General features: G+C 44.8%; 3 protein-coding genes across 4 annotated transcripts; all 3 read left to right on the top strand.

Moving 5' to 3' along the window:
• The first annotated feature begins 9,322 nt into the window (after positions 1 to 9,322).
• On the top strand, positions 9,323 to 20,593 carry shisa7b (shisa family member 7). Its single transcript, XM_029514790.1, has 9 exons — positions 9,323 to 9,711; positions 10,835 to 11,077; positions 11,336 to 11,452; positions 11,586 to 11,731; positions 13,343 to 13,411; positions 15,967 to 16,026; positions 16,075 to 16,203; positions 19,250 to 19,631; positions 20,137 to 20,593. The coding sequence occupies exons 1-9, from the start codon at positions 9,323 to 9,325 to the stop codon at positions 20,591 to 20,593; spliced, it is 1,992 nt and encodes a 663-aa protein (XP_029370650.1).
• A 4,694-nt stretch (positions 20,594 to 25,287) lies between these two features.
• On the top strand, positions 25,288 to 35,087 carry LOC115050844 (uncharacterized). Of its 2 annotated transcripts, XM_029513948.1 has the most exons (3): positions 25,288 to 25,784; positions 26,131 to 26,248; positions 30,404 to 35,087. In XM_029513948.1, the coding sequence occupies exon 3, from the start codon at positions 30,884 to 30,886 to the stop codon at positions 35,009 to 35,011; it is 4,128 nt and encodes a 1,375-aa protein (XP_029369808.1). In that variant the 5' UTR covers positions 25,288 to 25,784; positions 26,131 to 26,248; positions 30,404 to 30,883; the 3' UTR covers positions 35,012 to 35,087. The 2 variants fall into 2 exon arrangements, with proteins under 2 accessions (XP_029369808.1, XP_029369809.1); XM_029513949.1 differs by lacking the exon at positions 26,131 to 26,248.
• A 4,255-nt stretch (positions 35,088 to 39,342) lies between these two features.
• Positions 39,343 to 60,173, top strand: dbpa (D site albumin promoter binding protein a). Its single transcript, XM_029514867.1, has 5 exons — positions 39,343 to 40,300; positions 43,915 to 44,183; positions 45,185 to 45,383; positions 56,560 to 56,813; positions 58,186 to 60,173. The coding sequence occupies exons 1-5, from the start codon at positions 39,931 to 39,933 to the stop codon at positions 58,399 to 58,401; spliced, it is 1,308 nt and encodes a 435-aa protein (XP_029370727.1). The 5' UTR covers positions 39,343 to 39,930; the 3' UTR covers positions 58,402 to 60,173.
• The last annotated feature ends 775 nt before the right edge of the window (positions 60,174 to 60,948 follow it).

The raw sequence follows: 60,948 nt of genomic DNA, 5'->3' as shown, positions 1-60,948 counted from the left end.
GACTTATCCCAGAGAAAGATATAAAAGCAGCTATAAGCGTTTATTAATGTTCTGTACACAACAGCAGTTGTAACTGTCTTTTTCTATCTACATCTGTTTCTACAACTGGCTCCTCATAGCGACTTAAAGTGTTAAATATCTAATTTTGGAATGACCCATTTGTCATCCAGCAGACGTCTTTTATTAAAAGTTCCACTTTAAATGGTGACATGTGACTGACCTGGTTGGGCTCATTACTGGCTGTTCCCAGGTCAGTTGGGAATATAGTCCCTGATACTGGAGTAGAGACTCGGATGCACTCGGAGACTGCAACGACAGGACTGGAAGCTATTTAGATTCAATCACATCCCTAATGGAAAGACAAAGTGGATCACAGCCTATTATTCACACTTCTCCGGCCTCACTTCTTTGAATATAAATTGTATTTTTGGACGACCTCAGTAATGAATTAAGAAGAGGCTTTTTCTCTGTGAGCTTCCCAGCTATGTAGGCCTAGTTTTTATTTGGCTCACCGCATTCTGCCGACGTCTCCTATAGTTTTCTATGAATGAGAGAAACGGCCTCTGATATAATAAACCACTGTCAGATGGCGGGTGGCTGATTTCTCTGGTTACTGATGATACACTTAAAGTGTTGTATTGCACAGATTTCCAGCTTTTGTTGAAAGTGAAAGATAAATTTGTGGTTCGTAGAACCAGAAACCATGTCAGTGTAATTTTACATTCTGCCTGGAGCTTTTTTAAAAGCATATTACTGATCCAATCAGAGGTGAGGATCTGATTGTATGTGTTGTGGTTGGGGTGTGTCTGACATCATAAATCATAGCTGTGACATCACGAAGTTACAGAAGTCCTGACAGCTCAGGATTTTTGTTGACACTGACATTATTTAAATTTTGATGCTGATGACTTGCACGTAAAAGCATCTAATGGCAAACAGAGTGATGTTTTATTTCCACTTGACTGGTATCCGGTTTACTCCCATGTTACAGATGCAGCTTGTCGTAATTGCTTATTTATGATCACGCTGCTACACTTATGTTTGTGTAATGATCTTGCAGCACTGACGGTTGGCTTGTTTTGTCGACTCTCCTCCTCGGCGTTGTTGTCTGAGTGAAGCCGAGCAGCCGCCATGTGTTGAAGTTAGCTGCGGCACGCAGACCTGGCGTGGTTGTGCAGCCGTTGCCGTTGCGGCGGTGCAGCTCCAGTATCGTATCGGCCACCTTCAACAGATGGGGCAGTGTGGCAGCGTCCCATGACAGCAAAACATTATGTTTAATGTACGCCTTCTGAAGCTGTCACCAAGAAATATTACACCCCTGTTTCTGTGCAGAGGGAATAATTATCGCCTAGATCAGATTGACTAATTATACTGTTGATAGTCTTTTGAAAGAAATATTCAATGTGGCTTCACAGGGCCGGCAGCATTGGTACCGACGCAGCAAATAAATGTGTGTGGTATCCGTGAGATGTCTCACAATGGTTCTCCATTCACAGAGGCTGTCACTATCTGCCTCACACGTATGATGAGTGCATATGGTGTTTAAAAAAAAAAAGAGAGTGATAGAGCTGATGATGTAATCAATAATAATATTTGTATATCATATCATTACTCTTGACCCAAACAGTGATTCATCCTCAGTTTGTGTTAAATTTCTGCTGATTGACTGAATACTTATTTCTCAGATTTGCCTTAATAGTTGTTTTCATTTCCTTGTAGTCATATCTGGTTCTTCACATTGTTGTTGTTGTTGTTGTTATTATTATTATTATTATTATTATTATTATTATTATTATTATTATTATTATTATTATTATTATTATTATTATTATTATTTATTATTATCATTATTATCATTATTATTATTATGGGCTGGTTGTAATTAGACATATCAGAGAATTTCACGACGTGTACAGGTGGTATGTTTGGTTTCCTTTGACATGAGAAGCTGCTAATTTTAAACCAAATATTTTTGCTTAATTTTTAGAAAAATATTGATCGTTGGAATGGTAATATTTTAGATGAGTTAGAGGATGAACAGTTCATCAGTTTGAGCTTTAACTAGGCTTTGAGTCTCTTTGTATTTGATTTCATATTGTTCATTCTGGATGTTATTTTATTCTGTTATTCTCATTGGTAGGAAGATTGTGGTCATTTTAAGGCGTTATCTTTGAAGTTAAATATTCCCCATAAGACTTTTCACCAAAGCTTATTAAACACATTAATGGTCTACAAGATAAATACACAAAACCTTCGCAGTGACTTACATAAGTCTGCTTTGTGTGTTGGTTGGTTAAATTTAAGTTATGGCTCAGCTCACCAAGCACCAGATTACTCAGCTCTGGCTGAAATAAATCGTTAGGACATCATGTGGTGTCATTCTGATGAGTTAATGGAGGCACCGTCCTTCTATAATACTCCACACTATCATCTGAAAACTAGGCTGCATTAATGGATTTTTATTTTTAAACCGGTTTTAATCCACCACCACCAGCTCCGCATCACTGTGTCAGGACGAAGGGCAGTGCATTGACCTTTATGGACAGAGTTCACAGCAGTGACACCTCTGCCAGCTTCGCCCCAGTCCATATTAGAATACACAGCCATACTGTTGCTGCCGCCACTGCTGCTGCATGCCCTTATGCACTGGCACATTTCCCAGCATGCTTCAGAGTCGGAGGGAGGGAGGGAGGGCGTATGGATGAGAGGAAGGAGAGAAGGGCTGAAGATGGGCGGTGAAGAAGAAGACGAGGTTTATGTTCACACGTAGAAACACACCACCATGAGATGACAGCCTCCTGACAGTCGCCAGCAGGATTCTTAGATATTTGTTTATGTTACAGAAAAACACACATGGCACATAAAATATAGTAACAACAGGGACAAATATATATAGACGTCCTTTCTCTCTTTTCAACGCTATCCTGAGAAAGATGTTTCGGCCCACGCACTGCCAGAGAGGGAGGGAGTGAGTGAATGGATGAATGGATGGAGGGACGAGAGAGAGTGAGTGTGTGTGTGTGTGTGTGTGTGTTAAGGGGGGGGCTGCTGCACTAACTCTCTGCCTGTCGGGGGTCTTTAACGCTCATGTGTCTCTGGAAGGGAAAGCCAGGCAGGCATACAGCAGAGACAGACTCAGGCACATATACAGTGGAGTGTTAGCATGGAGACCGATATACGGGCACATATAAGGAGCCCGCTATAATGAGCACTATAGTGTAGTTGGGTCAGGATGAAATCAGTGGAAAAGATATTATTATTTCAGTACTGATGTAAAGCACAAAGGAAACACGTTCCTAATAACTCTGAATCTATAAATAATCAATCTCATGCTGAATGCAGTGAAGTGCATTACATCAGACACCTTAGCAGGGCTGCAAACGGGTCGCTTAGCTCATCTTTAGAAGTGATGAAATGGTTGTTGTTTTGTGTACAGATTATCACTGTCGTGATTAGATTCCCTGACCAAGTAAATTCACCTTAACATGATTTAAAACAGAAGAGTAAATAAAAAAATTAGCTTAGGATCAACAATCTGTGCCACTGTAGTGAAACAATAACAGCTGATCTCACTGCCATGTTCTGTGAGGATGGATAAATAATAGTATTCCAACCATCCAGCCTGAATAACGACGGTTTAGTTTACAGGGTCTCCCCTGAATGGACTGGAGCAGATTCATAAATAATTCTGTCTGAGCCTGTTCGGCTTGTTCCTCGACTCCGGTCCCTTATCAGGCAGAGGTTCTCACTGCCATATGTGCCTCCTGAACTATCAGTTGTCAGGTTCCTTGTAAATGAAACACAACATGGCAGCAAGTCAGCAGACTGGCACTGCATCTCCCAACTGTTTGAATCATTCAGGGAGGGATTACTCATACATTTTAGGTTTTGTAACATACTGGTGCTTAAAATAACCGAATTACTGCAGTTTGAATAAATGACTGTGGATCAAAAGACTGTATTTAAAAATGTTTATACGATATGCAGAACGGAAAATTTTCAACCCCCAGCTGATTCTGCAAAACGTGACAGATACAGATGCAAAGCAGGGAGTACAGTCATATACAGTGTGTGTCCCAATTATTACGTAAGGGCTCCCAGTGGGTTTGGAGTTTGCGGTGTGTACACACTGATGAAGTGACAAAAGTATACACAACACCAGTGTGCTGGTGTCTTATGAATTAATGACACGAAGAAGCTTCTCTCCCTGTTCACAGTGAAACAGCATCGGGTTGATCTTTAAAAGCCAAACGATTAATATAAAATCAAAGGTTATGATTTACTTGTTAGACATATCGATAAATTCAAGGTACACGAATTAGATGGTTTGAAACTGCTTGGTAATGTAGGTGTGTTGCAAAGAAATGTTCCCTGAATGCCTCACATGCAGGTCCAAAACACAAAATGAGTCTGAAAAGAGTGAAATGAGGCGTTCAGGAACATGGCATTAAAATCTATCTGTGGAAAAAGCAAACACATCCATCACGTCCCGACCTGTCTGCCATCACACTAAACAGGAAACTGTATACAGTGTAATGTCGGCGGGCTGTAGCTGGAGTATTCAGTCACATGCTGCAGGCAGGGAGGCAGAGCAGCAGGTGTATAGGCAGCAAGAGAAACGGTCACACTGAGCCATCAGGCTTTTACAGACAGCATGCACATGGCACAGACTCGGATGAATTAACCAGCTGAATGAGCTGCTGGGTGTCCTTTAATAAACACAGTCACAGTGAAATGAAATGAAATCCCACCACACGCTCCTCCTGGACAACAGCGTTCCCTCGTTGTGTTCTAGCAGAAAGAATAGCGGCCTATAAAACTGTCAGATGTTTGAAAGGTCCTCCCTCTGCCCCTTGCCAGATAATGTCAGGGAACAAAATGGACAAAGTAACATTAAGTCTTCAGCTTTCATCCTCTGAATCCTGCACACACTCACTCCATGTTTAATTAGGCCACGCATTCAGAATTGAAGTGTTTTTATTTATCTGCCCTGAATTCATGCCCATACTGCCTTGAAAGCAGCAGAAGTTCAGCTGCTTGTCGGCGGGGCGTCTTCTCCATTACGACATGGGAGGAAGCGGCTGAGAAAAGCCCCCCGAGGGTGAAGACAGGCTGTCAGGGCAGCAGAGCATCTTCTGGGCTCTGGGTTTTTAGGTTACTGGGATCCAGGAAATAGTTCCCTTCAGCTCCTCTTCCCTGGAATCAGAACATCCTGTCCTCACAGATTTTTCTCCTCCTCTTACTCTTGACAGGATGAGCTTTTTCTTTTTAATCATTTCCTGCTTATAATTAGTCTCTTAGAGGACAGTCACTTTCCCAAAAAATATTGATTCATGTGACGAACTAGCAAGTCCACACACTGTGCAGCACAGGCTGAAAAAAAAACAAACAAACAAAACATCCATAAATGAAAAGGAAGGATCAGTAAACGACAAAAAACAACAACACATCGAAGGCACACAAACATGAAACCACCACAAAAAAAGAACAACATAATGAAACGAAGAGTGTGGACTCTGAAACAAACACTATGAACAACCAACAACGCACAAGTCCTCTCCTTTTTCTTATGTGGTATCATAGAGGGCAGAGGTCAAAGGTCATTAAAGGTCTTGGTGCATGTAGTTTATGGCGACGTCTATTTTAAGGTCGGTTTGATTTTTGTTTTTCATTTTGTCCCCTGTCAGCGGTGTTATGTTGCTGCAGGCCTCATTCTGTGAACACACTCTGTCCCTGTGTCAGATGAGTCCATATGGCAGCTGCCATGTCGCCTGCTGCTGCCATCGCCTCCGTCAGCTGATGTTTTACATTCAGAGACTGTGGATGAGTTTATGAGCTGTAGGTCCCTCAGTTCAGCAGAACTTCAGGTTTAATCAAGCGTCCAATAAGCTCTTCTCACTGTTGCTCAGGGCAACAGCATTATATAAAATCACCTCCACCCTCTCAGCCTAAATCACTTCCTGCACAAATTTCCTTTCTGCCCACGGTAAATTCTGCTGTTGTGTTTGTGCATGTCTTCACTCAGGAAGCGAATCTGAAGAGGCTCCTCATAAATGATGCAGAGAGTCAGACTTTGCTGAAATCACATCCACAGATATCAGCATGTTGAAGTAAAACATTTCCAATTAGTTGCCTCCAGCTGACTTTTGGAGCCGTAACAGTGGAAATGGATCCATGATGGTTTCAGTTGTTTCTTCTGTCACATTAAACTCTCCTGTCAACGTTTTTCAGCTGCTCAGATATTAAGATTTTCTGCTTTCTTCTGTCTTCATGTCTTTACAAACTGAATATTTTCTGGGTTTGAGGCTGTTTGGATAAAACGGGGCAGCTGAACACATCGCCCTGGACTCTGGGAATATGTTTTCCAGTATTTACCAATGATTCATCTGTAATGGACAGTGGTTGGATGAATGGAGAAAAGCAGTAGATAATTTCATGATGAAGGTGGTTGTACTGTGTGATGAGATGTACCATTATTAATCGTACATAGAGGACTCAGCAATAAACAGTAAGAGAAAATCTAATAATATTTAATGTGTTATTTAAATGCAGATGAAAAGCAAATCTGAAAAGTTAAACAATACCTTCAACATCATTCAATAACTGGAAAAAAACATTTCTAAACCTGCTCACACTCCAACTTCTTCTTGTGTTCTCTTGCAGCCTGAAAGCTGGATGTGAGCCTGTGAGAGAAAGAAAGAGACGACGGGAGCGACCCGGATCTGGTCTGGACCATCCCGTGACGTCGGGAAGGTTTCTACAAGCATTCTGTCAGAGCTGCTCCTCTACAACCATTCCAGCCATTTTTTTTTTTTTTTGCATGTTTTGATGTCGTCGGGATCTTCCCCTTCTTGGCTGACGTTCTTTTAGATGAAAACCAGGTGCCAAACTGCCAAACTGACTGTGTCGAGAGAAGAAGCAAAAAAAACGAATCTATGAAACGATCACCAAATCATCATTAGAAGTTCCTTCAGTCGTTTCACTTTGAAGGCCTGATATTAGTAAGAAGAGATCAGCTTTATGCCTTGGCGCCTCAGCCCGTCCGTTTAAAATCATATTTAATCTCAGCGCATTCATGGCAACATATTTCAGAAACGACTTTATATTGTCTTTGGTCTTCAGTGTTTGCTGTGAGATTCTTCACACTGGGATGATGATCAGTGCATTATTGGCTCAAAGTGCTTTATGAACAGATCCTCCAGCTGATGGCCTGTTTGTAGTTGGTAGCGTGCTACAGAGTGATAAGTCCTCACCACCGCGCTTCAGCTGGACAGGCTTTGACTGACAGGAAACACAAATATAGGCACAACCGCCGCCGCTGCTATTATCTCAAAGGCTCTGAGATATACCGTCGTCTCAGTCTGGGCTGCGAAACACTGGTGACACTGTTCCTATCTCCTTCTTCCAGTCGTTTGTATTTGAGAAGGTTCTCGGTCCTCGTCGTTTCCTGTCTCTTCCATTTGTGGCGCTTGATGACGCCACGCCGAACAGCCTGAAAGCCCCCGTATCTGATCCCAGTGACCTCTTTTTTAGAATTATTTCATTTTGCATTCTTCCGTTTGCTAAAACATGCAATTTAAAACCTCTCACTGTATTTACATTTTTTGTGAATGGAGATACCGTTTGTAAAAAAGGAGAAAAACAAAGAACATAACCTGAAGCCATACTGAACACCAGCCATGCCGATACTTTTCTCATGATGTTAACGATTTCTCCGCCAAAGTGATCTTCGTCACGCTCACATTCAGGGAGTCAATGAGGAAACTGCCGGTGAGGAGAAACTCCGCTCATTCGGATGAGACGGCAGATTTTCAAGCTGTGACTTTCTTTTTCCCTTTTCTGCCCACGTCGCTTTGAACTCGATCCGTTCGGTGTCGGTGAACGTGGCTGCGCCGAGTCCCCACCGTCGTCATCCCCGTGTTCCTCTGCGTTGGCGGATGAATCCGGACATTTTCATGTCTTTTCTGTGGGCAGAACCTCGCTGCCCTGCTAGAACCGGGCCCAAGCCCTCCTTCGTTCTCTTCTGTTGGGCCAAACTGAATTCAGAGCAAAGACACTCACACAAGGGTATCGAACGCACATAGATAGTCGCCTTTTTGGTTTTCTTTTCTTTTTCTGTACTTTTGTCTCCGACCTGATCACTCTTATGTGAATGCCTTGATCGTCTCTGTCTTCTAGTAGCTGCTGGAAGGATTTGATGCTGCTTTGCAAGTCCACAACTTCTAAATTCACCACAATTTAAACCAAAACTTGGAGCGTATTGACCTTTACTGGTTCTCTTCCTCCGAATCTTTGGAAGGGAATAGCCGGTTTATTGGGCAGATTGTGATTTTGACGGAGAAGAAATACATAACAAAGTCACAGCTCGTGCCAAATTCTGACTGAGTCTGTTCACCAAACAAAAGCCGAGATCTCTAAAGCTGCCAGCAGTGTTGTTTACACACACACACACATGCAGCTCTAGTGTTTGATCTGATTTAAGAAACATTATTTTTCCACGCATGGTTTTTACACAAGTGGCTCACACGGGACAACAGAAGTGCCAAGCTCCAACGAGATTTCTTCCAACATCTGTTAAAGCTCATCAGTGAAAAAGTTTACATTCAGCGCTAAATGTTTACGGATACTTTTCCATCGCAGTTTCTTATGTGAATCGTAACTGTCGTGCCATGAATAACTCCCAGAAGACTCTCCAATAGGAGGTATAAGACTTCTTTTTCTTTTTCTTTTTTTTTTTTTATTACAAGAGGTCATTATATTACAAAATCATTTTGTTTACAGAAAAAAATACTGCCTATTCAGAAGATTTTGAATTTGAACTGAGACTGTAAAACACCACAGACCAAAATTCAATATTTGATACCGGCTGCCGTAACACAAACACATATTGTTCTGTGTTGATGATTGGTTGAAGTTTGAATTTGAAGTGATTATTTCCGATGTGAAGCCGTTGGGCAGGCAGTTCGTCCTGGGCCTAAAAACTCTCAATGTTTACAAAAAGCTGCTCAAACGAAGGGGTCAGTGTTCAGGACGAAATGTTTACATTGCAGTGAGATGGTGAAATGCCAAACACGTTCACAACGTGAGAGAAAACCTTCACACCTGTGCGGCGTGTACAAACCCAGATGGAGTTAGTCCATCAGATGTTTCCAGCTGAGAGGCCAAGAGGTCAAGAAGTCGCCATCTTGGAAAAGGACTCATAATTGAAACTCTGAGCTCTTGCCTGTGATATTTTTTATTTTTTATTTGTTTTTGTTTTTTTTTTTTCACATCGACTCAAGAACTTTTGGCTAAAGCAATGAGACCTACAATCTCATCAAGGATGTTTTTCTGCTCCCTCGTTGTCCTGCTCTTCTCCTGCCTTGCTGTCTCCACGTTAACCATCAAATCGGAGCGGCGTGCCGTCGACGGTGATGTCAGGACTCTGACCAGCGGCGGCTCCACTACAGCCGATAAAACAAGCTCCACCTTGTTCCTCCTGACCGGCAACAGGCTGCCACTGCCTCCCCTGCCCGCCGGGCCCAAGGTCGCGCCAAAAGCGGCCGAGGTGGAGGATGGGGAGAATCCTCCAGTCGTGGCCGAACTCCCCCCAAAGCCCCTCCCTCAGACCATGTTGCCAAGGAACATGACGGCAGACGCCCTGAAGCCTCCGCTTGGAGCGGCTCAGGTGGCTCCGCCTCCCAGGCAGCTGGTGGATGTGGACGTGTGCAGGTACAGAATAGATCTACTTCCTGTTTTTTTTATTTTGAAATGTTAAAGACATACAAAAAGCACTTTTTATTATATGGCCATGTTCTTCCTTTTTTTTAAGGAGATAAACAATCACAAAAGAGTCACGCAATCACAATTTTATTACTTTTTTTTTTAAAAGCTCTGACAGATATGAGACTGATAGAATTAATATTGCAAAAAATGCCAGAAGCAAAGTTAAAAACAACAAACACAGTAGGGAGAGCATCGTATGAAGTCATTTGATGAAATCTGTAGGGGATCAGTTTCACAACCATTTCTCGCATGCCAGGGGACCTAAAAGCTCAGAAAGTGAAAAATGCTGAGGCTTAGGTGTGTTTGTATGGAGTCAGCAAAATGAACCTTCAGAGGTAAGAGCCAAGCTAAGTTTGTGGATGGCTCTGATTTATTGGTGTAACGTTTTGATGCCATAAGTGTGAGGCGGATCATGAATCCTGCCGCTTTTGGTCCTGATCTTGCTGTGGATTATATTTTGCACTGAGAGGCGTCTTGCTGTTGCCAGGCAACATGAAATCAGCTCTAAATCAGTTGTGTGTTGGCGAACACACCACAACTATCAACAGCAGGCTCATCCAGGCAGTCGAAAACTGCACTATAACAGCCCAATAATAACAGACAAACAGATCTATAACTTACATAAAGCCCAAAAAGCCTCATGAGGCCCCTCTGAACCCTCTGAACAAGATCTCTCTGCTCTGGTGTTGCCTCTCATTGTTCAGTTGTTGAGGATAACCCTGGGCTTTCAGACGGCAGAGAAAACAAAGGGATTATCTTCTTGGAGTTTACTACTTTTATCTAGAGCAGTACTGAGAGCTCCTCCAACAACCAATTCCAGTGATTAGAGGAGGTGGGCAGCACAAAATGCTCCAACAACAACCAACAAAAACACAACAGATCAGAAACAGAAGCCATGAAAAGTGTGCAGGAACTAGAACGTTTTGGAAACACTGTTGGAAACGAACCAACTGCATTTAATAGATGACGGCTGAAGGACTTGAACTGTGTTTCCATATTCCTCTTCTTTTGTTACGTACAATATAAATACAATCCACATCCCGTCTGTCTGTAAACCTTTATTCCTCAGGGGGTACTTCGATGTAATGGGCCACTTCGACAGCACGTTCAACTGCTCCAAGGGCAGCTACATCTACTGCTGTGGTACCTGCCACTACCGGTTCTGCTGTGAGCACCAGAGGAACCGGCTGGACCAGGACTCGTGCACCAATTACAAGTCCCCCGTCTGGGCCGACCCGCAGGTCCCCGTCACTGTGCCCGCCGGCAACAAGCCTGACCCGGACTTCGAGACGCTGCAGCAGCATAACAGCAGGCGAGTGCACACCACTTCGTCACGGCGAGTTGTATTTAAAGGTCCCATCTGGTTTAAAGGCAAATCTCAGATCCAAGTTCTGTATGAATACTGAGACAGCATATCCGATGTATCAGCTTGTCAAATATGGGACCTTTAAAGCAAAATTAGCAGCATAACAGTATAAACGCATAAATATAATCCTTATTAAACCAAAGGGAGAGAGCTTTAAACCAGAGAATCACAGACAAACTGAGAAATGATTTCTTCTGAAAACAGCACGGCCTATGTGATCGGAGGGGTGATCTCCTTCACGCTGGTGGTGGCTGTGGGTGTCAGGATCGCCTTCAGCAAGGTGGCACGTCGCCCCCGAAACAGAGACATCAACATGCCCAGGTGAGGCGGCCTGCACTTTATTTATTTTACTTCAGAACGTGTTGGACCTGAAAAATGAAGAGTTCAGTATATCTTCTCGTTCTTGTCGTTTCCCCTCTCCTCTCCTCCCTCCGTCCGCCCTCTGCTGTGTCAGATCACTGGTGGATATTTTGCGTCACCAGTCGAGCCCTGTGCAGCAGGGAGAGAGGAACAACACCACAGTGTTGACCACCACCACCTCAGACGGACGCATGTCCAAGAACCTCTACACGCCCATCCTGCAGAGCAAAGACAACCGCAGTAAGTGATGACAGACATTTGTCAGAGTGGAGACAGAAAACAGACATGAACACTTGTTGTCGTCTCTCTGGGGACACGGATGGTTATTCTCACCGCTTTTATTCAAATCTCAGTTCAATATCAGTATCAGTAACACACATCGCACTTCAACAGGAATACTCTTGCCAGACTGCTATTTAGAGATGATCTCAGTGGGCCTTTGTTTTGAAATCAAAAAACCTCACATTAGTCATTAATAAAAATTGGTTTTGAGCTCTTGTGGTGTGGAATCCCTTTTAATTGTTCTGTGTCTAGAGAACATCTCTAAATCTATTATTTGTGCAGCAGAGACTCTGACAGGTTTAAAAAAAAAAAAAAGAGTAAAAATATAATAATGATGATAACTTCTTTCTTCTCTCTCTGTGAAGTCTTTCCTGTTATGATTCAGAGGCAGAGAACTCTTTGTTTCAGTTAGTTTTTGGGGCAGATATTCAGCTAATTATAATTTAAACCGAAACAAATAGCTAATTAACTGAATGCTCACCGTGACCTGGTGACTGAGGCCCTCAGGGATGACAGCTTTTTATGTGATGACCAAAAAAACGAAAGAATCAAACCAGCAGCTTAGAATTCGCTGACTGCTGAATTTCAGATTTGTTTTTACATTTGCTGCTGCTGTCTGAGATAAACAGGGCTTATTTCATTTTTGATTCTCGTGCATCATTTCACAGTCGCACGTGTTGTTGCCAACGACACAAAAATGTTACTCGCATTAACAGATTATAGTTGGAGTGATTACACTTCTGTTTTCAGGGATGAGAAAACTAAAATTTGCCGTTTCCCTTGGAGCGGTGGTGAATGTGTTGATGTTGTTGTACACTTAAGAAAGCTGCAGTCCAAACACAGAACAACAACACACACTTTTCTCTCTTTATCTCCTCTCTGTCTCTCTGTCGCTCTCTCTCATCTCAAACACAAACAAACCTTCTTTCAATCGCTCCAGGAAATTTTGGGTCAAATAAAAATATGTGAAAAATCTAAAGATCACATGAATCACGTTTATTCAGCTCAACACAAATAAGAAGGAAACACATTTCATTCTGCTGTGCAATTGCTTGTTGTACGGTTTGAATGACAGTTAAGTTTGACTTTGACTTGATATATTTACAACCAACAGGAATAATTTCTTTACCTGTGGTGCAGCCTCAGCATTGACTCAGTCTGATCTTCTGACACGTGACCATAAACTGTATTTACAAACGTACTTTTGTTGTTGATTCACTTGCTGACTCTTGATTATCTCGCTATTAAATGTAACTAATAAATTCAAAAACTCTTGAACCAGAGAGTGTTTAGAGTCAATTATCAGAATAGTTGCAGATTAATTTGTTGACTTCATGATAAGTTGACTAATTGTTGCACAAACAGAAGTAAATAAAACTTGGTCCTTCCATCACGTCCTGATTAACTGACGGCCGGCATGAGCTCGTTCCTGGAGGGACTGACTTTTTCTCTCTGAACTGTCCTGTTTCTCGCTCCATCTCTGTACTGACACAAATGCTTACTCGACACACGCCTCTTGTGTCTCTCGAGTGGTTGTCCATCAGTTTGTCAGCTCTGCTCTCTTTGCAGCTGGGAACTTGCACCACCATTTTAACCAGCAGGGGTCTGCTTCCAGCCCCAAACACTCTGCTACCATCGGTAAGCCTCGTGGTCAGCAGCACAGTCCAGCACAGGCGGCGGCGAGCTGCCGGCCGGATGTCCGGCCTTCCCACCACACTGTCTGTCTGTTTTCATGTTGGTTTGATGGCTCTTACAACAGCTGTTCCCGTCAACACAACCACGTGGTGTTAAACAAGTTTCTGATGACGGATTTTCTTTGACTTGGTTGTGTTGAACGTGACACCGCGTTGATAAGAGTGTCAGCTCTAAGTTGTCTGGCCTGCTCTGCTTAATGCAAACCTGTGTGCCCCACTACTCCCACAAGCCTGCTTCCGACTGTGCTTCTTCTTCTTCTTCTTCCTCTTCTGTGTGTAGCAGTGATGTGCAAATGTGCTTACAGCTGACACTGCGCGTTAACGGACGCCTTAGCTTAAGCAAAGTCACTGCACTTCCTGAGTCTTTTCCCAGGCTTTTCACCAAGAAAGCAAAAAAGCAATGCAAGTTCTGTCCTCGGGGGGTCAAAAAGCTGAGAAGGCAAATTCTGAGCATCTAGCATGGCTGCCAGTGAATTCTGGGTGATGAAACAATCTTCACTGATATTTAGTTTAATGTTCGTTGTGACATCAGGTGACCGCAGTTTGACAGATTCTTTTGTACGATATTTGACACCATATGTGATATTTTTCTGTTCTGAGGATGATGGTCTTCTTGTTTTGCAGCCTTCCTCTGGGGATGAATAAAACAAGAATACAATAATAATAATTACAATAAACATATAATACAGCTTTATATAATATAAATAATAAAACCTTAAGGATTATTTGAGGTGCCTTTGTTTCAACTGGAAGTTGTTCAGACACTAATGCTGACCACCAAATCTTTATTTCAGCTCCTGTTATCAATTAATAAATAATAAAACAAACTATTGATTTAAGGAAATCTGGAACTGTGAGAAACATCAGGAGGAAATGAGATGGAAGTTGTTCTTTCATTGATTCCTGAGTGCTTGTGCAGACTCGGTGAACCTTGAAGACGTTAGTTCATTCTTGATATCTTTTTTTTTTTTTTGAGAAAGTGACATTTTGGACCTTTTATTCAGGTCTTTGTCCTCCGTTTACTGTTAGATAATGTGAGCAGCCTCTCCGGAGGAAACAAGAACAGAACACTTCAACTCTCTGAGTCAGATACTCTGCACACGCTGAAGTTCATTTTTCCATGGCACCATTATCAACCCTCTCTGTCAGCCATCGTAGGTGTTCCCAAAAAAAAAAAAAAAAAAAAAAATCGATCATTTTGCGCTGCTGGGAACAACCAGGCTTATTCTTCTCTTCACAAAAGAAGAGAGAGAAGAGTATCTGAGGCTTTTTAGTTTCATTCTCTCCGACCGGAGGGTCATGCTGTAAAACCCGTCTCACAGCTGGCATTGCTTTTTTGCCACCGTGTGTGTAACGCGCACGGCCCAGAAGTCGATGTGGTGTGTGTGTTCCCCGGGTGACGCTTAACCGAGACATTATTGGCCATTATTGCCCATTACTGTCAATGGTCAATGGCCGGTATATGTCCAGCAGTAATCTTAACAAGATCGCAGCCCATAACCATTACCACCCTGAGTGGACTCCACATCGATTGCGTCTGTCTCAAACACAGGAAACAACAGCAAATGGCCAATTATTCCACAGTTACACAATCTTTTATTGCTGCTTGATAATTTTGTATTCCTTTTTTTTAAGAACATGATAAACTTTGTCCATCCTCTCTCAGAAAAAAACAAAAAACAAATTCAGCTTCTCAAATTGTGGAGTGACGTTCCAGCGATTGGGCGGCGTGGCATTTGGTGTTTAGTCGACTTCACCTCACCCCCGTTTCGGTGTGCTGAACCTACATGTGTCGGGTCACCACCGAGTGCACCTTCAGCGCATGTTGGGTCAAAGTCCTGTCTGTTTGCTGTTTGGAAAATATGAATGTACTCGTTTACTGTATGATGTAACCGATATGAGTATACATGTTGCAAAACAGCCCCCCCCCCTTCACACGCCTAATCTTACATAAGACGAGTCATTTTTATGTGTATTGATCGATGTGCTGCTTTTGCACTTTGCATAAATGTGAATGTGTGTATATAGATTCCCCCTGATGCCATTAGTGTATATCTGTGTGTTTACATGTGGCCGATACGTTTGTGTTGGAGCCTCGGGTGAACAGCACAGAGTCGTATTTATAGATGGTCGCCATGGAGCTTGGAGGCACTTCCTGTATTTACTGATCATTAACCAGCTTGAATCTTCTTCTCTGGTTCTCCCTTCCCTATTTCTTCCCTTTCTTCCTTTGCCGTTTTTCTTCATTTCTCCATTTCTCTCTCTCTCTATTTCTCACACACTGCTTTGTCCTTCCGTCCTCTTTTGATTCGTCTCCTGCCTGTCTTTCATCCACCTTTTGCTTACTTATTCTTTTCCCATTTCCTATTTTTTTTTAATTTATCCCACATTGTTTTTCTCTTCCTCACGGCCAATCCTCTCCCTTTGCTTTCATTTTCTTTGTCTATCTATCTATCTCTCTATCATCTCCTCCATCCATCTCTCGCTGCCTCTCTGCAGAGCGTGGATCCCGTATGAACAACACGCCTCAGCTCTCCTCCGGTCCCACCCTGCTTTCAGGTAGCGGTAAAGGTCCCGGCGGCGTCGGTGGTGGCAGCATCCTTGGAGGCGGCATGAGACACAACAGCAGCCACCCGAACTTCTCCCACTCCTTCCACAACCTGGCCCAGCTGCCGCCGTCCTACGAGGCCTCCATGAAACCTGAGCTCAGCCGCTACAGCTCCCTGAAGAGGCTCGGTGAGCTGGGGGGGGTTAAAGAGGAGACGCTGATGAAGAGGAAGGGTGGAAATAATTGATTATTTAGGACTAGGAATGGATTTTTCTCAGACTCTGTTCTGAATAAGTTAGAAGTGGAAACATTTGTACAAACAGTATTAATGTAGCAGTCCATTAACCTTGGCTTGTCCAAACAGCCTCAGATTCTGCCAATGAAACTGTTAGCCAGTTATTACCAAGTCACCCAGCCGACCCCCCACCACCACCAACTTTCTTTGACCGCACTTTCTCTTTTTGCAGTCCAGGTTGGTTAAACTTTCACACAGCGAATCCATATCCAAAGAGTCCATTATGACAAGAGCCAGGCATGGCCGCCAGGAGATCTGTGACTCAGCTGCAAACCCAAATGATCATCTCAATATGGCCTGAATGTGTAAACTGTTTCTGCTAAACAGGCGTAACACTGAAGAAACTGAAACAGAAAAGAGAGGAGGGGAGTGAAGTGACAGACAGATGGAGGAGGGCCAAAAAATAGGTACATCTGAAAACAGAAGAAGAAGAAGAAGGAGAAGGGAGATGGGAACAAAGGAGGTTGACGGATGAAAGAAACAGTCAAAAAACACCACAGAGAAGGCGGCACAGAAACATGGGAGAGCACAAGGGAAAGAGCTGAGCGGGCAAATCAGCAAAAAATAGATATTCAGGAAAGTAGAGATGCAGAGAGGTCGGCCGAGCAGAAGGAGAAGAATGAAGGGAGAGGCAGGCGAGAGATGTGGCGATAGGGGGAGGGGCGTTGGCTGGCTGGTCTGCAGGGGCCTGGCTGCCTTCGACGGGGAAGAAAAGATGTCTGGCAACCTCGCTCTCCCTCTCTCTCTGTCTGTCTTTACCTCTCTCGCCCTGCGATTGCTGAAGACTGCAGGGGGAGGGGAGTTGCCTCTGCAGGCTGAGTGATGGATGGTTACCACATTGGTAATCGTCTGTGTGTGTGTGTGTTTGCTTGCCATACCTGCAAGTGGAAGCAATAATTAGGTGAAAGCAGCGACCAGATGGGGCTCTTTATTATTTCAGCTCCGTCAAAAAGAGAAAACGCTTCCATTGGCGACGTTTCCACGTCAGACTTTTAAAGGTCATCCCACTCCCCTCCGTCTTCTGCTGCTTTTAATGCTTCAGGCCATAAACCTGGGAGATAGATGACAGATAGATCCCTCAGATGGCTGAAAGAAAACATGGATGGCTACGTTTCAGAAACAGAGATTTTCCCCCTGCTCAGACATCGTGGTTTTCCGTTGTGGTCTCGTTCTGAATCAGTTCATCCAGACTTGTAACTTTGCAGGCGTTCAGAGTTGTAGCGAACGGAGGCTGTGTTGGTGGATGTTTGTTGTTTGACCTGCTGGTGTGACAATTACATTAGAAGCTGTACTTTGATCTGTTGAGTTTGAAGGTTTCAATATGACGGGAAACAGGATTCTCCATCAGGGCCCAAGTTTTTGAAGTCCCTAAAGATCCTCAAGCTGACTTTTTACTGACATTACAAATCTCGATTAGATGATAATGGTTAATAATAAGAATGTAAAAATTATAGTCATCCAACATCATGTGTACAACATCTCAGTGTGAAGTGTCCGTCTGGTGCCACATGCCATCCCCTCGGGGCCTTTCCCTCCCTGTGTGAGTGTTCAGTATCAAAGTGTGTGAGAGCTCAGTCTTTTTTTTTTTTAACAGAAACAGGAGAACAAACCATCTTTTTTTGCAGCAGCAGATGGTTATTTCTCAGAGCAGAGCTACGAGATGCTTCAACAGAAAGAACAGAAACTGAGCTGAGTCACTGTTGCAGTGAATCGATGACACTCAGCAGTATTTTTTCTTGTTTGACTATTATTATTATTAAATGACAGATTTTTCAGGTCAGCTTTGGTGGAACGCCCCTTCAGATGGAGACCAAAATGTTGTCGTTATGAGTCCAGGAGGGGCAGCACGGCCTCTCACCAGGCTTTGTACAAAACCTGCTCTTTTTGATGTAGTTCCCCGCACGGCTCTGCAGAAAGGACACTGATAAAGGCCTCTTTGTCTGCAGTGGGCAGCCAGGAGGAAACCTCCAGATAATTTGGCCTTCCAGGACCAGAGTAAACAGAGAGAGATGAAGAGGTGGGCGATCGTGGCAGAAAGAGACGGAGAAAGAACCCGGTGACCAGGAAGAGAGGCGGAAAACAATAGAAAGAGAATAGACAAGCAAAGGAGCGGAAGAGACAAAGGAGCAAACAGAAGGAGGGAGGTGGCTGCTAAAGGTCAGGTTTAAATTGGCTCTTGGGGAGCTCCTTCAGCGGAAAAGCTTTGAAGATTAAAGTTGTCTCAGGCGGCGGAGCAGAAAGAGGAGGAACACTATTTCACTATTAATGAGCCTCGCTGTTACTTCTTCATCTCTTTACTTTGTGTCTCTGTTTCTTTATTCCCGGAGCAAAAGTTTAAACCTCCTTACCTCTTTCTCCTCTCATCCCGTCTTCCTCTCTTCATATCTGTCATGTTTCCCTTTTCTCTTTTCTCCTCTTGTCTTAGCTTTGTTTGTATTTTCTGCTCTTTTTAATTTCTCAGGACTCGGGGTAAACTTTATTATCCCCGAGGTGGCGATTCGCTGCACAGCCAGCAGTAAATAAACACAACAAACGCTGTAATCGCACAGTGACCTAATACTACATCAGGGACAAATGAATTTTTTGTAGCCGTTGCTTGTGAATGGGAGTAATTTATACTCACTCCACAGAAGGTGGACTTTTTATGGCTCTGGTTTTTTAAGGAATGCTGCTTCACCACCGAGTCTGACAGCGTTCTCCAACCTGTTCCTGTTTGTTAGCATAAGTGACCCAAACAATAAAATAAAACAGGAGTTGACATTAAATGGCCTCCAGTCTCACCACAAAGTCCATTTAGTAGCTGCTCGGACTGTCAGTCACATCACATGACATCCATCAGTAAATAGACGCAGCAAAGATGAGGAGTCTGATTTCGATGATCGAGGCTTTACCAGACGTCATATTCACACAAATCTTCTGTCTTTCTTCTGCCGATACAGAGAAAGAGCTGGACGAATACTCCAGCTACTACAACTCCAAGCGTCGCTCCAACAACGCTCCACCATCCTTCCACTCGTCGCAGCACCACCTGCCCTGGGGAGGCGACTACACGCTAGGCTCGAGGGGAACGCTTCCCCTCAACGGCTCCCGGCCCCGGCTCCACATTCCCGCCTCCACCCCAAACCCATACCCGCTGCCCGGCCAGACGCAGTACACCAGCTCCACCTTCGACAGGCCGCCTCGCCGCGTCCGCTCCCAGGACCAGCTGCTGGCACTCGGGGAGGGCAACACGCTGTCCCGCCTGTCCAAGAACCAGCAACACCAGTACTACAAAGCCATGATGAGCACCAGCAGGAGCTCCAACTCGCAGACGCTCCGCAGGTGAGATGGGACGAGACAAAAGAGGAAGGAAGCAGAAGAGATGAGAATGATATCAGGTGACATCAGAAAATGGAAATGAATGTCAACGGCAGCTTCATTGATATTTAAAGAGTTTGACAAAGTGACGATAGACTCGATTAAACTTTTATGACACAAATTATGTTCAGTCACATTTCAGTAATTTTACAATGAATCTGGCTGAACCTTAGTGTAAAGGGAGTTTTGATTATATATCAGGTCATAGTTCCACATCACTGTGAAAATATCTGAGAAAACCTCATCGTGTCACGATGAACACTGTCTCTTCCTTAAAAGATTTGTGTTTCTCAGAGTGTCATTAGATGACCTCTCATCTGATTGGAAAGAGGCGTAAAGGAGATCATTTAAATGTGAGACACAGGCCCTTTAAGGTTTATAAAGATACTGATAAATTCCTGGATGGTTGATGATTTGGATTACATGTTCTCGAAGTGACATTCAACAGGATAAACGACTCTGGTTTCAGGTCCCATGAGAGGCTGCTGGTCTCCCCTGACCGTCTGGAGGACCGGCTGATGGCGATGGGGCTGCTGATGGGAGGAGGCGACAGAGGAGGAGGGGGCGGGATGGTGCCTACCATGGGTCGGCTCAGCCACCACCAAAAGGCTCAGTCACAGCAGAACATCTGCGTCACGCCGTCCATGGACCGCCACCACATGATCAAGATGAACTCCCACCCGACGTCAGGCCACGAGCACGACCGGAGCTCCGCCCCCATGCCCGGCATGGGCATGCACGGCGGCTGGGACCCCCACGGGGGCCACGGTGGGGGCGGAGGGGGGACGGGCGGCGGCCACCCCAACACCCGACGGATGGCGTTCGCCAGCAAGAGGCAGAACACCATCGAACAGCTGCACTTCATCCCCGGAGGAGGCGGGGGTCAGGGACTGCGGACTGGGAGTAAGAACGAGGTGACGGTGTGAGAGAAGGAGGGAGAGTAAAGGAAGAGAGGCGAAGGCTGAAGACGGGATGAGGAAAAGAAGGTGTTTAGCAGGAAGATGAGGCGGAGATGAGCAGAGGGAGGCGAGGTAACTGAGGAAGAGACGCCTCGCACGCACCCCCCCATTCAGAAAACAAAAAGTGACGGATGACAACTTTTAATCTCGCAGTGAATACAACCACTCGGTTCTCTCCTCGTCACTTTTTGTGTTGAGAAGGAGAAAAATTCAGCCATTCTTTGTTAAGGGACGACAAAAGCGTCCACTTAAAAGAGCAAAAAATTCTGTGAGTGAAGTTTGAAGGCTGCTGGGTATTTGCTTTGACTTTTACTGAAGGATACCCGCTGAGTCAAACGTATTGACTCGTCCTTGAGTTTTTATTGCATTGTCCTCCGAGTCCTCCAGCTGCTCTGACACAGATTCACTGTAGATGAGCGCCGGGGCCGAGGCAGATGGGTTTGCTTGTATTTGTATTTATAAAAGTATTTCAAACTAAACGCGTTGCTTTTTTAAAATGAAATTAACCTGATGATGATAATAATATTGGTAGTACTAACATTACTGAGCCCTGTAGGACTTTGTGTATACTTGGTTGAGAACGTATTTATCTTTAAGCCAGACAGTTTGTAACTTAAAGGCTGGACATGATTGGACTATCATTCAAGGAAAAGTGCTAAAATAATCCAGCCAAGTGCAGTTAGCTGTCACTTGATTGCTTTATGGCTTGTTTCACTCTAGATAAAAAAAAAAAAAAAGCAAGCAGCATCATTTTTGGAGGAAAGACTGTACCTACGTCAATCCAAACTGCCGCCATGAAGCGTTTCAACGGTTTAGTGGCAACATTCATTCTATCAGGGGTGAAACATACGTTCTTGTAATATGACGAGCTGTGACAAAACAAATGTTCACTGGAGGAAGCTGACTAGCTGTGTGTTGCGCTGTTCTCTTTTATTTTACCTCGGTTGTTGGACACAGTTAAGGGACAGACGTTTACGGTACGAAGATGTCTTTTGTACTTTGCTAAGTTAGCTCATGAGCTAACTGCTTTCCTTTCCTCTGTCAGCCTCGTGTGGAATATCCACAAACTAGGGCTAGCGCTTAGCTCAGCTGCTACAGTCATTCAATAGCTAACCCCGAGCTTTTTAAATCTAAATGTTTAACATGGGTCGGTCTTACGGTGCCACTTCCTGGTGTGACTGAGCCTGAACATCCGCGCTGCAGTCTGATTTCAGCTAACTTTAAGCCTTTGTACAGTGAACTCTAGTGGCTGTTTATCATCGATCAAACATCGTGCTGTGACCCTTTTGCGTAATAATTAGTCCAATTTTTTAAAAATCTGTTTGGGTCAGACCTTTTTTAAAAACGCTAACACCTCCTCCCCCGATGAACAATTGTCATTGTGAGTCCATAGAGAGCCGTGGGTTACTGCTGTTTGCTAATTGCTAAATAACAAAACGCCCCCGTACGTCGACGAGGCCACACGTTACCTGCGAGTTAGGCTGCTCATGTCATACGAAGGGGCGGTGGGGAGGCTGGACGGGTTCGAGGCCAGGGACAATGGACACTTCACACCAAGGGCTATACCGAATTTTCTTTGTGTGTTTGTGCTCTACACAGCGTCTGCTTCTTATTTCCATTTCCTCTGAGTGTCAGCGTCAGGAGGCATGCTTGTGCGCACATTCGTCCATTTTTATTTCTCTATTTATTACACTTTTTTGGTCTAAATTCAAGATATAAAAATGCATGGCATTGTCACAGGTGAAGTGGCGGCCATGATGATGTCATATTTGTACTTTATTTTCTGGCTGTATGATGGACCTCCTAGCTGTTCAGGATGGCTTTCCCCTGATTGGGGTTTTAAGGGGCTCACGCGGCCTCGTTGGAGGTTTTCAGCTTCGACAGACTTTGGTGATCGGTGCCAGCCATTTTTAGTCCTTTAATACGATACATGTGCTCACATGTTGCTGATGATGAAATGTAAAGATCCCCCCCGATCAGACACTGAACGCTCTTTATCATGATCGTTATTTTTATGTATTTATTTATTTATTTATTTATTCATTTGTTGTCTAACCATGTATTTCTTTTTTAAATCTCTGTGGATTTCAATGTATAATCCTGGATTTTCAATATTCCAATTTTGTAGTGGAATGAAAAAAGAAAAACGTTTGTATTCTTGATGACAAAAAGAGAGGAAGCAATGAAACAGAAAAGACAAAACGCATGATGCTGTCAGAAGCCAGTGTTGATGATGATGTCACAGTGCTGACTGATGACATCACGGCGTGTATGTGTGTAAATGTACATGTCTGTTTTATTTTGTGTGCCCTGTGTGTGTAACTCAGTGTCTTCTTTTTCTTAGGAATGCTGAATTTCATTTTTCGACCAAACTCACGTCGAGTCGAAGACGATTTTAACGACCCAGAGTCTCGTTACGTGTTTATCAACTTGTAACGAGACTTTAAAGGCCTGTCGTCATTAAATCTTTTTAAAAATTTAGAAAAAAGGGACCATTGATCAATCACAGGTTTTCCTGTCGAGCTACGTTCACCAAAGTGAGGACTTTTTTTCAAACGTTTGGAAATGTAAATTATTGAAGGCTCGTATTGTGTCAAGTTTTGATATTTGAGTAGAAGCGAAGAAGCTGAGTGTGTTCATGAGTTTGTGTCGCTGCATTTGACCTAAATATGTATCTGCAAAAAGAAACTTTCATTTTTGCTGATTTGAACGGAACTTTAAAGGCACCAGTTGCCTTCCAGTGTTTTGTTTCGATGCAAGCCGAACCCGGCTGAAGGTGTTTCTTTGGCAGATTGTGGAGGAGAATGTATTGTGACTTCCCTTTGGCTGACAGGACTAGAAAGGTCTCTGTGATTTTTACAATGAAAATGTTAAAAATAGAGAAAGAAAGAAAAAAAAACAGGAGGAGAGGGAAGTGTAAACAACATGTGAACGTTCAGTTGTATTTTTGAAGTCCCTCATTTCTCCTCATTCCTTCAAAGGTCTGATACAGATGTTGTAATTCATGTTCAGTTTAATTGCTCCCCCCGATAAAATTGTGTGTCTGTCTGTGTGTGTGTGTGTGTGTGTGTGTGTGTGTGTGTGTGTGAGTGTGTTCACCATCGGAGGGGAGGCATGGGCATATTTGTATTCTCAAAGCTACTCTGCATACCTCAAATTGTATGATACATTTATTTATTACATCCCCTTCTATGTCTCTTTCCAAGAATATTCGAACAAAGGTCTCACAGATGTGCAACCCTTTTGTTATTGGTGATCAATTCTTGCGTTTGTAGAAATCATAATGTTTAATTGAGAACAATAAAAAAAAAAAAATCCCACTAAACTTCATTTTTATGTCTCATATAATTAAATTTGACTGTTTATTAAATTTCACTGTTAGTCGGGTGTTCAGTCAGCGCTGTTCAATATTTAGTTCGAGGAAAATATTTTTGACTGTTACATTATATTACCTGTTTTTTTCACCCCTCCATCTTCTCAGTCTCACTGCTTTCTAAAATTCTAAGAGCAAAAACATCTTTTGCCTTTCAGAATCAGCAGGAGGTGGAATGAAAACACTAACGTTTGAATAAGATATCAGACCAAATCTGACGGAAAGATCAAATTTTAGAAACCAGACTGTGATTTTAAGGGGAATCTACACGACAACATGTCTGATGTCTGTTGTGTTTCTGTAATCAGTCCCACCTCCCTGAGCTTCTGCACCCGAGGGGGCAATTTGAGGCTCCACACAGGGGAACACCACCTCACCCCCACCCAACACTTTAACACAAATTATGAAATTCATTACAGACATTAAGAAAATTATGAAATCACAGAGGGGGGTCAGAGCAGCTGTCTTCTGATAGGTAAGTTTTAAACAAGTTTTCTGTTTCTAAGGACAGATTTTACTTAAAGTTGGAGGTGAAGCTTTCTGCTTCTTCATCTCTGCACTGCTGCCATTAAACTCTGACCACATTTGTTTTTGTTTTTTTTTGGGGGGGTGGTGACAGCAAATATTTCCAAAACCTCACAACTCACAGCAAAGCTCAGACTTAATCAACAGCTGTTCAGCTGTTTTGTCTGAACTGACTTTATCAAACGGTGTGTGTGTGTGTGTGTGTGTGTGTGTGAAATAGATGCATGCACAAACACACACATGCAGAAGCGCAGCCAATTTTGCTCTATTTCTGTCTGCACACAAAAACAGACATACAACAGAGAGACTGTACAATGATAGTAACTTTAATGGAATGCAAATTGGGCACCATCACACACACACACTTTGTAATGCCATGCAGCACTGTACTATCACACACACACACACACACACACACACACACACACTTTGTAATGCCATGCAGCACTGTACTATCACACACACACACACACACACACACACACACACTTTGTAATGCCATGCAGCACAGTACCATCTCACACACACACACACACACACACTTTGACATGTTTAACTGACTAATTAATTTCACACACACTCCCTCACTGAGGGGCTCAGCAGTGTCACAGTGCAGACTGATCTCTCTTTTAATGGAGTGCAAACACGCGTGCACATGCGCACGCACGCACACACACACACAGGCAGAGTGTATTTATTCATGAGCATCATGCTGGACAGGTTCCATATTTTTTAACGGGCTGTCGGAGGCGGATGTGAGCGGAGCGGCGGCGGCCGGACGGACCGAGCTGTGCCGGCTCTACCCGGAACCATTATGCAGACAGGAAACTACCATTTTAACGCTCGCAGCATCGGTGGAGCCGTCGTCTGCAGGGGAGGACGCCTGAACCCGACACGGGCCGGAGAGCAGCCAGCAGGGCCGACAAGAGCCGCAAAACACGACGGAAACCGAACAAAGGCGCCGTCCGGGTGAAGCGGAGCCGAGGCCGGAGCTGCGGGGACCGACCGGGGCGGCGGGGGATGGACGGGTCGGGCCGGGGACCGACGGAAGCGGCTTTTGTTAGCGAGAGAAAAAGCAGCGCTGCCCGGGCCGATGGAGAGCCAGGCCCCGCTCTGTGTTTTTCCATGGACGAAGAAAAAGGCCCCGCTGACAGCCAGTAGGGACCCCGCTCTCACGGCGCTCTCCCCCCGCGGTCTTTTCACGCTTTTATCGCCGCCTTCCTGAGCCTCTCCCGCCCGGCCGCAGGACGCGTTTTCCAGGTAAATAAAAACAAAAACAAGCCGCCCCCCTCCGGAGCCCAGTTAGCTAAAGAGCTAGCCGCCGAGCTAACGCATGCTAACGGCTGGGCTAGCGCGATGCTACACAGCCGGGATATCTGTTTTCATTCTTATTTTTTTGTCAGTTTGGTAAATCAGTTTGTTTTTTCAACAACAAAATGACACCATCAGATTAGTTTTTGTCCTGATTTGAAACACCTTCCGTGTGTGTGTGTTCGGTTTTAACGGAGATAGTCTGTTTTATAGCAGTTAGCGGACCGCCTCGGCAGCTCATTGATGGATGCTAGCGGCTATCTGTTCACGTCTGAGCCCGGTTCATCTGTTTCAGACCGCCGGCCTGAAGTCAGAAACCCCCCGGTCACCTGTCCCCGGCACGGACACACACCCGGACCTGAGGTCCAGGCCGGGAGCTCCAGGCCGGGAGCTCCAGACCTGCCGATCAGCCGGTAAGACCCGAACCCTCAGCCCCATCAGTCCGGCTAGCTGCGGGGTTAATCGGACTCCGCCAGTCGCATCGGAAGTGTGCAGACTTTTAGAAATGTGAGAAAGTCTTCCACTCTCTGCAGAAAGTCTGCAACAACAGGTCCGTCTGCAGAAGCTGCAGAAGGTGGAGCCTGGAGAAGTGAACACAAAGTTCATCCAACCAACTCTATTTTATTCTGAAACAGCACAGATGCTTCCAGTCAGATGTTGCTGTTACAGAAGTGTCTGTGCAGTTTTGCAAAAATCAGCTTGTGCAGAGGGAAATGTTGATGTCAGTGAAGTGAGCACTGGATGTGTTTTTGTGATATTGTCAGTTGTGTGACTGTTAAAGCTTTGTTTCACGTCCTTCAGAGCTTTTGTAGACCTCGATGGTCCGGTCTGTGCTGGATTTTCACTTTGTGTCATCAGCTGTTTGTGTTGAAACCTGGACAACATGTAACCTTTTTCATCGAGGTCAAGCTGTTAGAAAAACAGACTTATATTTGAAAGTGTACTTTTGATGAATCTTGGCATTATTTGGATAGAATTGTTGAATACTTAGTTTTTCTGGAGAATTTGTCGGCCACATCTGAAGCAATCGGGGGACATGATGCAGCAGCTTGTATCTTTTCAGCAGTTCACAAAAAGTCATTTTGCTGGACAACTTTAAAGGCCTTTAATTGTTTTTGTTGTGTTATTTGGGGGTAAGAAATGGTGGAAATACAGACAGCTGGCGAAATCAAAAGTGTGACATTTGAAAGCCGCAGCAAATTAAGTTTTATTAATCAAATCTTTTTTCTCATATTAGTTGCAGAGTTTGTGGCGCAGACACGACAGTTAACTGGATGTCAGAAAAAATAAGACATTTTCAAATGTCAGAACGAACATTTTCATCATTTTTATCTTCAATCAATCAGCAGATTGATGACAAGTGACATTTAGGTTCTGCGTTTCTATTCACTATCTACTGTTCATTTATTGGATTTTCTTTAATCCACTGAACATCCTGGTTGTAGTTTACCTGAGTTGATGTGTGCATGGTGTCCGAGTCATTCTCAGACCAATTATCACGGACGTTTACACTAAATTTCTGTGTTTCAAGGCCTGGGGTCGGAGTTAGGTTGGATGGTTTTTATCCCGTCAGTCAGCAGCAGGTGACCCACAGAGTGGATTCTCTCCTCCGGTGAAGATGTCACTGATCGATACGTTGATCTGAGGGTCTAATTACACCTGGACTCTCTTAGACAACTGAATTCACCTGGTGTAAACAGGAAATTGGTGTTGAGCTGGAATAAAAACCAGCAGCTTTAGAAGCAAATCTGTTGTGCTGACTTTTGCTCATCAGGTTAAAGTTACAGATACTGTTAATTTTTCTGCTTCAGCTCTTGAAAGTGCACATGCTTCTCAACATCATGTCTGCAGAGCGTTTATTTTTCTGGTCTCAGCCAGGAGAAGTCTGTCTGAGTTTATCGTGTTGACAGAATAAAGACAATCAGATATTTGGAGCGGATTTTTCATCATTAATGAGCAGAACTGCTGATCAGATAAAGATAGAAATGACCCAAACGCATGAGGAACTTTTCTTTGGTTATTCTGCTTTACACTGTTCTCAGTCAGGAAAATAAGCAAACATTCAGTGGTTTGTTTTTTTTTTTGTTTTTTTTTTTTAGTTTTTGCCTTTCTACGTTATTATTCCGTTACAGTGAACAGTCTTTGTTGAGTCACATATCTAACTAGCTGAGGTTGAGTTCACTCTGAAGAAGTGGTGAGTTGGTGACATTTTTAAAAGGGACCACTTTAAGTGAAAGGCCTTAATGTGGCTCTAAAATGGTTAATATGTTTGTAAATTGCCAGAAAATAGTTTGAAGTGTAATCTATCTCAGTGACAAAACAACATAAAAGAAAAGAAGCAACATTTTCTCATCTTACTGCTGCAGCTCCAGTTTCAACAGGCCTCTAAGTCCGGTCATGTTAACAGCAATAATTGATAAATGTTAATGAGGGGAGCACTTTTTGTCCTTTTGAATATCTGAGACCCAGAATTCAGTTTCTTTAAGTGGTGAATATTCTTTATAGCACCCCGGGGGGCCGGGGGGGGATAGAGGCATCATTCTTCTCTGTGTCACCATCTGCTCTCTGCTTCATCAGATTTCTAACAGTTGTCCACTTTGTAGTATTCCAGACCTTTCTGCTTTGTGTGCTGTTGAGAGGAAAGTCAGTGTTGAGTTCTGGGTTTGTCTTTCATGCTTATCTCAGATTGGCGAGCGGCTCAGGTTACGACTGTACGCAGATATGATGGACATCAGAGGATGTTTGTCTGGTTTATGTATTTGGGAGGGCCGTTCACGCTGACGTTTAGCAGACTTGACCTCAGCTTTTGTTGAGATATCTCCCCGGTAGGTTTTCAGACTCAGGAGTATCCGCTCGCCATGACATCACACGTTGGTTCATGAACTGATGTTTTAAAACCTCCACACTTTTTGTTAATTGGTTGCCATCTTGTTTTTTTTGTTGTTGTTTCTTTTTAAACAAGAAATCATATTTGGAGGCGGTGGAGCTGATGTGCTCTGGACTCTGTCCTTATTGGGTGGTACACTCTGTCCATCACACAGTAGCCACGCCTGCTGTAGCATCCCCTGCTTTATGGTATATTTTCCTCTAAATGGGGCCTTCATCAAAACTGAGGCCATAAACTCATTAGAGAGACGTAAGGACATTTTCCCATATATGTCAATACAGTCCGACTCTTTTTGCTAATGATCATTAGATAGAATGAATGTTGTAGTTTCTTCACCATTGGCTTCACTTGACATACACGTTTATATGAAGTCCATGAAAGCCAAGAATAAATTGACTTAACAGCAATAAACGAGCGCTGATGAATGTGATTTGAAACCGTCTGGGCCTCGACGTGTTACTGGGTCATTATTGTCCTGAATGAAAACGCTTTAGGAAAGTCTGAGGTGAATGACCAGAGGCTTCATTATCGCTGATTTATAATTGAGCTAAAACAGCTAATCTGATCAATAAAGCCGGTCCATGGACAGAAAAGTGGTCATCAGGTGAATCAGCTGCTTTTCTTAGTGTTGTTTGATAGTAAATAAAATAGTTGTGGGCGTTTTTGTTTGTGCGACCGTAAACACACACACAAACACAATGTCAGAATATCACATGTTGTGTTTTTGTGAATAAGGTGTCGGAGGCTGAGTGATGTCAGACGCTAGAAATAAACAGCAGAAACATCAGCGTCTATCTTGGTGTATTCGCTGCTTCATGGGGGAGCAGCATCGAGTTTCTGCTCCGGTCTGACCCACATTCGCACAAATATATTTACTTTCTATTTGGGTTTTTTAAAAAAAGAAAGGAAACACGTCTTGGAAGTCGATGAAACAAAACAGGAACACGATTGCTGAAGTTAATTAAAGTCTGTCGGCCTCTGAATATCAGGTTACAGATTCTTCCTCGAGTCCACCAGACCATTTCCAGAGTGTGTCTGTGTGTGTCGGAGGCAACGGGCAGCAGTGTCATCGTGCAGGAGCCACCTCTCTTCTACCCCGTTGTCTCTGTTTGCCTACAGATTGAAAGTCTGATTGAAATGTGAAGGTTTTGATTAGACCCACAGAAGAATATGTCCCAAATATCCTGCAGTCCTCAGACAGATAATGCTACTGATGGTTGTCGCCGTCACGTGACATCAGGAAACAGTTTCACCTGGTTGAACAAATAATCCAACATGGAGCACTTTCCAAGCTTTCCAGTGTCGTATAAAAATAATTGTGCAACAGCTGCTGGAGTGTCTGACTGAGTATTCAGGGTGAGGAGGAAAGGCAGTGACCTCATTTCTGTCTTATCTTGAGTCAGACGTCAACATGATTGTATTTTTAGTCAAAAAATGTAAATGAGACGACCACGGCCACACTTTTATTCTCTTAAAAAAAATGGAGCCTTGAAAAATAAATACATGAAATGTTCTACCTTTAGAATAAATCACTGAAATGATAAACAGCACTAACGGAAACTGAGTGCTTAAAAAAATCTGGATGACTGATCAATAATGAGTCGAGCTAGTTGAGTCACTGTCGAGTTACTGAATGACCTCACTGACATGAATATTTCTTCCTGTCCTTGTCTGTCTTCAGGCTCTCAGAAGAAGTCCATGAAGGGACAGAAGGACGCTGAAGAAATGGTTCATCCTCCGCTGAAATAGTGGACACACTCCTCCTCCATGGGATGGCCGACCTGATAACAGGAATCAGCACACTGTTATGGAACACTTTGAAGAAACACTAAAGACTCGTTTTTTTTAGTATAATTTAGTATACTGCCTATTTATGACCCTTTTTTATAACATCCCACGGAAGCACTTGAAGGCTTCACTCTTGAATGGAGGGTAATTCTTTTACTCTCCTCTGATATATTTATGTGACAAAATCAAGACTCGGTTTTTGGTGGATTACAGTGGCTTGTTTAAGGTTTGGGGTAGAAATCTGGACAGGACTACCTCTGGACATCAAACTGCTTTAGTTCAAAGAAAGCTTCACCGCTTTTTCCAACAACTATAGACTTAGTGCACGGGGTAGTTGTGACCCTTGGACACTTAGTCACAGCTGCGTTGGGAGATGTTCCAGTTCAGCAAGTACCCCATGGACATTTTAGAGATGCTAAGTGGACACCAAGCCCATCAGTTCAAAGGTCTTGGATTAGAGCGACAACTGAGCCACCAACAACAAGTCCAGCTGCAGCACCAGCAGCAGCTCCAGCAGCAGCACCAGCCCTCCTCCGACACCTCTGGAAGCCTCCTCTCCGGCCTCGGCCTTGGATCCCTCCAGAGCACTCGGAGTAACGCCTTCGCTGACTCCTCGTCATTATTCGCCAAAATGAGCGCCCCGCCCCCCTCCATCTCCCATCAGAGCCAGTCATCCTCTTCGTCTCACAGCTCAAGGAAGTCCAGTAAGATGAGCAGTAGTAGCAGCAGCGGGAGCTCCACATCGGGGTACCCCCAGTTCCTGCGGCCTTTTCACCCGGCCGAGGCTGCGCTGGCTCAGGAGCAGCTTCATTCTGGGATGGGACGGTTTGACTTTGGTGGGAGCAGTAGTAGTGGAGGCGCAGGGGTCATTGGGGGCGTTGTCACACCTGCGCCACCACCTCCGCCACTGCATCCAGGTCTCTCTGTCCCCCAGCCCTCCCCTGGTCCCTCCTCTTCCTCGCCTTCTCCCTCCACCTCGGCATCAGCCTCCAACAACCCCTCCGGCAGCACTGCAGTCCCTTTAGTAGGCCAGTCTGATCCCCGCAGCCTCCACCAGCAGTTCAGCTGCATGCTCGCCGCCAACCAGTACTTCCTGTCTGGCGTTCCAACCAACAGCAGCCTGGAACAGTTCCTCGTCCAGCAAGGCACTCACAACCACTTGGGCTTGGGCCTCGGCCAAGGGGCCACTGAGTCAAACTCGGCCCTCGCTCCTCCCCCCGCCCTCCACTCCTCCCACAGCCACAGCCACACAGCCCCACAGCCTCAGCAGCAGCAGCAGCAGCTGACCCCACACGCCTTATCTCATCCACACAGCCACACTCACCATCCACATCCTCTCCACCCAGCCCCCCAGCCCGCCCCACTGGGGGGCTTTGATTTCCAAGGCATTCCAGTCCTTTCCTCCAACCAGATAGCATCACTAATGCAGCAAGAAGCCGGCCTCCCCCTCCCCCTCCCCCTCCACCTGTCCCTCTCTAAAGACGATGCAACAAAGTCGGGGGACAGCTCGTCCACATCCATCTCCAGTGGAGGAGGAAGCAGAAGAAAGAAAGCGATGGCAGGCTACTTGCCACAGAGGAAATCGGACAGTAGCAGCCACAGTCACAGCAGCCACAGCAGTCACAGCCATAGCAGCAGCAGTGTCAGTAACTGCCATAACAGCAACTCAAGTGGGCACAGTCAGAGCTCCTCTTCAGGCCTCGTGGGAGGAGGATCCGGAGGTGTTGGGATAAGTGGCATCGGAAGCGAGCCTCAGCATTCCTCTCTTCTTTCATCATCCTCACAGCAACAGTCATCCTCCACCGTCTCCTCCTCTTCATCTGCCCCTCCCTCTTCAAACTCCACGTCTGTCCTCGTAGCCAATGGTAACCAACAGCTGTCCAAATCCCAAGAGAGCCACAGTAACAGTTCATCTGGCCAACCCGAACCTGAACCTCTTTACCACTGTGGTGAATGTGGTAAAACCTTCACCCACCTCTCGAGCCTGCGAAGGCATCTCCGCAGCCATGGCCTGACACCAGAGAGCCAAAGCAGGAAGTCTGACTGCAACTCCCCCAGCCCAGAAAGGATATTCTGCTGTGGCGAGTGTGGAAAGAGGTTTAAAAAGAGGGGTCACCTCATCCAGCATAGTGTCACCCACTCAGAGAACCGGCCTTTTGTCTGCAGCATCTGTCAAAAGTCCTTCAACCGTCGAGAGTCGCTCACGAGACACGAGAAGATCCACGACGAGAAGCCTTTCCGCTGCCCGGCCTGCGGACGCTGTTTCCGCGAGAGCACCTCGCTTCTCAATCACGCTGCTTCAGGTGCTTGTGGAAAACCTCCGCGGAGTTCAAAAAACCGGTCCAGCACTGGGGGGAACAGCTCGTCCAACCCAAGCAGCAGTAAAATGGGAAGCAGTGAAGACAGGGTAGGCATTTCAAACAATGGGGCTACACTGGCTAATGACAAGTATGCGACCGATTACTCCAGAAATCGCTACCAGAACCAGTCGTCCTACAACAGTGGGGTCGACGACTACAGGCGATCACAGTCGTCGTCTTTGTACCCTTCAGAGAATACGCTAACCAGTGAAATGACAAGCCAAACACTCCGCAAGGCCCCTTTAGCACCAACTCTCCATCCTCACCCTCAAAGTCAGCAACAGCACCATCACCACCAACCGCCGCAACAGCAGCAGCCACACCTCCCTCTCTCCTCCTTATTGGATGATTCGGAGGACGAAGTCACCAGCAGCGCGATGTCAGCTATCGCTGCTGCAGCTGCAGCTTCCTGTGACATCAACACAGAGAGCCGGGAAGGAGAGAGGAGGGATATCATCGGAGGCCTGCTGGGGGGGTTGGGGTTTGGCAACATGGGCGGACCCTCGACTCCGTCCACCCTCAACGGTTCCACCATGCCTTTAACCCACCCCAGTCAACCCCACACAAAGCCCCGGAGGCCGAGGAAGCCCAGAGAGAAAAGGGACCCCAACACTATCGTGAGGAGGAGGAGGAGCCCCGCCCCCCCAGGGGATGGTTCGGAGAGGCCGTACGGATGTCAGATTTGTGGCAAGCGCTTTAGGAGGGCAGAGACACTGCGACGCCACAACCGCGTTCACACGGGGGAGAAACCTCACGCCTGCGACGTGTGCGGCAAAATGTTCCGTGAGCCTTTCCACCTCACCAAACACCTGACCGTCCACTCCGGTCAAAAGAACTACAAATGCAATCTGTGCGGCAAGATGTTTGCGTATGCGCAGAGTCTGGTGAGACACGGGAAGCTGCACAGAAAGGGGGAGATTGACAACCAGGGGAGGAGAATAAAAGGTGCAGCCGCCGCCCTCAGTCAGGTCGCTAACTCGGCCAACTCTGACTTCTTCTCTTCCTGCTCCCAAGGAGACAAGTCTCCAACACATGGCACCCCGTCCCAGAGGCTTTATACCTGTACAGTTTGCTGGAAGTCGTTCCGCCACTATTTCCACCTGACGGCACATCAACAGACTGTCCACGGCGGGGGGGTGGGGCTGGAAAAGTCCTTTCGTTGCGAAGTGTGTGGCAAAGCCTTCGCCTACTCGAACAGCTTAGTGCGGCACAAGCTCTCTCAGCATGGCATCGACCGCAACGGCCAGCGGGTCAGCCAGTCCCAACCCTCTGGCTACTCACCCCTCTTCTTTGATTCAGGATCAGGGTCCAACTACACGGGCTCGTCGCACATGCAGCAGGGGGCCTCGGGACAGCAGCTACAGCAGCCGCAGCCACCCCCGCAACAGCAACCACAGCTGCAGCACCCTTTTCACTACCGCTCAAAGAACTTTCAAAAACGGCATGGAATGACAAGAAAGCACAGAAAGAAAAAAAGGCGGGTGGTGATCCACAGCATCATGAGAGACGGAAAACTGGTGGGGGTCCCACTGAGTAAAGACACTCGCAGGAAGCTCATGCTCCTGAGGAGAAAGAGGGGAAAACTACAGGCACAGCTGAAGAAGAAAAAGCTCCTGGCCCAGCTGAGGATTAGGAGTGGCCTGATGAGAGTGAAGGCGTGGTGCGGGGGCGCCGTCCGAGTCACCGGGCTTACCTCAATGGACATCCCAATTAAGCGCTTCCCCTGCCCAATCTGCCCCAGCACCACGTATGCCAAGCACGGATCCCTGCTGGTCCACCACGCCATCAGGCACCCTCCGAGGAACTCAGGCCGCCATGCCCGACTGCGGTGCCAGGTGTGCGGGAGGCGCACTAGCTCATTACACAAAGCCTTGAAACACAGGGGCCAGCATCTCAAACAAGCTGCATTCCAATGCCACAAATGCAGACACCGTTTCTGGAACCCCCAGCTCCTGGCTCGCCACAAATTCTCCTGTCGGGGGATGACTGCTGTCAGCGGGGTCGGAAACTGGGGACTGATGAAGATAAAATCTCCTTCGTCTAATGACCAGTCAGACAGCGACCATTCACCGATCCAGCTGACGGTCCCAGTTCTGGTCCAGCCTGAGAGATCAACAGTTCTGACTGAATACAGTCAGTAAAAAAAAAAACAAACAAACAAAAAACAGTTTTTCTAGAATAGATTCTTTTGATGTTTATTTTTTTTAAATAATTCAAGAAGCAGCAAGCAAGAGCTAGCAAGTTTTTAACAAAAAGAGGTGGGAGGATGGGGAGGGTTCAGTGTGGCCCCGTGCCCCCTCCCTGGATAAATCCGATACAATCCTAACTTACTACAGCAGAGGTGGTCGATAAATTGGCGTGGACTTCAAAAGGCCCAAAATCAGAACCACTCTAACGATCCTCTTCCCCGAAGGTGAAGGAACTCTCGACCACGGAACATTTTTAGTAGCATCAATTTGAAAAAGGCATTCATCCATCATGTTTCATGTTTATTTTTATTTGTACGTTTCCCATTAGCAGTGTTGGCGCATCATTATGAATTGGATGCCAATTGTAGAAGTGCGGTACCTTTTTAGTACCAGTTTATTTTTACAAATGATTTTCACATTTTTCACAGTTAAACAGTATAGTCCTCGTCTCTTGCTCTGTACGTGTTTATTCGTTAGCCCAGTGGAGAATCTCTCTTTTTTTTAATATATATATATTGAGATGACGTCTGCCCTAAAGATAAAATTATCTTCCCAGGAAAAAAAAGAAATCCTGACCTGACCAAGAGCAACACGAAAATGACTTTTCCAGCAGTCAGAAGTCTGTAGGTGGCACAAAAGGCCGTAGTAGTTGATGTGACTGAAAAGTAAAAAACAGGAGATGAGACGAAACGGTAAAGTGTTGGTGACCTTGTTTTTAATGTACACTACTACGTTAGTCATTCGTTAAAGAGGCGTGGATGGAGAAAAGTCCCGGCTCAAACTGTTCATGTGTTCAGGCTTTGAAAAGGACAACAGAAATAAGCGGAGTGTACTGTACAATTCGTATTATATTTTATTATATATTGATTATTTGCTGTTTTTTACTCCAAGTATCATTTCTTTTATCATTGTTGGGATTGTATGGGTGGGAGGGAACGAGTTGGGAGCTATCTTTGTAAACAGCGGGATGAGTATATGTATCGATGTGATATTTCCCCCTCCCTCACACCTTTTACCTACCTACTCCCTCATTGCCACAATTATGCCCAACTTTTTGTAACAAAAGCGTGTACACATAGTTCATTACTTAGGTCCTGTCCAGATGTGTTTTTCTTTTTTTTCTGTAAAACTAAAACATGTAATATTACTAAATTACTATCCTTTTCTTTGCCTAAAAGTGAGTTGTTGAAAACCCTCAAATCAAATAAAAAAAAAAAAAGAAAAAAAAAATCTGAAATGTTCAATGTTATGTTAAAAATGGATATTTGGAAATTCCCGACAAAGGCTGGAATAATGTTTTATTATTTTTCAGATATATTTTAATATCGTTGACTTTAGACTGCATGTACAGGAATGACTTATTTTTGGAGATGTCAGTCCTCATGGATGTTGACTTTTTAGTTATGCTGTGAACAAATATAATTATTATTATTTATTTTTTTTTGCTCACCTGTTGACCTGAGTTTAACCACTTAATAGACAGTACATGCAATAATTTAAAATTTCACCCATTAAAGACTAATTTTCCGCATAATTAACACCAAATAACATCATTCCATCAGAGAAACCTTTTTAATTGGAAAGTGCTTCATCCATCCGTGGGACGGGCCCAAAGTGATTGAGCTGTAACTCTACAGGGAAATGCACTTCTTTTCTGTTCTCCATCCTGATTGTGCGACTGAAATGAAGTCACGTTGAGAGATTTCTGACTTCATGTGGACGGTCGCACACCAGATGTTCGAGTAAACACGGCCGCAGATGATAATTGAACCTGACACTTAAATGAAATGGAAGATTCAACCTCATTTTCACAAAAGTAAAGTCACAAAAGTACAATTCAGTCCAAAGACTTGAGTCAGGTGAAAATGATCAGCGCTTAAAGGGGGAAAGAAATACAAGTTGAATTTAGATATTTGACGTTCACTTTAATGGGGAAAAGTACGGAGCTGAGGTTTCACGTTCTTTTAAAGAACCTCATGGTTCTGTGGACAGTTTGTAGAATCTCTTAGCTGTGAGGTTTGAACGATGCTTTAGTTCACTGCAGGTGCAGGAACAGACCAACAGCTCCCTCCAAAGACCAGGACGATCTGTCATTAAGTCTGCAACTTAACTCCAACTTTCATCCTCTCAGAGCTCATTTCAGGTAATTATTTTGTGTGTATTTTTATCCACCCCTCTAAACTCGAGGGCAGCTGGAGTGCTTTTTCTCTGACGCACGTTGCCCACACGCTGACAAGTGGACTCCAAAAGTTTGCAGGTACAGCGGTGACAGGACGTGAAGTGCAGCTGATCACGTTGTCAGGTAAGAAGTTTTCAGACTGATTTAAAAACTTTTTTCTTTTTTTTTTTTTGCATGGGTGGAAGAGAAATACACATCTTGTGCATTACTGTTAAATGAGCACTAGGTGGTGGCATTGAAAAGGAATTGGAAGGAACTCTGGGAACATGATTCCACTGCTGGAGCTGTTGTCCTGTGCATGCCAACATTACTGACTCTTCATGTGACTGACAGAGATTATTTTAGCTTTTCCCCGCCGACACATTCCTCTCATGATTATCTGACAGCTCTGTTGATCAGACCTGCGGGATCCTCCAGGTCCTTCTAGGAACTTCAGAACCAGCAGGAAACACATGACTTTGTTTATGTTTTGTATTCTGTAGTTCCTGTACAGCCCGTTATTAGAATTATTATTAGCAGGGACAATTTGAGTTTACAAAAGTACCACAAATATCAATACAGTGAGGCTAAAAATACTCTTTTTAAAGTTACATTACATTTACATGACAGAAGTCCAGCATGCAAAATCCTGCTCAGTAAAAAAACAAAGAAATATCAACGATGTCTTCAAGTACTTTCAATATTGTAATTGTAACACAATATGTAATTGTGTGTAGTATATTCTGTTATTGTTATTGTTGGTATTATTCCATCACTAAGTATGTAAAGCTATTTTATTTTATTTATTCTGAACGATCACACTTCTGTTCTTTAGAAGTAAAATATTAGTATTGATTTTATAATCAGTAAAACGTATGAATTGGATGAATTAGTAATGTTTTTATAATCAGCATTTTCTTAATTAATCTTAAATGTATATATTCGCTCGCACACTCACACACACACACACACACACACACACACACACTCACACACACTCTCACACACACTCACACAGTCTCTCACACTCAGCCCGGCTCTCACGCGGCAGTGGCATGGGGAAACCTGTAGGCGGAGACTTTGACCTATTTTTAGCCAATAGGAAGCCGAGAGCAGTTCCGAGTGGCCCAGTTTGAGCCAATCAGAGTGCGGCAGGGTCGCCGGTAGGCAACAGTCAGCGCGTGCCGGAGCCATGTGCTCGTGAGTCTGAGACACAAACAACGGCCTTCCCTCCTTTTCTTCATTTCCTCATTTTCCCTCCTTTTCTTCATTTCCCCTCCTTTCCCCTCCTTTTCTAACTTTTCCTCCTTTCTCCCTCCTTTTCCTCATTTTTCCTCTTTTTCCCTCCTTTTCCTCCTTTTTCCTCCTGAAGTTCCAGTCACATTCAAAATGGAGTAAAAAGTCATTAGTTTTTTATTTCCAGTCCTTAAATATGTCATATTGTTGTGTGTGTGTGTGGGGGGGGGGCACAGACATAACCACAGGTTATAGTCCGGTCCAGGTTATAGTTCGGTCCAGGTTTTGGTCCAGCTGGTTGTTTTTGGTCTCTCTGTTTAAATGACAGCGTGAGAGAAGACAAGGGGGCGTGGCCTGGGGCGGGGGTAAGGCAGCGGGGACCGGAGTGCAGCTCGCGGGTGGCGGGTACTTGGCACGCAACAGTCTGAGTAGTCATCAGCTATTGGCTGAAATCTGAAGGGAGGTGTGTTTAAAATGCAGATACGTGGTGCGTTCAGGTGCTTTCAGGAAACACTAACAGCTGGAACCATCAGAATGGGCAGCTGGTTTATTATTACTGTCATTTTATCTTCAGTCTACGAGAACAGCGTTTCAGAGTTTATTTGGCATCGATACATACTTTCTTTTCTTATATAAATTATACAATTTATTATTGTAAGTGATGGCTCTCATTAGCAAGTGGCCACAAACACAAACAAATACGTCATCAACTCAATTTTCCAGCCAAGAAACAAACGAGCTCTCTGATTTACGAGCTTTGCGTGAACCACGAAGGCATCACAGCGGCCTTTTTTAAGGGATGAGGGTGAGGGGGCGTGGCCTCGGCATGCAAACGAGCCACGCCCCCAAGCGCCTTTCCCCCGTGAGCGGTGACGTCACAGGAGCGGCCCGTGTTGGTTCCAGCTGACAGAGAGAGAGAGAGAGAGAGAGAGAGAGAGCTACAGCTCCATCTATCTGACTCCACTATCGGATATTATTGTTTTCTTTCGGGGGGGGCTTTGTTTACTTCATCTGCTATTTGTCATCGTTTGTTTTGGGGCATTTAGTTTTTATTTTTGTGTTGTTTTGACATGTTTTGGAGGACATTCTCCCTCCGCCGCCTCTCGACTCTGCTGTTTTAATCCCTTCTTCTTCTTCTTCTTTCTTTATTCGCTCCGTTTTTCTGTTTCTTCTTCGCTCCGGATTCAAACATTCCCGAACCGACCGACCGACGGACCGACCGTCAGCCGCCGTTATATTCCCACTAACTCTGAGGGGGGGTCGGGGGGGCGACCCCCGGTAGTGCTGCGCCCCCCGGGAGCTGGACCTGGACCGGGACCGGGACCGGGACCGGATCCTCCTCCTGGGTCTGTGTGTCCGGAGGGGAGCGGTGTCAGCAGCTTCACAGGATGAATTAGACTCGGTCGACATGGTGCCATTTTGGAGATAAACCCCCCCCCGTTATCTCCTTATCTCCCTTCCTTACTCATATTTCTTCATGGGACGGGATCTGGAGCGGCCCCCCCCCTGCAGGACTCACCTGTCCGCTCTCCTTCTGACAATTAGCGGCGTTAATTGGATTATTTCGATCTTGAACTTTAGGCTCTTTGCAGGTTCACCCCCCCAGACCCCCCCCCCCCCCCCCCGCCCCCATCACCCCCATTCAGAAGTTATGTCAAGGCCCCTCTCGCAGCTCCTACCGCCGGATCTCCCCGCCGGGGCCACCAGCCCCCAGTTTGGGGCCAGCAACCCGGCCGGAAGTGGCCCTCAGAGCGGACACCTGACCTCCATGACCAACCTGAAGTCCCTCCTCCAGCTGCCAATCAAGAGCGACCAGAGAGGCGCCAAGGACTGCTGCGAGATGAAAGGTGAGTGCGTGCACGTGTGTGTGTGTGTGTGTGTGTGTGTGTGCGGTGGGGGGGGGGGGGGGGCTCTTAAAGGGACGCTGGGTGGAACAGCATGATGGAAAAACAGGCCTGTTCGGTGTCACATCTGATTTTGGTTCCCCAAATCCACCTTAAATACAACAAAGTTCAGCAAGTCCACCTTAAATCTCAACGCAGCAGGTCAGTGTGAGGTCTGAATGAATCATTTTTCTGTTTTTACTCTCTCTGGCATCATTTCTGTGAGATAGAAAAGTGAACTCCACATAACCACCACAGATTACAGTGATTATTCATTGGTGTGTGTGTGAGAGTGTACATGTGACTGAGTGGGTAGGTGTGATTGTAGAAGACAGAGGCCCTGCTTGTCCAACACACACACACACACACACACACACACACACACACACACACTGTCTTCACTTCAGCCTTCCTCCTTCTGGCTCGCTGTATTTTTATATGAAACGTTTCCTTTTTTGCGTTTGGTGCTGAAATGAAACGATCAGGAGGGCGAAGAGGAGGAAGGAGGAAGGAGCAGAGGGAGGTAAATAAAAAACAAAATCAAAACACAGAAACACAGTCTGGAGTGAATGCCACGAAAAACAGCAGAAGCAGCAGGAGCTGGATCTGATTGGTCGATCTGTTTAAATAAAGGTTACTGAGTGGGATTGAATTGTTTCCCATCCACCAGCTGCCATGACAAATAATAACCAGGCTGCCTCTCTGCTGATGGGATGGCTGAACTCCACACACACTCTTTATTTTAACCTTAAAATCAGCCGCCTTCTCACAAGTCGTTGTTGGTTTAGATGAGCGTGCACACACACACACACACACACACACACACACACACACACACACTGTAGGGAGAAAAACAAAGAAATCACTCTTCCCATCCTCCCTGCTGGCTGGCGGCCCCCGGTGGGCTTTTGGTGCGACTGCAGTTCATTCCTTTATGATTCTTTCTGTTTCTTTGGATGATGATGATGATGATGATGATGATGGGCGCGGGGGGGTTGGATGATGCTGAGCCCGGCTGACAGGCTCTCTGTGAAGTCAGAGAGCAGTTCAGGGGCCCCACTGTCCTGATGGCAGGTGATGCATTCAGGGGTGTCAGAGAAACACAAACAAACAAACTGCGTGGCCCGTGGCGCTCGGTTCGCCGTTCCCTCCTTCCCTGGTTTCCTTTGACGCCCTCGCAGACGCCCACTCCCATCTATCACATCTCCCGCTCTTTCACACGTCTTTCAGTTTTCCCTCTCACACTTCCTTGTCTCCTCAGATCAGTCCTCTGCTCATTTACATTTCCTCTGGCTTCGTCCTCCTCCCTTCACTCTGCACTCCCGTCCCCCTCTTCCTCCTCTCATATTTCATTTGCATCCTTCTCTCCCTCTCTTTCCGATTTGCATAGATCCTCTCTCCTCTTTCCTTTCCTGCCTCCTGGCCTCCTCTCCTCGGGTCATCGGGTTTTAATGACTCGTCCTCTCCAGTTCAAAGTGTCACCATCACTTTGATTAAACTGTGTCGCTCCCGCTTACTCCTCATTTCTGTCTCCTGCTGTTTTTCAACAGTTCCCTCCTTTTTTTTCTCGAATCCTCTCCTGAGTTTTACTGCCTAACAGAATCATTTGGAATATTCAGCTCCAATTGTTGCTGTAGAAGGAAGAACTTTTAAGGTCAGCGTCAGATCTCTGATGATAAAGTGTTCGTCCCTTTAATGCCTCAGCTGGGAACTGCCGGATGTTTTTCTTTGTATGAACTACTTTGAACTTCGCTCCTGAGGATCAGTGGTGTCTTATCTTAACCTGTAATGAGAGACCTTTGTTTATTCATTTGTCAAATATTGCATGATTAATCCTCCTCCACAAAGTTTCCTTCTGACTGCTGTGAATCAACACATAAATAATCAGAAGAAAATGGAAATAATCTGTAAAACAATGCTCTTACTGCTCATCAGGTCGAAGAGCAATAATATCAAAATTAAAATTGAGCTGAATCTTTATTACTATAATTGCCCATCTTCCCGTACAAAGTATGACATTTCTATATAATCATTAGTGATGTTTTACCTTTTACCTGGTATATTTTCTCAGTACGTCTGCACTCTTTGTCCTTCACGTTCTTGAATCCCATTGAATTAAAATTCCCAGTCTTCCTCCCTTCCCCTCCTCTTCCTCAGTAGCTCGTTCCCTTTCTCTGCCGTCCCAGCCGAGTTAAATATGCTCTTTTATTATTCTTTCATTGGGTTTTATTATTCAGTGTGCCATTTATCCAATATGCCGTTTTGGAGACTTTTTTCACTTAAATCAGGTTCATGCTTTATTTTCTGGATTTCCTTTTTATTTTTTACTGCTGATGGTTTATTGATGGCTGAAGTGTGTATCTATATTTCCATTGGAGTCCCTCTTTCGGCACAGAGCACAGGGTTGGCCACCGTTATCTATAGATCTTTTAACGATTGCAGCTAAGTGTTTGGCAGCCAACGGCAGAGCTGTTTGCTGATGATTGTCGGACATTGTGTGCCCACATTCGTAACACACCTCAGGAGTGGGGCTCCAGTTTGTGTCCCGTCGTTCTGTCATTTATTTCTTCTGAAGATAAACTCGGGGACTCTTCACAGATCTGGAGCGGGAACAAAGTAATGGGGGGGGCTGGATGGTCCATCTGATTTGAACCTAGATCCATCACATGTTGTGTTTTTATTTTTAAATACACAAATGATCAGAACGGTGTCCAAGAAAAGAGCCGGAGCTGGTGGAACCAAATGTTCGTTTTGTACTTTCAGGAGTTCAGTCGCATGACGGTTTTAGTTTCAACATTCCAACAGTGTGACCAGCTGCTCTGCCATCAGCATTTTGTCAATAGATTTCTACAATAAACAGTAAAAGCTCAGAATATTTCAGGTTCAGTTGGTGGATATGTGGATGGAGGGTGAACTTTTCATCTCACAGTCTGGATTTTGGTGATAATGTGTCACAGATACACAATAATATCTTATATTAATTCAGTTTTTATATGAAAAAGGAATATAAGGGCCCTTAAATGGACGCAGTTATAGTTTCCCTTTGACGAGCTGTTACCATCAGACGGATCCGTACAGACTTCATTATCTCAGGACTAAAATGCGTTGATACATTTTCAGAATTCATGATATCATTATCAACAGAAATGGAAAATATTTGCATATTGGAGGAGAAAATACAAAACCTGTTAAATGTTACTGTGTCAGTTCAAAGTCAATCAAACTCTATTACAAATGTGAGTCATTTATTTAAGTAAGAAATGTTTTTTGAAATGTTATGACACATTCTCTGAAGAGTGCTGGAATAAAAGCCAGCACCAGTTTGACATCTGCCTCACGTTGTACCTTCAGTGTGTTCGTTTATTTCCAGTGAACTACTGAGTCAGCAAGATTATCAGCCTTTTAGCGGCACAATTAGTAGTATTTTCACAATCTGAAGCTAAAATTAGTTTTGTTTTCACATCGAGTTATTTTACCTCGTAGGACTGAACGTGATCGTTCTTTTCCTTCGACGTAAACACGGAAAACAAATCAACTCTCTTGTTTCACATCCGCATAAAGTCTTCCTCCTTCTCCAGACAAAGACAAGCCGTTGGACTCCGATGAGGACTCGCTGGGCGTCAACGCCGGTGGGCCCGGCGGTGTGGGAGGAGCCCCGGGCTCCGGCGCCCTGCGGCCCAGCTCCCAGTCCGCCTTCCTGGGCCCCCTGCTGTGGGAGAGGACCTTACCGTGTGACGGAGGCCTGTTCCAGCTGCAGTACATGGACCTGGAGGAGTTCCTGACCGAGAACGGGATGGGGATGCACAGCAACGGGCCCAGTTCCGCCAGCGCCCAGATCCCCTCCCAGGTAAGACACACAACGGCTCGACAAGTCAACAAGGTTGACTGGTAGTCAGCATGGGGAGTGAGCAGTAGATGCACAAAACCAGCACATACTCACTCTGATTTGTCCCTCTGCTGTGTATTTAGGCAGCTCAACAGCAGCTAACCTCATCTGTCAGTGATTAACCTCGATGGTAAAGTCCAAACTGAGATGAGACCATTTTGTCCTCAGAGGCGTTGTGTCCCAAAGCACATCTGCTGTGACACGCGACCTTTTTCACAAAAACCTTTCAGGATCTTGGTTTCAACACGTTCACTTTCTTTTTTCCGAAGCAGATGTGTTGATGAAAACCTGCTAATTTTCCTGAAAACGGGGAAATATCTCCCTCGCAGGCGCGTTAGCCTGTTAGCATGTTAGCAAAAGAGATAGATAGCCCACAAAAAGTACAGATGTTATACACAGTACAGGAGTTCCTGCGGTGCAGTGACCGTGATGATTGGAAGGAAAGAGACTTTATGTATCAACGGAGCTGCCTGAGTGTGCGACGGTGTCGGTGGAGGGGGTTTATTCAGCGGCCTCCTCTCCACCACCATGTCAGATGGATCCCTTTATAAAGTCAGTACCGCTCCAGTCTGTCGTCACAGACAGAGGAAATGGGAAAATAGTTCCCGTCAGTGTCCCCTTTTGTTGTTTTTCTGATATTTTCCTTTTGCCAGAAAGAATGACGTGTCACTAAACTGAAAATCTGATGCCGCTGGCATCCAAATGAAGTCCAGCTGTAGTTCTCATGTCTGCTTGAAGGACCAGGAGGAGTTTCATCCTCACAGAGAATCTTTGTCTGCAGTTGGCACGGATCGACCACGATTCGATTCCGACTCTGTGGTTTTGATCTGCGAGTGAAGAGTCGGCCTGAATCTGATTCAGCGAAGTCAGCAGGAGTGTCATTCAGCTCTCAGTTCTCCATGTTGTCCTTTGAGCCAATGATACGGCCATATTGTTTACCGTTTGGCCTCTTTATTTCCCAGAGTTCCCAGTCAGCGGTGCCCAACCAGAGCTCCCAGTGCCCCCCCAGCTCTCCGCCGCCATGCTCCTCTTCCTCCTCCTCCATGTCCTCTTCATCCTCTTCCTCCTCGCTGCTCGGACTGGAGACCGTCCAGCCACAGCCGCCGCCGCCACCGCCTCAGCAGCAGCAAGGCATGATGGGAGGACCTGAATGTCTACACGGTAAGTGATTGTGGGTTTCAAAACAAAAGTCTCTGGGGAGCCGTTTTAATTGAATTGGCTGATTGGAAGTAGTTTCATCAGCAGCAGGAAGCGGTTTGAGATCTGGTTAGCGGAGAAGTCGCATTTAATCCGACTTCACGTGAGAAAGAAAGCTTTCTGCTGCAGAAGATTCAGTCGGACACACGAAGCTCGGTGAGATGTGGCGGTAACGAGGACCGACAAATGAAACCCAGTCAACAGCAGCCAGAGTTTGGTTGTCTCTAATTATATCTGCTGTGATGAACGGCTGACACGCTGCTCTTCGGCCCTCCTCCTCCTCCTCAGCTCCATCCAACCGCCTGTTTTCATCCGTTATATTCATAATTTATTGTTTCCTCTCTCTGCTTCCTTTGATATGAACCAGAACTGCCAGAACATCAGAAGTGCCGCTCCGTCAGTCTGTCTGTCTTTCTCTCAATCTCTTTTTTTTTTTTAATTTGCTTTCTTTCTTTCTTTCTTTTTGGAGATTTCTCAAATTTGACAACTTCCAGCTCGGAATAATTGAAACCACAAAGTCTTCCTTGATGTTTTTTTTTTTTTTTTTACTGTGAAGCACTGAATGAATCACCACACATTCACTTCATGCTGATTTCCTGACAGATTGCCACGTTTAAAGGGAAGGATGAGACAATGAGTGGGCGCCTACGTAAAGATGACTGAACTTTTGTTTAAATTGTGAATTTTGTGAACATTTTTTAAGTGTTATTGGAGCGAAACCCTCCGCTGGAAAAAGGGGGAGACGTACCTAAAAATAAGCGTCAGTTCTTATCAGCGGAGCTGCAGCCAATCAGGCTTTAAGCCCTGGAAATGAGCACAAACTCCTCCGTCAGGAATTAGAAGTGATGCATAATTTGTTCCAATAAGGAATTCGAAGTCGGCCCATAAATAAATGCAGCCAAACAGCGAGAGTGCTGAGCTGAAAGACACTAAGACGGTTTGTGGAGCTGAAAACTGTAAAAATGACGACGTGGGAGCTCAGCGGGTCATTTCATCTTCAGCTAAAATAAAAACACAGATAGAACCGCTGCTGTAAAACACGAGCAGAGACGCCGGGGCAGTGACTCTACTGACCTCACCTTAAAACAGATTAATGGTGACACTGAGCGGAGAAAATAACCTTCAATCATTCCGCTGACGACCGGACGCTTCACACATTTTGCTTTTTATCCTGAAACTAGAAAATTAGCTCTTTTTTTTTTTAACAAGCCTCAACACCAACTCTCTGACTCCTTCTGTGTGTTTATCCGTCCGTTCTCATCCTCCATCTTTGACAGTGATGTCCAGAGTCACGTCTCTACATCGCACGCTCCTATTGGCTCCGGTGGGTGATGTCACAGCCAATCAGAGTCTCTGGTTCGGTCCTCTATGTTTCTGTTTATTGTGTTGACAGAATAAAGACAATCAGATATTTGGAGCTGATTTTTCATCATTAATGAGCAGAACTGCTGATCAGATAAAGACAGAAACGAGCCAAACAGAGAGGAACTTTTCTTTGGTTCTTCTGCTTTGCTCAGTTTTTAACATTAATGTCTTTTTCTTGTTTTCTGAGCTTCATCCTCGATCACAGTGAGTCCACATTCAGTCATTTATATAATTAGCTGAGGTCGAGCTCGTTCTGAACATGTGGAGAAATTTTTAAAATAGAAAACACTGTAAGCTTTAACGCGGCTGTTAAATCCATATATTTTATTTAAATTTCTCCTTCGGCCGTTCTTGACAACATCGTGTGTGTTTATTTTCCGTCAGCTTGTTCAGACCCGTCGACGCTTGCGTTGCTGCGAATTCTCTCTGACATATTTGGCGTCGTCTGAAACCCGTTCAGCTCTTTGAGAATTCTGCCGCTCTCAAAAGAGTCTGCATGGAATAAATCTGGAAACGTGAAAACACTTTTTAAACATTTTAAAGGTTTGTTGTTTGTTCCGAAAACTTTTGCCTGACGCGGTTTTGATCCTGCAGCTCCAGTCGGCTCCACACTTCGTGCTTTTGTGTCCTCTCTCTATTCAAACATCTTTGACGCGCTTTAATAAAATTTGAATAGTGAGTGTTGAAGCTGTGCTGGTGGCAGAAAGACAGAGAAAGGTGGAAAAACAGAAAGAGAGAATGAGATAAATTATCCAGCAGGACGAGCTTCCGAAGAATCTGACTGGGACTTCGTGTTTATCTTCAGCAGTTAGAGAGCCGAAACAAAACGCAGAAAATAACAGAGAAACACAAAATACTAGAAAACGACACACAGAGAGAAAAAGAGAAAGAAATGCATGAAAGAGAAGCAGCAGAGCCTCAGCTGCTACAGAGAAGATACCACTGGATACTGCTGCAAGGCTCTGAGTGTGTGTCTGTGTGTGAGCCTTCATATCTGCTGTCTGTGCATCAGCAAGTGTCTCTGAAAAACACCATCCAGTGTGCGTTTGTGTGCATGTATTTGTCTTTATATGTGCACGTGTCTGCCTGTGTGTGTGTCTGTGTGTGCGTTGAACTTTGAACATGCATATCAGAGTGTCCTCTTTGTTTTTGCATTTGCATGCAACTGTGTAGGCTTTAATGTGAGCATACTTTCATCTGTGTGTGCGCTCGCTCGCTCGCTCTTTACTCTGAATTATAAACACGTGACTGAGTTGAGCGTGATGCACTGAGCCAGAAATCCCTCAGGTCACTGTGGAGCTGAAGTGTTACTACAGAGCTGATGGAAAATAGACTGGAAATAATAATCTGATCCACATGCACACGTTTTAGTTTGACTTTAATTCATTCTGGTAAGAAGGAGAAGAGCTCTGAGGGCGGGAAAGAGGCAGCTGTGACTCTGACACCCGTTAAATGACAGATATTTAGGTGAGTGAGGACTGAGGTTGTCCACAGAAAGTGTCCAAAATGGATGAAGGGCACATAAATAAAAGCAGCTGGGAGGTCCTGTCCTGAGCTCCTCAAAGCGGATCTGCAGCTCCAGGTCAGTCCGGTCCAGGACTGCAGGTCTGTCCTCTGTGAGCAGAACTCGTTTGAGTAAAGTCAGATATTTCATGTTCAACACGTAGAGATGAATCCCCGAATCAGAAAGACCTCCCCGACCTGGTGGGTCGGTCTGATCTTCTCCTCCGAGCTCCACGAGAACCGCTGGACTTTTTACAGACTCATAAAGAGACTGGAAGCAGAAGTTCAACAGGCCTCCGTACGTCTAGAAGCTGAAGTAAACAGCAGCTAAAGTGGGAACTTCGCTTTACGAGGACATTTAGGTTTGCTCTGCTTTGGCTTTGTTTTATAATCTGAGCCTCTTCATTGAATTATGTTTCATCCCAGGTTGGATCGTGGGCGGCTTTTCAGCAGTCGGCTCGTCTCTGAGTCTGACGACGCCCGAATTCTCTCCCAAATTTATGGATTTAAGCTGAAACATTGCAGAGGAGAAAGACTGAGCAGATCATCTGAACGTCAGTTGTTGCTTCTGAAAACCCCAAAAGAAAAAAGATTTGATTTTGGCGTTAGATTGAAGTCAGGGATGGAAGCAGCAGTTCAATTCTGTTAATATTCATCTCAGTTCCATATTTTCGGGTGATGATGAAGGTTTGGAGCGTCCGTCCTGACGTTTGATGGAACACAGAACAGATAACCACCTCATTCAGTGCTTCGTTTTATAACCCAGTTTTAAAAGTCGCAGCCTTTTGTGTTTGTTTGTTTTTTTTTTTTTTTATAAATATTGGACGATGTGCAAATTTCATGCATCCAGTTTACAGCACAATTTATGACCCACAAACCAGAACCAGATATTAGATTTTTCCATTTTCTCTTCTGCTGCGGCCTGCTGACGGTTTCGCAGACTGAAATAAGAACAAGGCGTCCAGCTGGTTTTTAAAAAGATGAATTTAGTGGAATCTGCTGGAGCAGAACGGGCCGACGTACTGTCTCTTTAAAAGAAGAGTGTGCAGGGATAAAGCCAACGGCGAGGCGTTCACTGACTTCACGTTCAGGGCCCTGATGAATCCCAGCGAGGGAGGGGTTAAATCAGACACTGACTCTGCACTCTGTAACACCGGGGGGGGCACTTCTGGAGGGGGGAGAGCAAGAGCCAAGTCAAGAGTGTTCACTTTGCATGTTTTGAAACCTCTCTCTCTCTCTCTCTCTCTCTCTCACACGCCCGGGCCATGTGCGGCCGTCACCTCACGTGCTGCTGCAGAAAGTATTGGAGCGAGAGAGCGAGCATTAAAAAGACAGAGAGAGAGGGAGGAAGGGAGGGGTGAGCAAGCAAGGAGGAAAGTGGAGGGAGATAGAGAGAGAGAGAGCGAGAGAGAGAGAGAGAGAGAGAGAGAGAGAGGAAGCAGGAGAGATTAGAGAAGGAATAAACAGTGAGGACGAAGCAGGAAAGGAAAAACACAGAGAGGACGGGACTGATTTTCATTGGTCAGAATTTAAAAATGCACATTGATGAATTCACATCTGCTCAGATCCGGATCCACCAAATCCTCCGTGTTGGCCCCATCAGACTTCAGTTGTTGGTGTTGTCTAGATGGATGACCTTTAAAACAAAAACCCAAAACGATGACGTTTGTTCATCTGAATCTGCTCATTCCTTCTATGTATTTTGTCTGAATGTCACATCCTGTGAAAAACAAACTGCATAATATACATTCTAAAAAACAAACAAACAGTGAATGACATTGCGACGGCTGATTTCTGCGGTGTAAAAACGATGATCAGATTTGGATCTCCATTTTGGCCGGATCCTTATGATTTCAGTTTGAAATGAAGATCTGTCACCTTTACCTGGACAAACTGTGTTCCGTTATTATTATTATTATTATTATTATTATTATCATTATTATTACTATTATTATTACTATTTTAAGGTGTACTTTGGTTATTTGAAGGTATTTGAAGCCTCCGTCTGTAATTTGTCTGTCGGCCATCTTGTTTGTTTTGTTTGCTTGAAGAGGAAACCAGATTTGGAGGAGAAGGTGGACTGACCTGCTCTGTACTCTCTCCTGATTGGATGGTCCTGTTTGTCAAGCCCCGCCCCCTAACCCCTCCACTTCTTCCTGGTCTATTTCTCTCTAAATGGAGTTTCATTTAAAAAATGAACATCATGTTGTATTTCAGACTGAGACCATAAACTCAGGAAAACATTTACTGTGGAGGAGGAGGGACATTTTCCCATAGACTTCAACACAGCCTGACTTCTTTGTTTATTTTATATACAGCTCATACCAGTTCTTCAAATTCATGAATTCATACATTAATAATTATATATTAGCGTATTGAGTCTTGGTTTTCATGTGCAAAAGGTCAAAGGTCAACTTCGCTGTGACATCATAATGTTCAGCCTCACTGTCGGTGAAACGCAGATGTGAGTTTTACAGTCTGGATCTGTTTCCTTTCATCGCCGGAGGATTCTGGGTAATCTGTGAAATTCAGAGCACGTTGGTGCCTTTTTCCTTTTTTTTTTTTTTTTTTTTTTTTTTTTATATACATGTCGGCTCATGTTGTGTTCAGGGGAGCAGTGAGGAGGGATTTAGAAAGATGAGGAAGGAAAGGAAGGAAGGAGGGAGGAGGGAGGAGGGAGGAGGGAGGAGGCCACTACCATCTCAGTGTGGTGACATAACTCTGAGTGTGTGTTGACAGAAGGAACAGGACTCCTGGGGTGTGTCACCTGGACTCAATTGTTTCTGGCTTGTGTGTTTGTGTTGCACACTCATGTGAACGTGCACGTGCCTGACAGCGTGTTTGTTTGTGTGTGCGTGTGTGATTGAAATGACACAGACTAAAACCAGATGTCTCATTTAAAACCATCACGTTCTCAAGAATGACTTCATTGTTATTCAGAGTTATTCAGATTAATTTAAAACAAAGCGTTCATTTCAGATTTTAAATATTTATATCGGCGAAGAAAATAAGAATCTTTGTGCTTCTTTTACGTCTTTAAAGCAATAAAAGTACAATTCAAAGAAAAGGACTGAAATATAAACTTTCCTCCTTGTCGTTGTGTTGTGCTAAGGATGTCGTGGAAACGCCCGTAAACGCCGCGGAGAAAGGTCAATACTTGATCAGTAGATCAGATTAAAAGTTAAACCAGTCAGCTGACAGCAGCTGTGGTGAGGCGTTCAAGGACCCGCCCCGATGTTTACGTTCCAGGGAGGGGCACGCTCCTTATGTAACACACTTCCTATGTCACATCATATGTTCTCTGCTCACCGCTGCAGCCGTCCGAGTCAGACGGAGGATTTAACAGTTTGTGTGCTTCAGCATTAACATTAAATACCGAAAGTGTCACCGAATCGAAGTAAAGTCATTAGTGATTTATTAAATATTCACTGCTTCATCTCTGCTGGTCCTCTTCCTGTCTTCACCTCCACGATTGCTTTTTCTGGTCTTCCCTGGTCGAGTTCAGAATCTGAATCTGGTTCTGGTGCTGTTTTCTTGCCAATCCTCCTTTTTCCTGTTAATTCCAGTGAACCGGTGAAGTTTTGATACTGTGGTTATTAGTTTTAGTCCAACAGCCATGAAAATGAATAAATCTGATAAATCTGTCGTTATTTATGGGTTTTTATCTCTTTCGACTAACTTCTCCTTTGTATTTATTCTAAATGGACCTCGGTTCTGTTGTGTTGTTGTTGTTGTTGTTTTCTTCCAATCAGATTAAAGTAAACAGAGTGTGAGTCAGTTTGTTTTCTGACACCAACAATCGTGATGGAGACTAAATACTCGGGTGTCTGGAAGCAGCTGGTCTCATCTGTTGTTTTAAATATACAACACAACAGTCGGGACAAACAGCATTTCAACCTCCACTTTATTTGTCGTTAAGTTAAACCGCTCAGACAAAGCGACGCAGACGTGGTCACCTCCAGTTAATGGAGCCGCTGGTTGCAGCTTTGACTCGGTTAAAAGCTGCAGAAAAAGTTCACAAAATTCTGCTCAATTACAGTAATCAGGACGGATACTAATTGTTATCCTCGATCTTTGTATAATTGGAATAATTACCACTCTCCTGCTAATTGCATTGTTTCCATTTATTACATAAAAAAGTAGTGAAACAGGAAAAGACAGCCGTTTTTTCAGCCTGCAACGTGTTCTATGCTGTTATTCCTTTTTTATTTTTATTCTACCTTCTTCCATTTGAGTTTTTTGGCCTTTTTCACACCCCCCCCCAACACCGTCCACCTCAGGAGAGCAGCGGCGGGTTTGTTGCATTCAGCTTTTGTGTAGGTGGATCAAGTGAAAGTGAAGTCAGATCAAGCCGCCGATTAGTGAAGAGGAAGAGCTGCTCACCTGACTCTCAAACCTCAGCTCGTCTATTTCGGGCCTCCGTGGGCGTCTCTGCCCACCACGGCCGCTTCCTTCCAGAACATCGGAGCAAAACAGCGTCCGGAGAGAGACGAAGGCGCCCGTTTGCTTTTCCAAAGAACACGCGGTGGAAAAACTCTTGAAAATGTGTCGACGCGTCATCCGGACTCATCTGAGGGCCGACTCCTCCGTTCGCACCAAACAGCAGCTGGTTTTATTTAAAATGGGAGATTTCAGCTGACGCTCGTGGACTCTAGAAGAACGAAGAGCTTCACGTCTTTAAATTTAACCAAAAACGCCTTCAATGGCCTTCACAGCTGATTGAGGTGTCTTTATTTTAATATCAGTAAAGCTTTATTTTAAATAATCTCTTCCAAAATATCTGCAAATTACAAAAAAGTCCAAAGGAAGACCATCACAGTTTGATTCTGGGTCCAAAGGAAACTGAGAAAGTGATGTTTGTTATATATTTCTATATTTTCTGCTTCAAATTGCAGGAAAATATTTTAGTTCATTTAGTTTTCATTTCAGCCTCAATGACTCTTGATTCATCACTTGTTATCTTCATTTAAGATGATTTCGCCTCGTTTATTCCTTATTAGTGCCGAGTTACTCCATTCTTTTCAGGAAATGAATCTAAGGAGATTATTTGGAAATTTGCTAAATGATGTAGTTGCAAGGTAGAAAAATATTCCATGAACAGACGTGAACAGTTTGTGAAGTCACTTTGTTTTGCTGATCTGCTGCGTGAGTGGAACTATAATATAATGGCAGTCTAAAGTTGTTGGGATGTTTTAATCGTTTATGATCTTGATTTCTCTCTTTAAAATCAGCTTGTACTTAATATCTGTGACACTTTCTTTCATTTCCTTTACAATTAAATCCAAATTATGAAAAGTCTTTCTTGGAAAAATCCTCGTGTGTTCCTGCTGATTTCCAGGAAATTAGCAGAAAAACATACGTAAGGTAGCAGCGAAATAAAACATCACCTGAATATCACAGTGAGTGCGAGTCGGTCCAAGAACAACAGACCATCGATACCGTATTTCAGCCTTCCAGCTGAATTCATAGACGGGACCAGACTGACGGGCCGAGAGAGAAAATCGCATAATCTCAGCTAAATTAATGAAAGCAGAGAGAGAATCCCGGAGTCGGTGGCTGCTTCCTCCAAATGGCTCCTCGCTCGCAGACAGGAAATGAAGCCAGGCGAAGCCGCGGCTTGGCGGCTGTTTACCCGGCAGCAGTGGGAGCCGTGTTCTTGGATCGGCTTCAACTTTTTGCCCAAAATGGTTGTTATTAGTGCGGAGCTTTGGGCAGACTTATCCAGGATCAGGCCTGTCCAGCTGCCAGAGTGAGATCAAGCCAGCAGCAGTTCATCTGATGGAGTCGCTGCCTCCAACAGATGGAGAGCAGGATGTATAGATGGATAAAGGGTGGTGGGGGGTGGGGGGGTTATGGCACATCGCATTACAACAAGAGGTGCACGTATCGGCGTGCACACGTGTCCAGGCTGTACGTGGCCTGAATGTTGGCCGCTCCAGTTTTACCTTTCTGTCTCGGTCAGGGTCTGAAAGCTGTTTTCTGCATGAATGTTAATACTGGTGATGTGTTGTGCTGTTGCAGGTCGTAGAGTCCAGTCCTTTGTGTGTTTGTGTAGGAGCCAACACACTGTGGCCGTAATCAGCTGTCCGTTCTGCCAAAACGTAAACAAGCTGCCGTTCACCTCACGTTCGTAGATTTCGGCTTCGCTCTGGGAAGGTCAAGTTTCCCACTCTGATTTGTAGCCGAGAAAACCGACTATTAAGGATAATAACTGCAGAGCGGGGTGATGCGTTCGTGGCGCCCCGAGGGGTTATGTAATTCCCAGCTCTCAGATGGGAAACAAATCACTCGGATGAGTTGTAGGAAGGAGGAGGAAATGTGGGTTATATTTTTACTCTGTATGTCATGACTACTGTTTTGCGTAACAAAGAGTGTAAAAGTGGAGGCGACTGTTTCCTCTGGTGCTTCGGTGAGGTTGGAGGGCTGGATGTAAACAGTCCAGAGGAGATTTTTATCAGCTCAATCAAATCAGATAGTTTATGACCCCAGAGTTTCGTCGGCTGTTTTCACCTCCTTTTCCCCTCCAAACATCCCGAAGTCCCTCCCAGCTGGGTTTCTCGGCGGCCTGTGGAGGATTTCGGTTGCGGCGTTGTGGTTGATGTGCACAATAAAAATGAGTGACAGCTCGCAGCGGCGGTTGAGTAGCAAATCAGAGTCAGTTCTGCCGCTCTGGCTGACTGCCACGTTTTCAGGTTTACAAAACACAGCTAAGAGGCTGAAGATGTTGTTGTGAAACCATGTTAAACCTCAGCCGTCTCTGCGGCGGACTTTGCACTCGTTTAATAAAAAGCACACAACTTCCTCTAATCTCTGCCTGCTCTCACCTCCCGTAATCACGTCCCTTCTCTTTCATTTGCCTAAGTGTGTGAAATCTTTCCGCTGCTGTTCCAGTCGATATTGGTCACCGGCTCTGTAGTTATTTATAATCTGTGGCTCGAAGCCCGGAGCACCAAAAAAAAAAAAAAAAAAAAAAAAAAAAAAACCTTCACAATTGCTGCCACAATGGAGGATTGACTGGAGCTGGATAACTGCTCAGCCATCACGTTTGTTCCAGAGAGGAAAACGTTGGGAAAGTCGAGTTCTCCCGGTTTTTTAAAGAGAGAGAGATGTTGCTATTCTTGGTTCTTTTCTGTGACATTCACAAAAGCAGTTGTTAATGTGGAGTAGCTGCGGGGTGAACACATCGTTCACCGCCTCCTGATTCACCGTCAGGATCCAAGAAGTCCAAGAAGCCATCAGGCTTTCTTACATAATCTTTGTTCCAGAGATATTTAACCAAAACATTCAGCCTTTTTACCACATTAGTGCTTATTTCATCCCACATTAATGATTTTTAACCCAAACCCAGCGGACTCAGATATGTCTCATTTAAAGAGCATTTTAAATGTGAGGCCGCCTGTCTGTGGAGCGGATCTCATCAGATTCAGCTCCAGACTAAAACCTGAGCTTTGCGGTTTGTTTTTTTTGGCTCAATACTGACACTTGGTGTTGAATCAGCAGCACAACAAGATGCTTTTAAAGCCAAATTACAATTTAAAAGATGAGGCGTCCGTCCGTGGCTGCAGTTTGAATTAAAGTCGAACACGTTGTCATCCGTCTACAGAATAATCCTCTTTGTGTCGGCTCACCTCGCTTGGCTCTCTGGATGAAGCATCACTCGTCATGATGCTTCGGGGTTTTTAACCTGTGTGGGATTTTAAAATGAGAACAGAATGAAACCAAGCCCTTTTCATCCTGTACATTTTCCATCATACCGATACTCAGAATAAAACCTGTTATGTATAAGATAATAAAAACACTAAAACTGATAATGAATTGAATAAAACTCTCCATGAAAATGAGAGAAATTCATCTTGAATCCAAATTTCCAACTAAAAAAACATATCTGTGTAAATATGGAAGATATTTGTTCTGTTCTTTCACAGAAATTTAACGCTTAGATATAAAATGATTTTCCTAAATTATGTGATTAATATGAATAAAGACTAAATCATATTCAACTAAAAACTTGATGTGGTTTTGTCCTGAGGAAGATTTAATTCATTCAAACTAATATGGCAGATGGGCTCTTATCTGAAGCTGAAACTAAAATTAGATGATGATGATTTGACAGCAATTAAGCCGCTCCTGCTGATTCTGTGTTTATTGCATCTGATCATTAAGCCCCCCCCACCGGTCAGCTGTTCTAAACACATGACCTCTGACCTCTGTCATGGCTGCCAGAGCCGAACAGCCATTAACGGCTCCCTCCTCTGTCCTCCGTCCCCCCCAGGTGGACAGTCGGTGCCTCAGGACCCGTCACCTTCCTCCACCTGCCCTCCGGGGCCACCGGGGCCCGCCGCCGTCGCCAACAGCAGCAGTGACATCCTGGTGAACTTTGACCCCGACCCGGCTGACCTGGCCCTGTCCAGCGTGCCGGGCCAGGAGGCGTTTGACCCACGGCGGCACCGCTTCACCGAGGAGGAGCTGAAACCTCAGCCGATGATCAAGAAGGCCCGCAAGATGCTGGTCCCCGATGAGCAAAAGGTACTACATCTCCCACAAATCCTAGCTGTCGCGTTCCCGTTTTCCTTTTTTTTCCATGTCAGAATGTGTCGGAGCTTTTACCTTTGTGGTTTAAAGGGTTTTCAGTTCAGATAAAAACAGTTTAGTTTTGTTTTTCTCATCCATCAGGTCGTTTGAAAAACACCTCTCTATTAGAACAGGGTTGAAATAATTTTGGCTTTAACAAAATGCACAAAATTGATTCAAATGAAAATGAACGTCAGTATAAAAATAAAACCGGTGCACAGCAGAGGGACCGATTCATGACAAACTCTGCAGGATAAGGAGAGCCACGCTGATCTTGCAGTCAGCTCAGCTCCACCGTTGGAGAAGCTCAGATCGATGGCTCACGCTTTCAAAGTTCAACGCAAAGCAGCTGCAGCCCCGGAGGCGTTGGGTATTTATGGAGAGACGGGCCTTGGGCGCTCAGTAGTAGCTGCTTTTATAAATCATTTCTACGTTTGGACAAAAGCTCTCTGACCGAAGCTGAAGATGAAGCTCAGTTTGCTCAGCAGCTCATAAATGAGCTTTAGATTCTGCTCTGCGCTGAAGAGAGGCGAAATCTGGCTGTGCTGTAGGTCGACATAATAATTCAGGTTGGAACGATTTTTAACGATTTTTTTTTTTTTTTTTTTTTTTTTTTTTTTAATATGATTGCTGTTTTGCGCTCACAAGTCTAACGCACACATCTTGCGTGTTTCCGAGCTCGTGTTCTCGTGAGACTGTCAGCAGCCAAGACGTTTCTGTAACGGTGAGGCTGCGGCGTAGCAGCTCAGCAGGCCAGAACTCCACAGCTGCAGTAACGCTGAGCCGCTCACTTTCTCCACCTCACATCGATTCCCACGTCAGTGAACGCAGCACGTTTGTGTGTTTATACGTTTGACAGAAGCGAAAACCTGAAACATTACAAAAACACAAGAATCAGAAAGTAGATAATGTAACCAGCAGCTACAGGAAACCGTCCACAGCGAATCATCATAATAACTGCAGATGCTAACATGTTAGCATCCAGCTAATGGCGGCCACGTGGGAACCAGCTGTTGCTTTTGATTTTTGGAAACCAGAAAATAAAACGATAAATAAAAGGATTTATTGAGGACAACACCTGCCAGCCAATCAGAAATGAGTTTTTGTGTGTTTGTGTCTTGGAGTTGTGATTATTCAGCTGTGGCCTGCCACCTTTCCTCCTTTCCTTCCATCCTCTCTCACTCATCACATGACTGACCCTTCTCATCCCGCTCTCTCCTCGTTTTTGTTTTTTCTCTCTCTCTCTCTCCTCCCCCCTTCCTTCCTCCCCACACACCCCAACATACCACACTGCTGCCGCCGCCGCCCCCGCCGCCGCCGCCAACAGGACGAGAAGTACTGGAACCGGCGTGTCAAGAACAACGAGGCAGCGAAGCGCTCCAGGGACGCCCGGCGGCTGAAGGAGAACCAGATCTCGGTGCGCGCCGCCTTCCTGGAGCGGGAGAACGCCGCCCTTCGCCAGGAGGTGGCCGACATGAGGAAGGAGCTGGGCCGCTGCAGGAACATCATCAACAAGTACGAGAGCAGGCACGGAGACTTGTGAGGCGGAAGGAGGAAGAAGGAGGAGAAGGAAGGAGGAAAAGAAGCAAGGGGACGAGGAGATGAGAAAAGGGTACAAGGCAAACCCAACAACGGCAGCACTTTAGTTGAAGTGGCGAGGGGGGGATGGCGGGCGTAGATCTGCAACCAGCGCCATGACGCCGGCCGCTAAAGCGTGTCGTGCTTCTGGATGTCACGACAGGAAAGCACGACGACGCCATATTTTGACTTTGTTTTTGTTTTGTTTTGTTTTTTGTTTTTTGGTTTTTTGGTTTCTTCCCAAGTTTGACTCAGCTGAATCCATCACCACCCCGCGTCACCTCGGCAGCTCACGTCGCCCTTCGGTGCTGCGTGCTTTTCCGCCCGGTGTCTCGTGGCGTCTTTGCAGGTAGTGCGTCCTCGTGCTGCTCTGGCCAGTTCAAACAGGGTGTCGAGTTCACATTATGCCAGTGAAATCTCACTTTTTAAGCTCAAGGCAATGGACACAAGCCAGGAGAGGTCAGACGTGTCACTTTTTCTATAAATAGGACAAAGAAACGTATATTTTTGAACTGGGCAGGAAGGCGAGACTAGTCCAGCAGAGAGGAGGAGGAGGAGGAGTGTTTTCGTCCACAACGAGATTTTGACATAGGATTCTTGTATATTTTTCTATTAGCAGAGATAGTCCTGAGGAGGATTTTGGAGATACTCTTTTGTATATTTTCTACACGGGGCGGGGCGGGTCTGTTAGCTGGACAGTCACGGGGCCACACGAAGCGCTTTTCCTCCCAGCTGTTTATCGATAAACAACAAATAATCTATTTTCGATTCCACGCAGCAGGTTTAGTCGGAGGCGGAGGCTTAACAGAGAATGTATCACGGTTGAATCAGGTATTTCACACGGCGGGAGACGAGGCGAGGTATCTTAGTAACGATAGTTTTGGATGGAGGGAGGCCGGCGGGTTCGTGAAGGAAGACGGCGAAACACAAAGTGTATAGTTTTTTCAGACATTTTCTTTTTTTGTTTTTGTTTTTTCCTTCAAGCACATTTGTTCTCTTCTTTGTTTCCCAGTCTGATTTTTTTTTTTTTTTTTTTGGGGGGGGGGGGGGGGGGGGGGGGTAATCGCAGGGCTTTTATTTTTGAAGATGCTGGAGAAAAAGAGAGAGAAAAACAGGAAGTGGTGATTAGCCAGCAGAACAGCTGGATGTGAGCAGATGTTGGAGAATAAATAAGGCTGAGTGAACGTGCACTGCTCACGCCAACGGCACCAACACGGCGCCGTCGCGTCTTTCTCTCTCTGTTTACTCCCCAACTTTTTTCCAGGATGTGCAAAAATGAAATGCTAACTGGTTTTAGGGCTGATTTGCCCGGATCGAACAGTGACTGAAACCTTCAGCATGTAGACGCACAACACAACAAAACACAACACACACACACAGTCCTCACCCAGGTGTTAACCCTTATTGTTGTTGTAGATGTTGTTATGGACTTCTATGGTGCTGATCTGATTTAATCCCTCACCTGACGCACACATGCAGACACAGAACAAAACACTTCTGACATCTCAAACAGTACTGAACTGCCTACACCCTTTCTTTGTCTTTTATTCCTTCCTTTTAGTTCATTTTTCTCTCTTTTGTTGCATATTGTATTGATAAATCGTATATAGATTTACACACAAACACTTGTCTATACCTCTCCTTTAAACTTTTACCCAATGAGAAACGAGAAATGCACCCTACTGCTACTGTACCATACAACTGTACTATTGAATATTAAACTATTCTCTCACTAGATATATATGTGTATATGATATATGCTTGAATTACGTGATTATAGTTGTAATATACATAATTGAATATATTACAGAAAAACCCATTGGAATCATTTCTGTCGGTTTTTTCTCAGGTGTTTTTGTCTGAGGTATTAAATACATGTATTAAAAAAACACGCAAAAAATTTCTTCAATCTGATCACAGAATTTGTGGTTTGATTTTTTTTTTTTTTTTTTTTTTTTTTTTGCAAACGAGCGAGAGCCAGCGGGCGGAGGGGGGGGGGGGGGGGGGGGGGGGTCACATCTGAAAGTATTTTCTTATATTTCTTTCTGAGCTGTTGGGCTTTATCGTTATGTTTCTGTTTTATCCCACCCAAGAAAAACACGACCAACTTCCTGTTCAGTAAGCTCCACCCCCTTAGCAACTGTTGCTATGCACATTGTAGAACTTCGTAGTTACTACGGTAACAGCTGCAGATCCGCTGTCAAAGCTGTCATAAACATTCAGGACTTGAATTTCAGATGAAAGTAAAAGCAGATTTATTAGCTGCTAGCTAAAATGCTAATATTTAAATTAATTAATCATTTGAATATTATCAATATAAAATCTTTTTTTTTTTTAAGACCCCAAAACAAACATAGTTGCTCTGAGTCGTTCTTGTGTTAAACGCTCACGAGAGACGACATCACAGTCAGTGAATGAAGTCAACGTTGTGTTGTTTTGTACGTTTTTTGTTTAGAGCTAATTATCAAAACTAATTCAGCACAATTTGAAGCCAGTTCATTTAACTCAAACC

This window comes from Echeneis naucrates, chromosome 11, assembly GCF_900963305.1.
Source record: "Echeneis naucrates chromosome 11, fEcheNa1.1, whole genome shotgun sequence".
NCBI lineage: Eukaryota > Metazoa > Chordata > Actinopteri > Carangiformes > Echeneidae > Echeneis > Echeneis naucrates.
The sequence above is the reverse complement of the archived record's forward strand: the minus strand, read 5'-3'. Positions and strand labels throughout refer to the sequence as shown.

What these genes read in the sequence shown, in the direction of transcription:
- dbpa (XM_029514867.1), top strand. Translation starts at nt 39,931, where the DNA reads ATGGGACGGGATCTGGAGCGGCCCCCCCCCTGCAGGACTCACCTGTCC. An exon ending in AGGACCTGAATGTCTACACG is followed by an intron (nt 45,384 to 56,559) that starts GTAAGTGATTGT and finishes CGTCCCCCCCAG; the next exon opens with GTGGACAGTCGGTGCCTCAG. An exon ending in TGGTCCCCGATGAGCAAAAG is followed by an intron (nt 56,814 to 58,185) that starts GTACTACATCTC and finishes CGCCGCCAACAG; the next exon opens with GACGAGAAGTACTGGAACCG.
- LOC115050844 (XM_029513949.1), top strand. Translation starts at nt 30,884, where the DNA reads ATGTTCCAGTTCAGCAAGTACCCCATGGACATTTTAGAGATGCTAAGT.
- shisa7b (XM_029514790.1), top strand. Translation starts at nt 9,323, where the DNA reads ATGTTTTTCTGCTCCCTCGTTGTCCTGCTCTTCTCCTGCCTTGCTGTC. An exon ending in CAAACACTCTGCTACCATCG is followed by an intron (nt 13,412 to 15,966) that starts GTAAGCCTCGTG and finishes GCCTCTCTGCAG; the next exon opens with AGCGTGGATCCCGTATGAAC. An exon ending in AACTCGCAGACGCTCCGCAG is followed by an intron (nt 19,632 to 20,136) that starts GTGAGATGGGAC and finishes CTCTGGTTTCAG; the next exon opens with GTCCCATGAGAGGCTGCTGG.